Below are 70172 nucleotides of genomic sequence, written 5' to 3' on the forward strand. Positions count from 1 at the left end.
TAAGGTAATTCTGCGCGGCGCCGCGAGCGCGCGGGGGAGGGGGGAGGGCTCGCGGGGGGCGGGGGGCGGGGGGCGGGGAGCGCCTCCTGGGCGCCGCACCGCGCCGGGACCCGCGGGGCTGGCCGAGGCGCGAACCCCTCCCACCCCTTTAATAAGGGACACTCCCCTTTAAGGCGGGCGCTCGCGCGCGCCCGACCCCGCCCTTCGGGGGCGCGCGTGCGCGCGCGCGCGCGTGTGGCGGCCGCTGCGCCGGCTCCCGGGAGCGCACGTGCCGGCGCCGGGCGGACGAGCGAGGCGGGAGCGGGCCGCGGGAGGAGGGGAGGCGCCGGGGGCGCGCGCGCGCGCTGGGCGCTGCTGGGCTGCGGCGGCGGCGGCGGCGGCGGCGGCGGCGGCGGCGGTTACTATGGCGGAGTCGGCCGGAGCCTCCTCCTTCTTCCCCCTTGTAGTCCTCCTGCTGGCGGGCAGCGGCGGCTCGGGACCCCGGGGGATCCAGGGTGAGTCCTCCCGGGGCGAGGGGCTGGGATGGGGAGCGCTGGGCCAGGAGGGCGAGGCCTCGAGGCGCCCTGCAGGGCTCCGGCGCGCCCCCTCCCCACCCGCACAATATGGCCGGGCGGGGGGCGCCGAGGAGCGGGGTGACCCTCCGTCAGCCTCGCGGACCGCCGAGGCGCCGCCGCACCCCCCCCCCCCCCCGCGCCGCCGAGCTCTCGCCCGGGGGGCCCTCCCCCCCTGGGAACCCGAGCGCTCTTCCAGGCGGAACTGGAGCTGGGGAGCTCCAGGGGTCGCGCCCCAGCACCCCCAGTTCTATAGTGGGAGCATCCAGGGGTCCTCACGGTTCGGAGGTCCTCGGCTTGTGTCCTTCCGCACGTCCAGGGGCCAGGGGGCTTTTCCCCCCTCCTCCCACCAGATGCTCCTGGGGAGGGGGAGGCGTCTTTTCTCCCGCCAAGATTGTGGGGTTCGGCGATGGCGGGGGGGGGTGCTCTTTGCTTCCCTGAGGTGTCCTTATGTTGCAGCCCCCGAGGCTGCCGGGGTGGGGGGCTGGGGTCTCTAACCTTCCCTTCAGCTTGGGGTGTCTTGCTTGCCCTCCCCTGCCTCCCTGATGCTCCGGGCACGGGAGTCACATTCCCCCGTCGCTCCGTCCCCGGCGTTCCGCGGGGCAAACCCCCCTACCTCGGATACACATGCCTGTGGAAGCTGTTTGGAGGAAGTGGGGCGCTCAGGGCCCTGAACCTTTTTTTCTGGAGCTTGGCCTCGGAACCTCCTCCTCCCTGAGAAACCTACTTCCCAGCTGTTAATCCCAATCTAGGTGTATTTGCTCTCCCCTTCGCCTCCCCCACCACCCCACCCCAGGGGGCCCATTCACTTCATCACTTTGAGGATGCCTTTATGGTGAAGTCCTGAAACCTGCCCCCAGCCCTCCAGATTATTTAAGCGCCCCACTATTGCACGGTCTCCCTGGCCCCTAGTCAGTACTCCCCCCCCCACCCCGTGTGCACACCACCCCTCTTCGTATTCCTCCCCCACGTTCACACACCCCTTTACCTTCCACCCTCCACAGCCTGGCGCTCGCCAGATCCACCCCCACCTTTCCCACCACAGAGGTGAGGACCTTTCTGTGGGACACTCCACTGGGTGTGTTGTTTATGAGGCTTTAGGGACCGAGAAGAACAGATGAAACCCTAAAATATTTCACTTGATAGGATCCCGCCGTGTGTTTTGGCATTGGGATATTGCAGACGAAGGTTATATTGGGCAGTTCTATCGAAGTGATTATTGACCCACAGATGCATTCGAGAGAGACCATCGGGATTGTATTCGCTGTGCCCATTGTACATGCGAAGCCTGGCCTCCTGCTTTGACTTCTCAGCAGCCCCCCCCCCCAACCTTCCAGCAGTGGGAGATCAAGTTGGGTTCTGGGGTTCCTCTCTCCACTTAAAAAAAAAAAAAAAAAAAAAAAAGGTTTTCAAGTTGGACCATAAAAGACACCATGTCACTTTGGAGACTCACAAACAAGTTCATTATCTGCTGCTTGGATCCTTGTTCCCAGAGTGGAGCTTGTGCAGTGGGGTCTTTGTTCCCTGGCTAGTGCTGCTGTTAGGCTCTCACAGAAGGGTTCCTGGGTGTTGATGCTCTGTGTCATAGGTAACTGCGGTGAGGACTGATAACATGTTGGTAGCGTATGAACAGAGCCTGACATTTGTGGCGAGATAATGATTTTCATGAATAAGGATGTGTGCTGGGCCTTATGGGCCATGTTTTTGGAATGTGTGACAATGTTATTTCTCTAGTAGGATAGTAAAAATAAGGAGACTCTAGCCTCAGGTTTGTCACGTGTGGGTGGAAAAAAAAAATCCTTAAGCTCCTCCTCTGATGTATCCAAGATTTGAAGCCATCATTTCCCTGCTGATTTGATGTAGCATATGTGGGCCTTTCTTATGGTTAGCCTGGCTAAGAATGTTTAACTGACAATCCAGCTGGTTCTGAATGGGACAGAGTTTTTGGTAGTTGGTTTTGTTTTTCTGTGTGTGCCCTACCTAAAATGGATGGATGTTGGACTGAGGGTGAGTGGGCATAATAGGGAGTTGGTTGCTCTTTTTGATAAATGGGAAATTAAGCTGTATGTCCAGCAAACATTCTTGAAGGCCTTTAAACTTCTTGGCCAGACACTGCAGTTTTTTTCCGGGACACTTCTCTAGTTGCCAGTAGCGCATGCTACAGAGACCACTGTTGCAAAAGGCTTAAAGTAAAACGTCAGTTCTGGGAAAGTAGAGGCTTTGGGATAACAAGAAGTTGGTGTTTTCTTCCCTCCCTCTCTTGCATTTCCTACACAGTGCCTCCCCAATGTGAGCTAGAGAAGTGGCAGATTAGGTGGCTCTGATGCCTGGTGTGTAGACCCCATGTGAAGGCAGGAAGAGATAGATAGGCATTTCTGTTCATTAATGAGTTAGTCAGATTACCTGGGACTCCGTAAAAAGCCAGTGATAAGAATGCATTTCAGGCTAGAAACAGCATCTACCTGATAGATACACCATGCTTTACGACCTAGCTTGGAAAATGTCACATTGGTATTTAAAAGTATAACATTTAAGTTAGTAGCTGAAGAATATGGCATTCAGTTCTTCAAGACAAAAGCAACAAAAGAGGCGTTTGGGCTCTGATAGGAACATTTTGAGTTCTGTTCTAATTTCAAGTCTTGTCATTTGGTTCAGAAGACATGGATCTGAGGAGAGAATCTGATTAGTTGTTCAAGCAGCTCTTGGGGCAGATGTGATAAAGTATATTAAAATGGCTACTCTGGTTAAAGGCTAGAACCAGACAGGGAGGGAGGAGACTGGTTCAGCCCCAGAACTTTGTTTCCTTACAGGTTGCCCTTGAACAAGCAACTGAACCTTAATGTTACTGCTTCAGTTTTTGTTCTGAAAGGGAAAAAATACCGTGTGTCACTCTTATTGGGACATTTGTGAGACTGACTTACTGATAGCCAGTTGGCAGGGAGGTATTTTTAGACACAGTTTCTGACTAGAGTGAATAAGCAATGTTGGGTTACTTTTTGTCTTATGGGGCAGAATAACATACTCCGATTGATAGACACATCACATATCAGTGTGGCTCATCTCTTATTTGTGCTTTTTGATAGCCCAGGCTCAGATTTCCTCAGGTTAATTTGTGCCTTTGGCAGGTTTTTTTTTTCTTTCTTTGTAGAGCTGAGCAGGCAGCATACCTGTGCTAATCAAAGATAGTCTGGAGGGAGTGACCTGCTTTAGGCCTGATTGGTTGGCAATGTTACGCAACTCTGGGTATGTTTATGGCACTATGTACATGTTACATAAGAACATGGAGGCTGAGAGGTGGCCAGAGTGGTGGCTGAACACAGGAAGGTTACACTGAGGACTTCATCCAAAAGGACCTTGGGAGTCTGCAGGCAGTGCAGGAAGATACTGCACTTTATTTTCCTCTGAAAACCTTTTTAGATGATTGCACCTTTCAGGGGACTGCTGTGTTATAAATAGGTTTATTCTCCACCGGTGAGCTAATTGTAACCTTGCTACCGAAATATGAATCAGGAGAGAGGAGACTGAGAGCCGGGGACGCGCTGCGTGTCCTGTTGAAGCTGCTTGTTGCATTTTGGAACATGAGTTGATTGCACTGCAGTCTGTTCTCACAATAACTCAGGAACAGGGTGTCGAGGTGGAATGGAGTCCTTATTCAAGCACTTTATTTTTATTTTTATTTTTTGGTTTTTCGAGGTAGGGTCTCACTCTAGCCCAGGCTGACCTGGGATTCACTATGTAGTCTCAGGGTGGCCTCGAACTCACAGCGATCCTCCTACCTCTGCCTCCCAAGGGCTGGGATTAAAGGCGTGCACCACCACACCCGACTTTTCATTCAAGCACTTTAAATCCTCTTCAGTTTGAAGGTTAAATTAGAATACTGAAGTGGCTATTTTCTTTTAATTTTGAAACCTTGGAGTTTTGCTTGGAACAGCAGTTGACATTAATTCTGGAATCTTGTCTCTGTACCAAGTCGCGCTGTCTGTTACGGTGGGAGTTGATGTGAGAGGGTCTTACCTCATTTTCCTCTGCCTACAAAACAAAAATCCTGGTGTTTTCCTCCTCATCAAGCCTCTGCGATAGGTGCTCAGCAGGCAACCACAGCCCAATCCCACCTGGTGTTGGAAAGTCATCATCTGCTGTGAAGCCCTTTGGTTTCTGAAGTGTGACTTATATTTCTCTCTTGATATCTGCTCGTGCTCTGGCCTTGCTCAGGGTTTGTGCCCCTCGAATGCCTCAAGCTGAGCTGGCTCTTGGTGCCGTGTGTGCTGGCTTCTCTTCCATAGTAAGTGGGACGCCGGTGCGGGTTCTGCTGCAGAGCTCCGCTTTTCCTTGTTCTAGAGCTCAGAGTTCGGGCTGCCTGTCAGCCTTCCATCCCAGTCAGTTTTATCTAATCTCTGGGTCTCAGAGATCACATCTGTTCAGGCTATGCTGGTCATCTCTTTGGTTTTCTCTTTTCTACCCACTCTTGAGCCTACATTTATCTTGTTAAATACTTTGAATTTAACATAATGAAGATAACTAATATCACATTATTTCTAATATTAATATAGTTATGTATAGGAGATTTAGTTATCATTCGAGTGTGTTCCTAGAACAGCTTTAGCATGAAGAAATACCAGAGAATAAGATTAACGAAAGTCCCTAAATCTGTACTGTTGTGGAACTTGAGATTGAAGTGACTCAAAGTGAAAATAAATAAGTAAACACAACTCTGGGCCGCGAGTGCTCTCATGAACACAGAGCAGGAGTGTGTGCTAGAGTTTGCCGGAGCTCCAGCCCCCTCCTTGTTTCCTCTGTACATGGGGCTGAGGCTCACAATTCCTGGTAGTTACGGTCTGTCAAGTGGCTGCTGATACTGAATCCGCAAGTCCTGAGCCATTGCTCCTGGGGGAAAAGCAGGGTTAGGTTCCTGCAAGCCTCTGGTCACATCAAATGATCAGTAGATAGCCTTGTTTCTGTGTTTCTGTGCAAAGACACCTTATTTAATATATATTGTTGATTCGTAACAGTGAACTTAAACGGTTCTATAACTCATGCCTGAATCAAGCATACCTACCACATGCCTTCTCCCTAGGGCATATCACCATCTTCTTGTGCTTAGGAACCCTAGACATCACTTCAGCACTATACTTGGGGACCATTTTAAATAGCAGAATCATCAACAAAAAGTATGGCACTAAATATTCTGCCAAAAGGACATGTGTTTACAGTATGAGAGCTGAAACAAGAAGGCAGAGTGTTGCCTTGTTTGACCTCCCCTGGAACATGTGTGTTGGGCGGCTCAAATATTTAACTGCTCTGTGCGTGCATGTCCTCGAATGACCAAGAAAGTACTGCAAGCATTGATTTTGGGGGTTACAGAGAAATTTCAGCCAGTAGGCAAATTCATGTACATGGAGTCTGAATATTCAAGATCAGTTTTGTCAGAACTGTACAACTGTCACAGAAATAAAATTACATCATGTCAAAGTCCAAGGACTCCTCCTAATGGTGTCACTGAGTCAAAATTTGGTTTGATTTGGTTTTTTGGTTTGTTGGCTGTGTTGGGAATGGAACCCAAGGCCTCATGCATGCTAGGCGAGTGCTGTACTACTGAGCAACACCCCCAGCCCCTAGAGTTTTTTCTTTTTCTGAGGTTGGGTCTCACTTTAGCTCAGGCTGACCTGGAATTCACTGTGCAGTCTCAGGGTGGCCTCGAACTCATGGCGATCCTCCTACCTCTGCTTCCCGAGTGCTGGGATAAAGGCGTGTGCCACCATGCCTGGCTTGCCCCTAGAATTTAAGGCATCCACTTAGAAGTTCCATTTCCAGATTGCAAATAGATGAACAAACATGCACATATTGAGTATGCTATATGGTGACCCAAAGATTTCTTTAGCACATATTTTTCGAGCACCTTCCATCAGCTGGGCACTAGTGTGCATGTTAGGGGCATAGCTGGCTTCCCTTGTGAAGCTCAACTTCTACAAGGTGAAACAGATAGTAAACAACACAAAAAGTGACTGTGCCTACTGAAGTTCACCCCCTTTCCCCACCTCCCCAAAAGTGCTGGGTTTTAGCACACCCAACTGCGCCCAGTTATTCTCTCTAACAGTGATGTCAGTGGTAGTGCACACTGACTTTATAGATAAATTAAGTTCCAGCCAGTTACCCTTCAGGTAGGTGTGCTTGGTGTAATTGAACTAGCCCTTTAAAAAGCAGATTTCTCAGCTGATTGCAGAAGAGGGCCTCAAAGATGCTCCAGCTGGCTTGAGAACAAGCAGACGTCCATGCTCTGAACTGCCCATCCCAACAGGCACGCGGCCGAGAACCACGGGCACACTCTTAAGAGCCCACAGTGGTCCCTGTTTGACAACTCGGAGAAAAATAGAGACTTCAGTCCTTTGCAAGGCAGTGGGTTTTGCCAACAGCCAGTTAGCTTGGAAGAGGACTTAATTGTAGATGCGAAAGCTGCCTTAGCTGCGCCTGGACCACTGACCTTCAGAAATGGAAATACAAATGAGGTGTTTTTTTTGTTTTTTTGAGGTAGGATCTCACTCTAGCCCCAGGCTGATCTGCAGTTCACTATGTAGTCTCAGGGTGGCCTCAAACTCCTGGCGATCCTCCTACCTCTGCCTCCCAAGTACTGGGATTAAAGGCATGTATCACCATGCTTGGCTAAGAGGTGTTCTTTTGAGAATTGGCACAGCAGGTCTCCAGCCACTGTAATTGAACTCCAGACACGTGCACCACCATGTGCGCATGTGCGACCTTGCACGCTTGTGACACCTTATGCATCTGGCTTATGTGGGATCTGGAGAGTTGAACATGGATCCTTAGGCTTCATTGGCAAGCGCCTTAACCCTCTAAGGCATCTCTCCAGCCCGAGGTGTTCTTTTAAATACATTTGGAGATGGGGGAAGGTAGTGAGTCGGATAATGATGGTGAAAAGTGGAGCAAGAAGGGGGCATGATGAGAAATATCTCAGAATGAGCTTAAGGGCCTATGAGACCTGGTCACCTGCCATCCCATTGCTGAACCTTGCATGTGAAAGTTCTTTAGCTGGGTCTGGTGGCTTATGCCTAGAAGGCCAGTATTTGAGGCTGAGACCAGAAGATTGCTGCAAGTTCAAAGCCAGCTTGGGCTACGTAGTTCCAGCCCAGCCTGGACTGTAGTGTTAGGCTCTGTTCTTTGACAATGCAGGGCTTTCATTTGCCTATAACCTCTTTCCTAGGCACTTCTAAGTGTGGAGGAGAGGGCAGATGGGGACTGTGTATGCCTTGGTGATCAGCTTGGGCTCTTCAAATTAAGTATTTGTAGAGAAGCCCTTTTGCCCCAAATCCTCTGCCATTATTTTGGCATGTGCTTGAATATTGCACTTCAGACTTGTAGATAAGATTGAATTAGTGTTCGTTTCTGATAGCCAGGGTGTGCCTAGCCCCCAGCTGAATGGGAGAGGGATATCCTTGCCTTCAGCAGTTGACACACAAATTGTTAGAACTCCCACAAGCAGCAAGAGTTCAGAACCTTCTCATTCACTGGGATGATGGTAGTAATAAAAGCTTCTAATTTACCAAATGTGTGCTGTATACTCGAGCTCTGTGCTAAGCTCTTGTGTTTACTCCAGCTGTTCTCTGAGCGCTCTTTGCTGCTTTTCAGCTAGGCACCCAGGGCACAGGCCTGGGTAGGTGGGACTCCAGAGCATGTGCTCTGCTGTAGTCTATGGTTATCAGTAAAGTGTGTGTGTGTGTATGTGTGTTGCATGTGTGTACAGGCCTGTGTGTGTGTGTGTGTGCACGCGCACATTTATGTGTGGTGGCTAGAATTCAACATAGCATCGTCCTCGGTCATGTACTACCTTATTATTTGAAAACAATACTGAATCTGGAACTTACTGATTCAGCTAGACTAGCTGGCCAACCACCCCGGGATTCCCCTGTCTCCATCTCCCCAGTCCCTCACTAAAGTGGTTTCTCGCTGGGCTCTGCCTCCGTCTCCCTTTGCCTTGCCTGTACCTACTGCTGGGCCTCACTTTGGAAAGTTTGTCCTCTCTGTCCAGTGTGATTTGTAAGACCCACCCTAGATCTCTTAAATTGTCATCACCATCAGTCTAATCTGGCCCAGGTCTTTCTGCTGCCCCATCACTAACTGGAACCTTGGCACTGTAGTTGGCATCTGTCAGTTCACTGTGGACCTAACATGCCTCGTATTTTTCATGGCCCAGTGCCTTTCTGGTTTCTTCTCTCCCCCTCTTCTTCCAGGGTGGAGCTTTTGTCCTCCTGTGTTCTCCCAGTCGGTGGCTCCACCTCCCCATACTGGTAGTGTTGGAGGGTCACATGACCTAGAGTGCTTTGTTCTGCTCACCTCTGTCTTGAAAAAGTAGAAGCTTTGGCCAGTCACAGAGCTTTGTATTTTTACTTTTTAATACATTGATTTAATTGAATTCATGTATTGGTTTTCTAGCCTTCCTGTAAATAGTTACAATTCTGTCCTACTGTATTTATTTCCTTGTATGTATGATTTGTTTCATTTTCCCTAGTCATCAAAAATGCTGTGGACATTTGTGAGTTACTTAGAACATAGTAATCTCTTTTCCTACCTCACATATCAACAATGAGTAACACTTGGAAGAAGATCTAATAATCTTAGATGAGAAAATGGTGTGCCCATTTTATTCCAGCCAAGTGAACTTGATGTCAACCTCAGTTTCTCACTCTTGGTTGATTCCCACCCACCCCCTTCATTGTCTGTTGCCCAAAGCAGTCATTCCTATCCCTCTTACTCAAAACTGTGGCATACGCTGTCTCTATTAAATAGGCCAGGAAGAAAATACAAGTGATAAATAACCTCTCCTGCCCTAGTGAGCAGAAGTATGTTTGTGAAGCGAAGGAGAACAGTGGCTTCCGTGTTTATTGTGAACTGAGTAAAGGAGAAATGAACCAAGTTACTGATAGATAGTCCAACTTTGACAGCAGGTTCTGGGCGCTGAGGTCCTGAGAACTTTGGATACACGCCTTCATGATGCTGCATGCTCTAGTTTTCCCTTGACATGCTCTGGAGCAGCAGGTGGGCCCTTCTGTGATGTTCAGGTATTTATAGTCAGTCATAAATTAAATTGCAGTGACAGGTCTCCTTAGCATAAACATCAAACATCTCTTTTGAGTGAGAACAAAGCTTTCATTCTCTAGACCTGAGGCTTAAAGTTGAACTTGTTTAAACAGCTCTCTAGGGTTGGGTTTGTCTCCAAGTAGATCTTCAAGAAAGACATGGGTGTAGTGTGGAGTTGCCTTTTCAGATACCTTTCTTTCATGCAAACCCCATTCCAAGATCTTTTCCCAGATTGGAATTAAATACCAACCTTATCAAATGTTCCATTGTTAAAGTTGGGGGTGGGGAGCTTGCCCCTACTCCTTTATAACTTCCTTTATTAAGTCAATTCTATTTTTTTTCTTTTTTTGGGGGGGGGGTTCAAGGTAGGGTCTCACTCTGGCCCAGGCTGACCTGAAATTCACTATGGAGTCTCAGGACTGCCTTGAACTCACAGTGATCCTCTTACCTCTGCCTGGGATTAAAGGTGTGCACCACCATGCCCAGCTCTTTTTTTTTTTTTAACCTTTATTTATTTGCAAGGAGAGAGGGAGACTGAAAATATGAGAATGGGTGCTCCAGAGCTTCTTGCCACTGCAGACAAGTTCCAGGCACATGTGCCAGTGTGCATTTGGCTTTATGTGGGTACTGGGGAATTGAATCCGGGCTGCCAAGCTTTGCAAACAAGCACCTTTAACCCTTGAGCCATCTCTCCAGCCCCAATGATATTTTTTTCAAAGTGCTTTTTAGCAACACATTTCCTGTTCTAGATACCAGCAACTGCACATGTAGAATTTGACTTTTTTCACAGTTCTTGGGTACTGAAGAGCTTTTTGCCTTACTTTAGTGTATTTTTACTTATTTATTTTGTTATTTTGGTTTTTTGAGGTAGGATCTTGTTGTAGCCCAGGCTGACCTTGAATTCACTGTGTAGTCTCAGGTTGACCTTGAACTCACAGCCATCTTTCTACCTCTGCTTGGATTAAAGGCGTGTACCACCATGCCTGGCTATTTTTCTTTTTCTTTTTTTTACGAGTTAGGGTCTCATTCCAGCCCCTGGAACTTACTCTATAGTCCCAGACTGGCCAGGAACTCAGTGATCCTCTTACTTCTCAAGGCATGTGGCACCACACCTGGCTACTATATTTTTTTTAATTGTTTATTTTTTATAATTAACAACTTCCATGATTGTAAAACAATATCCCATGGTAATTCCCTCCCTCCACCCACTTTCCCCTTTGAAACTCCACTCTCCATCATATCCCCTCCCCCTCTCAATCAGTCTCTCTTTTATTTTGATGTCATGATCTTTTCCTCCTCTTATGATGGTCTTGTGTAGGATGTGTCAGGCACTGTGAGGTCATGGATATCCAGGCCATTTTGTGTCTGGAGGAACACGTTGTAAGGAATCCTACCCTTCCTTTGGCTCTTACATTCTTTCCGCCATCTCTTCCGAAATGGACCCTGAGCCTTGGAAGGTGTGATAAAGATATTGCAGTGCTAGCTGGAGAGATGGCTTAGCGGTTAAGTGCTTGCCTGTGAAGCCTAAGGACCCCGGTTCGAGGCTCGACTCCCCAGGACCCACGTTAGCCAGATGCACAAGGGGGCGCACGCGTCTGGAGTTCGTTTGCAGTGGCTGGAAGCCCTGGCGCGCCCATTCTCTCTCTCTCTCTCTCTCTCTCTCTCTCTCTTCCTCTCTGTCTGTCACTCTCAAATAAATAAAAAATAATTTTCAAAAAAGATATTGCAATGCTGAGCACTCCTTTTTCCTAGTGTATTTTTTTAATGTGTGTGTGTGTGAGAGAGAGAATATGAATTGGCACGCCAGGGCCTCCAGTCAATGCAGTTGAACTCTAGCATGCATGCACCACTTTGTGAGCATGTGCAACCTTGCACACTTGCGCCACCTTTTATGTCTGGCTTACGTGGGACTTGGAGAGTCAAGCATGGGTCCTTAGGCTTTGCAGGTAAGTGCCTTAACTCCTAAGCCATCTCTCTAGCCCTGGTTAGTGAATTTTTAAGATCTGATTTTTCTAATTGTGAAAGATGAAAAGAATTGGGGGGGTTGTTTCTAACCAACACCATGTGATGGCTTTGCTGTTCAGGGTTTTTCTACTTTGAACATTGGGGTACAGTATACATTCCTAATTTACTGCCGCTTTACCCTTTTCTCTCTGAATAGAACCAAACAGATATAGAAGTGAAATAGAGAAAGAAAGAGAATGTGTGTACCAAGTCCTCCAGCTACTGCAAATGAACCCTAGATGCATGTGCCAGTGTGCATCTAGCTTTACGTGGGTACTGAGGATTTGAACCCAGGTTGTTTGGCTTTGCAGGCAAGTGCCTAAACCACTGAGCCATCTTTCCAGCCCAACAGTCACTCTTTTTTTTTCTTTATTAGTTGTGTACGTACTCAGTGTGTAAACAGCCATGTTGGTACCATCGTTAGCCTCCTCCCTGTCCTTCCCCATCCTAAGGGACCCTCCTCGTTGGGGATTATAGGTTGTGCATTGTGGGGGTAGCCATCAGTTTTGGGGGAGGGGCAACGTCTCTATGCATAGTGTTCCACCTTGTGACCCTAACAATCTTTCCATGAATTTCCCTGAGCCGTGTTAGGTTCGTTTTAGGTCTCCTTCAGTGATGATGCTTGAGCATCTGTGTCTCTGGATCTCTAGCTTGGTAGGAGTTGAGTGTTCTCTGGGTCTATCTCCTTCACCCTTATGCTGATACCAGGTTCACCAAGAAAGCAGCACTCTTGCTTATTTCCCCAATTACTCTATGGTTTCAGCTGGGCTCTGTTGAGGTGTGATGGGCTAAGTCTCTCCTCAGGTTCTTCCCTGGAAGTCCTTCATTCCCTATTTTTTGTGGCTGTTTAGGTTCTAAGGGCCAGGCACTACCATATATATATATGGTATATATATATGGTATATATATATATTATATATATATATATATATTAACCTTTTATTATTTATTTTTTTGAGAGAGAAAGAGGGAGAGAGAGAATGGATGCACCAGGGCCTTCAGCCATTGCAGATGAGCTCCAGATACATGCACTACTTTGTACATCTGGCTTACATGGGTCCTGGGGAATCAAACCTGGATCCTTTAGTCTTGGAGGCAAGTGCCTTAACTGCAAAGCCACCCTCCAGTCCCCATTTTTTTATACTTAATTCCGGATTTTTATGAACATTTTGGCAGTTGTCTAGCTTGGTAGCTATTAAACAGTTTTTAAGCAGTGGAGCACTTTTAGAAATAATAATGTATAAATATATGGAAAATCACTAGGCTGATATATTGAAGTCAGTGTTGCTCACTAGGAACATGCTATTAGAGACCAGCCAAAGTATGTAGATGAATGGCTGGGGATATGGCTCAATGGATAAAGAATTCGTCATCCAAGCATGGGGACTGGAGTTCAGATCTTTAGCACCCACATAAATGCCAGGTAAGTGGGCAGCATGCCCAGCCCTCAGGAGGCAGAGGCAGAATTCCCAGGGCAAGTTGGCTAGAAGATTAGCCAAATCAGCAAGCTTTGGGTACAAATGAGAGAAAACCTGCCTCTTTGAATAAAGTGGATAGTGATGTTGGGTCCCAACATCAATCTCTGGCTTCCAAATGCACACTTGCACATATATTCATATGTAAAAAAAAAATTGTTGGTAAGAATTCTAAGCCAGGCCTTTAATCCCAGGTCAGCCTGTGCTATCTCAAAAAAAAAAAAAAAAAAAAAAAATTCTATTTCACAGGTTCCTGGGACATGACTGAGAATTTAGAGACTTAAAGAGAACTCAATTTGAAAACATTATCTCCAACTCCAAGTGTTATTTCTTTTGTTGTTAATGTGGACTTACAGTAACTTGCCATTTTATTTTATTTTAATATTTTATTTATTTGAAAACAGAGAGAGAGAAAGAGAGAGTGTGTGAGTGTATAGGTGTGCCAGGGCCTCTGCAAATGAACTCCAGATGCATGCACCACTATATGCATCTAGCTTTACATGAGTTAGGGATTTGAACCTGGGCCAACAGGCTTTGTAAGCAAGTGCCTTTAACTTGTAAGCCATTTTTCTAGACTCTTATTTATTTGTTTTGGTTTTTTGAGGTAGGATCTCGCTCTAGCCCAGGCGGACCTGGAATTCACTATGTAATCTCAGGGTGTCCTCGAACTCACGGCAGTCGTCCTACTTCTGCCTCCCAAGTACTGGGATTAAAGGCGTGCTCCACCATGCCTGGCTCACCATTGTCATTTTATTTTAATATTTTATTTTTATTTATTTGACAGAGAAAGAGGAAGAGAGAGAGAGAGAGAGAGAGAGAGAGAATGGGTGCGCCAGGGCCTCCAGCCTCTGCAGATGAATTCCAGATGCATGCGCCCCCTTGTGCATCTGGCTAACGTGGGTCCTGGGGAATCGAACCTGAGTCCTTTGACTTTGCAGGCAAATGCCTTAACTGCTAAGCCATCCCTCCAGCCCCACCATTGTCATTTTAATAGTAAGTGCACTGTCTCATCTCTTATACGATTTACTTTTTTTTTTTTTTTTAAGATTTATTTTCCAGGGCCTGTAGCCACTGCAAATGAATACCAGATGCATGCAACATCATGTGTACCTGGCTTATGTGGGACCTGGAGAATTGAACCTGTGTCCTTAGGCTTCATAGGCGCCTTAACAGCTAAGCCATCTCTCCAGCCTTCTTACACATTTTTAAAAAATGTGTGATGATATATTTATTATGTAGAATTTAATATATGTTTGTGAACAAATTGAGTTATCAAATTTATTTATTTTTATGGTTTGTTTTTTGGTTTTTTGAAGTATGGTCTTTTTCTAGCTCAGGTTAACCTGGAATTCACTATGTATTCTCAGGGTGACCTCAGACTCATGGCAATCCTCCTAACTCTGCATCCCAAGTGCTGGGATTAAAGGCGTGTGCCATCATGTCCAGCTTCAAATTTAAGTATTGCTGAATTACCCCCCCCCAAAAAAAATCCTCTTATAAATACATTAGTATACCTATGAAACCCTGGAGCCTGGCTAATCCTGACACACACAGAAGGATCACTGTGAGTTCGAGGCCACCCTGAGACTATACATAGTGGATTCCAGGTCAGCCTGAACTAGAGTGAGACCCTACCTCAAACCCCCTCCATCCAAAAATAAGTAAACCCTGGAGGAATATGTGTCAAATATTTAACAACTACTCAGGGAACAGGCGTCCAGGGGCTTTTGCACTGCATATTTGGTGGTGTTTTGAATTTGTTTTTCCCTTTACTGCTGCTCTCATCCTAATGTTGGAGCTGCTTCTCTGGGAACCACAGCCTCCTTGAAAAATTTTTTAAAAATTTTTATAGTTTTATTTTTATTTATTTGTTTGAGAGAAATAGGCAGAGAGAGAGAATGGCCATGTCAGGGCCTCTAGACACTGCAAACAAACTCCAGATGCATGCACCCTCTTGTGCATCTTGCTTACGTGGGTTCTGGGGAATTGAACCGAGGTCCTTTGGTTTTGCAGGGAAGTGCCTTAACTGCTAAGCCAACTCTCCAGCCTGAATTTTTTTTTTTTTCCCAAGGTAAGGTTTCACTCTAGTCCAGGCTGACCTGGAATTCACTCTATAGTCTCAGGGTGACCTCAAACTCACAGCAGTTCTCCTACCTCTGCCTCCTGAGTGCTGGGATTAAAGGCGTGCGCCACCACGCCCGGCTGAAATTTTTAATAAGGAAATAGGAATAAGGAAAAAATCTAGTAAAGCCCTAGTGTACAGTATTCATGATAGCATTAGTAACCTTCACAATGACTGGATGTCCCTACCAAGTAATTCTCCAATATGAAGTACTAGAATTGGAAAGCAAATGAATGCTTAACAAGAAATATTGGGTTCTGTCTCAGTGACTGGATTGGGACAGCTGCTCCATAGTTTGGAGATGCTAGACTGCAGACATGTGGGAGGGTGGCTGCATTAAAACACTGTTATTTGGAGGTGGACACTTGGCTTGATGGAGACAGGACCATTTGAGACCTTTTGCAAGATCTTGTTCTTACTCAGTGAAGTTGGGCTGGGAGGGACGTGATGCCGACCACCTGACCAGGGTAATGAGACTGACTGGACAAACCAGAGTTAGATCAGACATGAATAATTGCAGGCGTTAATTATCCAAACAGGAGCAAGGGAGGAATACAGCAGTTTTAAGAACCCATCCTTAGGTCTTAGAGCCACTGGGAAAATATACTGAGTTCCATTTTGGGTATTGAGTGGAATCTAGTAGAGAAGTCTTAGAAAAGGAATGCTTCATCTTTCCTAAAGAGCAAGTGTGTGCCAAGGACTGTCCCTTTCAGGGTTGGAGCAGGGGAGTGCTGAGGACACAGAATACTTAAACAGGGCTTGTCTGTAAAGGAAGCAACTGGAACTTATGTGCCTTGTGAATATCCTAGTTAAAATTTTGAACTGGCATTGGGCATGGTGGCACATGTCTTTAATCCCAGCACTTGGGAGGGAGAAGTAGGAGGATTGCCTTGAGTTCAAGGCTACCCTGAGACTCCAGAGTGAATTACAGGTCAGCCTGGGCTAGAGTGAAACCCTACCTCTAAAAACAAAAAAAAGAAAAAAGAAAAAGAAAGAAATTTTGAACTGGCGCTGGATGTGGTGGTTGGTACATGGCTGTAATCCCAATACTTGGGAGGTAGAGACAGGAAAGTCAGGTGTTAAAGGCCAGCCTGGGTTACATCAGACCCCATTGCAAAACAAAAACAAACAAACAAAAACCCACTGGAAAGTAAATCAAACTTCTAGGTCTATCTGTGAGTGCGTAGAAAGTACAGAGGAGAGGTACATGTGAAGGGAAGGGCTGGGAGTCAAGATCAGAATGTGGGAACTCCAGGACAATCTGCCTGCTTCCCTTAGGAGAGTAACAGCAAGAGGCTCACAGGCTCGGGAGAGCTTTTAGCCAGGGCCCGTAAAAGACCCTCGGTTTAATCCAGATTTTAACACACAGCTGTTTAAAAAATCTTTTTTTTCAGTGTAAAATATTACATTACTTTATTTATTTATTTGAGAGAAAGGGCGCACCAGGGCCTCTGTCCACTGCAAATGAATGGAACTCCAAATACATGGACCACCTTCTGCATCTGGCTTACATGGGTACTGGGAAATAGAACCTGGGTCCTTGGGCTTTGCAGACAAGCACCTTAACTGTTAAGCCATCTTATAGCCCCTAATTTTTTTTTTTTTTTTTAAGAAAAGAGTTTATTTTGGTTTATGGACTCAAAGGGAAGTTCCATGATGGCAAGGCTGGGACGCAAACAGAGGGTGACATCACCTCCTGGCCAACATCAGCTGGGTAACAGCAACAGGAGAGTGTGCCCCCTAAAAAATCTTTTAATACAATTGCAGACGATTGATCATTGATAGAGCATTTGAAAATATTAAGTGTATTGTCAGTTATTTAGGTATAATAACGATATTGTGGAAAGCTGGGCAGTTTAAAATGTAACTTATAGAAGATTCCAATATAACAAAAAATGAGAGCTACTATAAAACAGGAAAAGGGGACACCTAGAGAATCACTGGCTGATTGCAGCACGAATATCTAATCTCTTTTGTTGTTATTATTGTTTTTTGAAGTAGGGTCTCACTCTAGCCCAGGCTGACCTGGAATTCACTGTGTCTCAGGGTGGCCTCGAACTCACAGCAATCCTCCTACCTCTGCCTCCTGAGTGCTGGGATTAAAGGTGTGAGCTAACCATGCTTGGCACTTTTGTTTTGTTTTGCTTTTTTCAAGGTAGGATCTCACTTTGGCCTAGGCTGACCTGAAATTCACTAGGCTGGCTTCAAACCCATAGCAATTCTACCACCTCAGCCTCACAAGTGCTGGGACTAAAGACATGCGCCACCATACCTGGCTGGAATATCTAATAATCGCTGACGTACATGTAACTATATTTGTACTTTGGTTGACCTTGGTGTACCAATTATTTCTTGGCCACCTTTTGAGATAGATTCTATTGTTTTTCCTATTTTATAATTAGGTAGATGAGACCAATGAATTTAAGAAATTTGCCTGGTGTGGCTTAGCTGCAGAGTGATAGAGCCAAGATTCAAACTGAGACTGACTGACCCCAGTGCCCAGGCTGTTTGTCACTATGCAACTGTGCTCCCTGACAATGCTCTCAGTGGACCGAGGGGATGACCCAAATACCAAAGGACCCCTTTCCACTGAGAAGCATGTTGGAAGTGTACACACCCACCCATTTTTTTTTCCAAATAGAAAAGTTGTGGGTGTTAGGTATCTCAAGGTGGTTAAAGAATTAAAGCCAGTCTTGGGCTGGAGAGATGGCTTAGCGGTTAAGTGCTTGCCTGTGAAGCCTAAGGACCCCGGTTCGAGGCTCGGTTCCCCAGGTCCCACGTTAGCCAGATGCACAAGGGGGCGCACGCGTCTGGAGTTCGTTTGCAGAGGCTGGAAGCCCTGGCGTGCCCATTCTCTCTCTCTCTCCTTCTATCTGTCTTTCTCTCTGTGTCTGTCACTCTCAAATAAATAAATTAAAAATTAAAAAAAAAGAATTAAAGCCAGTCTTGTGTGCACAGTGACTTTGCAGTAAATATTACTATGTTCTGAATTTTAGGAGTCATAAGATTCTTAGTAGTACTTTAATTATAAAGAAGTATGTAAAATTTGTGGCAGTTGTAGTTCCTAAGTGCCAGCAACTTGCATCTCCCTTCCACATGTTCTTACCTGTGACTTTGACACTCCTCTCACCTTAGATGGGGATCTCTCCCTGTCTGTCTTAATTTGGATAGAGGGTCAACTGTTTACTTAAGGAGTACATGACTAATGATGGTCTATGTCTTTTTGTTTGTTTGTTTGTTTTTTGGTGCTAGGGTTCAACCTGGGACTTTGGGCATACGAGGTATCAATCGAGTCCTGTTCTGTGACTCCTAACACTAAGATGCAGTTTGATAGCTTTTGCCTGGTTTGATCCCTTTGGCCATACAGTAGCCCAGATGAAGGGACTACTTGGAGAGGCCCATGCAAAGAGCCGTGTCCCCATCCAGCAACCAGCATTTCACCAGCTCTGTGAGGGTGTGGGCCTTCAGATGGCCCTGGCCCCTAGCCTTGGAGTTCTGTCATGTAGGAGGGCAAGCTATTCCTGCTTTGCCCAAATCCTTGGCTGTTACACTAGTTAGTTTATGCTACAAAGTTTTGGGGTAGTTTGTCAACATACCCAGAATAACTGAAACAAAATACTTTTTTCTGCTGTCATGAAAGACTTCAATTTTGTGGTGATAAAGACCTTTTTTAAAAAAATTATTTATTTATTTATTTGAGAGAGACAGACACAGAGAGAAAGACAGATAGAGGGAGAGAGAGAATGGGCGTGCCAGGGCTTCCAGCCTCTGCAAACGAACTCCAGACGCGTGCGCCTCCTTGTGCATCTGGCTAACGTGGGACCTGGGGAACCGAGCCTCGAACCGGGGTCCTTAGGCTTCACAGGCAAGCGCTTAACCGCTAAGCCCATCTCTCCAGCCCCCCTTTTTATTTTTTCAAGGTAGTGTCCTGCCCAGGCTGACTTGCAATTCACTACATAGTCTCACGGTAGCCTCGAACTCACAGCAGTCCTCTTAACACTGCCTCCTGAGTGCTGGGATTAAAGGTGTATTACCACCATGTCTGGCTAAAAGGCCATTTTTTTTAAAGCAGATATTTAGTGTGGACCTAATCACATTTTGTTCTGGATATGCAAAAGTGGTTGGAACACAGTTTGTTTCTTTCAACGGCACTTCGTCCAGAACACTGTTAGTGACCTGTTCCTCCTTTCTACAAATAGATTTTCAGTGAGAGCCTGGTTGCTGTGCTGGTGGGATTCTTATAATGAAAGTTAGGGCCACTGAACCCAAGAACATTTACCCACTAAAGGTTAAGGGTAAAAATGTAGTTTCTCTAAGACGCTGGCAGCCTAATAATTTGAAGCCTTCTTTAGGAAGTAAAAATGTCTGAACAAAAAGAAATGAAGAGCTGGACGTGGTGGTAGCTCACCTTTAATCCCAGCACTCGAGAGGCAGAGGTAGGAAGATCGAGGTGAGTTCAAGGCCACCCTGAGACCGTGTAGTGAATTCCAGGTTCAGTCTGAGCTAGACTGAAACCCTACCTCGAGAAACCAAAAAAGGAAAAAAGCAAAAAGAAATGAAGAGCCGGAATCTGGCAAAGACAAATAAGGTCTGTATAAGGAGGCTGCCGGGAAATGGCAAAGGGATTAAAGGTGTGGGACATAGTGGTGTATTCCATAAATCCAAGCTAGAGGCTGAAGCAGGAGGACAGGGTGGCCTGGGCCACATGAGCCCTGTCTCACAACAGTCAAGGAACTAACACTATTCATAGAGAACTGCCTTTGAAAAACAGAGGTGACCATGTACAGTGTTGTGATTTTTTTTTCCCAAATATTTGAGAGTGAGACAGAGGAAGACACAGAGAGAATATGGGCAGGCCAGGGCCTCCTGTCACTGCAGACAAACTTTAGACACTTGCTCCACTTTTTCAACATGGCTTTGTGTGGGTACTCAGGAATCGAACCCAGGCTGTCAGGCTCTGGAAGCAAGTGCCTTTAACTGCTGAACCATCTCTCCAGCCCCAGGGATGTGATTTTTACAGGTAGCTGCTTGGAAGTGCGAGGCAGGAAGTTAAGGCTACAGCCAAATTGCAGGAAGACTTGTTGAGGGCTTTTGGTCAGAAAGCCAGCTGTATTTGACATAGTGAGGTAAGAGTGCATGTGGGTGATGTGAGTATTTTCAGGACGGTATGTTTATTTGGGAGGATGCTTCTAGTGCAGTGGTGGCTCTGAAAGCTGGAACTGAACGTTGTCAAGAGAGACATTGGAAAACAGTATGATGTTTGGGGAAAATACTGGGCTTAGGGTTTGGAGACTGGAAATGTAGCTCCCAGTGTTTACTCCTTTACCCTTCATGAACCCCTCATCTTCAAGGCTTTGTTCCCCATAAAGTAGGGCAGCTACACCTGCCTCAGCTCTCTGAGTTCCTGTGAGGATCACATGAGAGAACAAGGTGAAAACTGTTAAAGTAGCAGTGTTGCTATGCACAGTATGCTCTGAAAACATCACACCCTGATAGAAAACTGGAATCTGTGGTTGGGGAGATGGCCCAGTGGTTAAAGGCATGCTCTGCAAGACGCCAGACTGGAGTCCCAATGTGCCTATAGCAATGGGAAGCAGAACTAGGAGAATCCTGAAGCTAGACCCACTTTCCAGAAGCCAGGCATGGTGTGCATACCTTTAATGCCAGCACTTGGGAGGCTACAGAGGGAGTTCAGGTCAGCCTGGGCTAGAGTGAGACCCAACCTCAAAAAGGGGGGGGGGCTTGAAAGATAGTTTAGTTGCTAATGGTCTTGTCTGGAAGCTTAAGGACCCAGGTTCAAATCCCCAGTACCCATATAAGCCAGATATATAAGGTGGCATATGTGCCTGGAGTTTGAAGTGGTTGGAGGATCTGGTGTTCCCATTCTCCCTCTCTGTCTCTCCCCACCCCGCTCAAATAAAATAAAAGACAAGAGAAACAGACCCTATCTCAAACAAGATGGAAGAGGGACCAACACCCCTCTTCCGCACATGAACTTTGGCACATGTGTACCACTTATATATATTTTTTTAATGCAGAAAAAGAAAAGTACCTGGATGTGGTGGCTGGCCCATATTTTTAATCTCAGCACCCACACCTTTAATCCCAGCATTCAGAGGCTGAGATAGGAGGAGGATGGGTCACTGGGTTTGAGGCCAGCCTGGACTATATATAAAGTGGCAGGTTTAATCTGCGCTAGAGTTAGATCCTATTTCTTTCTTTCTTTTTTATTTTATTTGTTTATTTTTTTGTTTTGGTTTTTTGAGATAGGGTTTCACTCTAGCCCAAGCTGACCTGGAATTCCTCTCAGGGTGACCTCGAACTCATGGCGATCCTCTTACCTCTGCCTCCTGAGTGCTGGGATTAAAGGCATGTGCCACTACGCCCTGCTGAGACTCTATTTCAAAAAACCAAAAAGGTGGGCTGGGGAGATTTCTCAGTGATTAAAGTGTTGGCTTGCAAAGTCTGATGGCCTGGATTTGAGTCCTCAGTACCTACGTAAAGCTAGATGCACAACATGTTGCATGCGCCTGCAGTTGGTATGCCAGAGACCCTGGTGCGCACATTCTTTCATATTCTCTCTCTCTCTCTCCTTGTAGATAAATAAATAATAATACAAAAAACAAAAAAGAAGACAAACAAGGGGCTGGAGAGATGGCTTAGCCATTAAGGTGTGCCTGCGAAGCCTAAGGACCCAGGTTCAATTCTCCAGCACCCATGTAAACCAGATGCACAAGGTGGCACACGCGTCTGGAGTTCATTTTCAGTGGCTAGAGGCCCTGGCATGCCCATATTCTCTCTGTCTATCAATCTCCCTTTCTCTCTGCTCTCTTTCTCTCTCTCTCAAATATTTTAAATAAATAGGAGAGAAAACGAACAAGAAAAAACCGGTGTCTGGTCTTGCATTCTCAGCTTGTGCTCTTTTCTTATTCCTAGGAAACTCGCTGGTGTTGTTCAGTGGTAGAGTTCTTGCCTCACATGCGTGATGCCCTGGTTCCATCCCCAGCAATGTAACAATAAAAACCAAGGGAAGTTGGGCATGATGACACACACCTTTAACCTAGCACTTGGGAAGCTCAGGTAGGAGGATCACCATGAATTCAAGGTCAGCCTGGGACTACAGAGTGAATTTTAGGTCAGCCTGGGCTAGAGTAAGACCCTACTTTGAACAAAACAAAAATAAAATATAGGGCTAGAGAGATGGCTTAGCAGTTAGGTGCTTGCCTGTGAAGCCTAAAGACCCCGGTTTGAGGCTCAATTCCCCAGGACTCACGTTAGCCAGATACACAAGGGGGCACGCACATCTGGAGTTCATTTGCAGTGGCTGGAGATCCTGGTGCACCCATTCTTTCTATCTGTCTTTCTCTGTCTATGTCTGTTGCTCTCAAATAAATAAAAAATAAACCAAAAAATTTAAAAATAAAATATAACAACAACCAAACAAAGAGAAGGGGGCTGGTTATATAGCTCAGCAGTTAAAGGAACTTGGTTGCAAGTTTTGCTGGCCCAGGTTCAATTTCCCAGCACCCACATAAAGCCAGTTGCAGAGTGCTGCATGTATCTGGCATTCATTTGTAGCAGCAAAAGATCATGGCAGGGTGGGTGAGTTGGCTTAGCAGTTCAGGCGCTTGTCTTAATAAGGTCTCCTGGAACTGGAAGGATGCTCAGCGAGATAGGGAAAAGGAAAATTTAGTGTGCCTACACAGGACATTGCTATACAGTGACCATCAGTTTATGAAATTTATTGCCTCTAAGGAGTAATTAATAAGTTAAACGTCTTCATTGTTGTAGCTTTAAAAGCTTGAGGTGTGTTCATGGGCTGATTCCTGGACAGACCAGTCTACATTGCGATGTGCTTCCAACCCTTTTAAGCCAGTGATGGTTCCTGCATTTCCCAGCTGAGCCCCAGCTTCTGGAGCCCCGCTGCGTAAAGCACGTCATACTATACAGGGCCACAGACCAGCCCGTGTTGGGACTTGTTGTCCTTCCTCAAAACAGTGTCTCCTGAATCAGATTTACATTTATGTCCTACCACAAACCCCCTTCTAATCAGATTTTGAACCATGTTCAAATCCTGCCATTGCGCTTTTCTGTAGTTCAGTTTTGACTATCAGACTTGTTAATAACAAAAGTCTGTGCTGGGGTGGGAGCTCTTGTTCTGTCCGTCTACCCATCCTCCCTCCTTCCCTTTCTTTCTCCCTCCCTCTTCTCTCTCTCTATCCCTTTCCTCCCTCTCATTTGCTCTTCCATCCCCTTTTTCTGTCTTTCCTTTTCTTTCCCACTTCTCTCTGCTCTTTTTGCTTGTTTGTTTGTTTGTTTGTTTTTCAAGGTAGGGTCTCACTCTAGCCCAGGCTGACCTGGAATAAGTCACTCTGTATTCTCAGGGTGGCCTCGAACTCACAGCAATCCTCCTACCTCTGCCTCCTGAGTATTGGGATTAAAGGCGTGCACCACTACGTCTGGCTCCTCTGCTCGTTTTTATTTGCATTTTATGTGCAAAGCTAGGGATCAAATCTAGGACCTGCGCAGGCTGCATCACACTTTGGTGTGGAATAAGGAGAGTTCCAGGTACTTGTTGTTTATATGCACATGTAAGACTTAACATGATGAGTCACCGTGAAACCCTACAAGGGGCTGTAGTCATTAGCCCAGATTTAGCTTTTCAAAGCTATTAAATTTAGGTTTGTGAGTTAGTGTACTAAGTTTACAGTACAGATATATTTACAATTTTATTATTACTTACTTAGTTTCAGTGAAAATAAATATTAGCAGACAACTAGCTAAAATAGCTGTAAAGGGCATTTAGGAAAAGGTAGGTACATGAGGCAAAGCAGAATTGTCCAATGATGAATTTGTGATGCAAACTGGGTGAACAAAACCAGATTCAGACTTAAAGCTGGAAAGGACTTTAGAGGTCATGCAGGTCAGTTCCCTTCTGGTTAATCATGAGGAAAATGAGGTGCAGAAAGATTCGATGACTTGCTCAAAGCCATCTGACTAGTTACTGGCAAAGCTGAGACTCAGAACAGCAATTTCTTCCTGAGATCTTGTTGAAATTTGCCACTTCCTAATGAGTGCTTAAATAGACACTTTACTTGGGTTTTTTTTTTCAAAGTTTATTTTGTAGGTTTTACATTAAAAGTAAGGATTATATTTGCAACTCCTATTTACATGTTTAGAGTATATTATTTCATGTTACTCTTTTTTTTCATGTAATTCTTATTTAGTGAGTCCCAGTTTATAGCTTGAACACAAAGGAAACTGTGGTGTAATAAGGTTAATTATGTGCTCCAAGTCACATGATCAGTGTTTGAGCTGACATTTGAGCTTCAGGTCTTTCTGACCTGTTGCTCCATGCTGCCCACTGTTGCTCCTAGTGATGTAGTCAGACCTCCTCAGGGTGTGGGCAGCAGTGATGCTTATCTTCCACCTGTGTCTGTTAGGACTTCTCAGTCCCTCTGTGAAAGGTGAAGATGCACAAAGATATGGGTGGGGTGTGCCTTGCTGAGGGCAGGAGCCCTAGCTTAGCAGACAGTTGGCTAATCTTCCCTCATCTCTTTAAGATAGTGCTTGCCAGTTAGACAGTTGGAAGTCCTAGGTAGACTCAGGGACTTGCCCAGCTCCTTATCACAAACCTGCACGGCCCAGGCCCAGCTCCTCCTCAGCCCCTGCTAGCATAGATTTCACCACTTTTGCTCTTTCCTGTCTTACACCAAGATTGTTTAAGTACTTCCCAAAAATAATGAGCCACGTGTGGGTGTGTTCACTCTCCAGAATGAATCACTGTGAACAAGGCCAGCCCCAGCGAAAGGAGAATAAATATCTGGAATTAGACTCCTGACTGCTCTGCCCCACTAATTGATGGACTCTGAAGTGAGCTTTCTAAAACGGCGACTGTGGGTTTGGCCTTGTGTGTGTCTCACCATGCTCAGAATAGTCCTCTCTTGAGGTTGTTAATTTTCCCTTCCTTGCTTCCCAAAATAGAACCAATGCTGTTCTCTTCACAGGATGACATCACAACGCATGGACTGTGAGGTGTGCTCCCTGCAGGGAACCCCTTGGTGCCCAAAAAGAGACCCAAAAGGGAATGGGAGGAAGTTTTCTTGGATTAGCAAGAGTCCAGGGGGAAGAAAAATGATTGTACCAAGTTTTCTGAGACTTGCATAAGTTTCAAGTTCTCAGGAAAAGTAAGACAGGGCCTGGTATAGTTAGTGGTGGCTCACTGCATTTCCAGATTCAGAGACAGGAGGATGGCAAGTTCATGATTACTATGGACTACTTAGTGAGACACTGGCTTGAAAAACCAACAAAATAGTATGAAAATACAGGTTAGGAAGAAAATGAAATATGTCCTTAGACTTGAGACTAGAGGAGATTAGAATTGAAGCTCAGGTGAAGGCGGGATGTGGTGGCGCACGCATTTAATCCCAGCACTCGGGAGGCAGAGGTAGGATCGCTGTGAGTTCGAGGCCAGTCTGAGACTCCATAGTGAATTCCAGGTCAGCCTGGGCTAGAGTGAGACCCTACCTCGAAAAACCAAAAGAAAAAACCTTTTATGAGTTGGATCCTCATTTCACAAATACCTATGTTCAATGCTCTGCCTTTAATAAATAACCCAAGCTCTTCAGCATGTAGCTGCATGCTTTGGAATTTGTCTCAGAAGATACAGATCTGATCAAACACTGAAAGAAATACAACAGACTGTGCAGGGAACCTGTATATTGCCTGCCTGTCTCTCTTCCCCATGTTGCACCTGGGGTTTTTTGGTGGGAACATTAAGAGGTTGCCTTATTTATAGACAACCTGGGATAGAAAGGGTTGGACACAGAGATACTTAGAATCTGCAAAGCTAAGGGATGCCTTTCAGAGCATTGGAGGATGAGGCAGTGACAACTTTGTAGCTTAAGCACGGCTGTCCATGGGATTGGTCATCGACATCTCTGCTCTGGAGCCTTAGTGTGAGCAGTGTCATCCCACTTGGTCCCCAGTCACTGCTTACTGAGTGTGCCACCTGAGACGTGCATCCTTCCCCACTGTGCCTGGTGGGTGAGTGCCTTGCCTCGTTTTGCGTTGTCTTAGCCTCAGCATTGTAGTTACATTCAGTGTTACATTCCTGCCTCTCCCAAGGGGTCAGGGATAGGTTAGGCTTTGGGGAGACAGGGTAGGAGAAAACCAACTGCTGCTGTCTGTGCTATTCTTGTTAGTCAGATAAATAAAGGGTTGCAGATTCCAGGGCTGCTGAGTAGCTTTCAGAGGCACCAAATTCATTTGCAGTGATTTCCTGTTGGTGGCACACACTTTATGTATGATACATAACCAGCAAAACTCATTAGTCCCAGAAGGCATGGTGTATGCTGCTTGTTTAAAAATCGTGTGTGTGTGTGTGTGTGTGTGTGTGTGTGTGTGTGTGCGCGTGCGCACGCGCGCACGCGCGTGCATATAAGTGCTGTCCGGGGCCTTTCAGAATAGGTGAAATGTATTGAGTAGTTCTGTGCATTATCTCATTTAGTCTTCACAATAACTATGAGGAGGGACTCATTCTCATTGGAGGACATCCTTTCTGGCTCTCAGGAGAGGGGCATACAACATGGATTAAATGGAAGAAGCCATAATGTAGGTCAAGGGAAGCTTTTCAGATAAAGTGATAGTCGTGCAGAATTTTGAAAGGTTTATAAAAATCAAGCAGGAAAAAAAGCATTTGAGCAAAAAGAACATATGAGAGTGTACATAACACACTCTGGGAACTGGGGTGCTTGGTGCCCAGGAGAGGAGATGGGATGGATAATGAAATGTCCAGAGACTCTTGGGTGGATTTGTATGGAATATGAGGAGTACCCTCTGCTGTCCAAAGAGAAGGGTTTGTGTGTGCCTCGCAGGCATTGCAGTTAGAAGGAATAGTTGGTTCATCTGTCTTTCACAGGCATGGAACAGAGCAGTGAGAGGAATGGTGGGGCCTCCATACAAAAAGCCTGTTGTGGGCTGGTGAGATGGCTTAGTGGTTAAGGCATTTGCCTGCAGAGCCAAAGGACCTCGGTTCTATTCCTCAGTACCCACATGAGCCAGATGCACAAGGGGGTGCACGCATCTGGAGTTCGTTTACAGTGGCTGGAGGCCCTGGCACACCCATTCTCTCTCCCTCTTTGCCTCTTTCTCTCTTGCTGTCTCAAATAAATAAATAATTAAAACGGAAAAAAGGCTTTGTTGTGAGCCAAGGTGAAAAGGTTGTTCCCAGCTGAAGACATATTTCTGTCTCTAAAAAAGCTCTTAGTTTGGAACATGAGGTGTGCTAAAGGATTATTCTAAGTCTGGAAAGAACCTGGAAGAAAACCTCAGCATTGCTGTTGATACCTGCTCTCAATTTTTCTCCAGCTCTGCTGTGTGCGTGCACCAGCTGCCTACAGGCCAACTACACATGTGAAACAGATGGGGCCTGCATGGTTTCCATCTTCAACCTGGACGGGATGGAGCATCATGTGCGCACCTGCATCCCCAAGGTGGAGCTGGTCCCTGCCGGGAAGCCCTTCTACTGCCTAAGCTCAGAGGATCTTCGGAACACTCACTGCTGCTATACCGACTTCTGCAACAAGATTGACCTCAGGGTGCCCAGTGGTGAGTGGATGCCCTTACTGGATTATTGGTTCATCTTGGAGGTGGGGTACCTCATCCTTTCATCTTTCTGGTCTTTTCCAGTCCCTTGGCTCAATGACAGGTAAAGGTGCCTTTTGGATGCTACCTGAGGTGGGTGACAAGGGTTGGGGTCCCCCCCTAGTCAAGCTTTACAGCTCAGGGAATGGCAGAGATACATTTTCTTGTTAACCCCACAGGTACCCACTCTTCCGGTGTGTGGGATAGTTGCTAAGCAGTTACTGCAGCAGAGCCATGTGAAGGGCTCAGCTTGGGGAGTGGAAGGGTGGTGTGAAAAGTCAAGAATTAAAAAGGGATGGTGGTTACCGTAGAGCAGTTCTAGAAACCTCCTAGGGCAAATGTGTCACTTGGACTTGGGGAGAGACTGTAGTGGAGCCTGGAGGAGAGAGACTCATGTCTGTCTGTGGGCTGTGGTGTGACCCCAACATGTTGTAAATTTGGTTTGGTGATTAGAAGGGTGCCTCAGCAAGCAAAAGCAGTATTTGGAAGCATCTAGACATGCAGGATAGCCTGGGAAGTCCAGAGAAATCAGAAAATGAAGGGGACTTTTTTATGTGGTATCGTGTTGGGGATCAATTAAGTTACAGTGTTTCCTTGTTTTTACTGTGTTCCTTCCCTCCCATCTCTCATTTACCCAGGCCACCTCAAGGAGCAGGAGCCCGAGCACCCTTCCATGTGGGGCCCTGTGGAGCTGGTGGGCATTATTGCTGGCCCAGTCTTCCTCCTGTTTCTCATCATCATCATCGTTTTTCTTGTCATTAACTATCATCAACGTGTCTACCACAACCGCCAGAGACTGGACATGGAGGACCCTTCATGTGAGATGTGTCTCTCCAAAGACAAAACACTCCAGGATCTTGTCTACGATCTTTCCACATCAGGATCTGGCTCAGGTAGCAAGTTCTCCAGGCATTGTGTTTGTTGGCCCTCATTACTGGTTCCCAGCAGGAGAGAGTGTTTATGAGGAAGGCTGGGGGCCTTGCTGCATTGAGTCATTTGGTTTCATAATTCCCTTCTTTTGGAGTCGGATGTGTTACAAGATATAATAGCTTCACAAAAAATCTTTCATTCCCTGGGATTCCAAAGGTCAAGTGCAAAACTCCCCATTGTAGAAACACTGCCCTTCTCTAATTCTTGTAGCTGTATGGTCTGTGAAAACTCAGCTGGTTCCACCTGAGCAGTGGAGTGCTCAGTTCAAGGGCCCCTTTTGAGAAACAGGAGTGTGCCGGATTCCTGTGAGGTGCTGACAGCTAATCATTGATCTCTGAGCAGCCACAAGGGGAGTTTGAGGACATTGAGTGAAGCTTAGAGTGGGGATTTGTTGAATCATTGACTTGTACCATTGCCCAAGGGCTTTTTGGTGAGGGCTAACATAAGGCAGTTTGGGCTTTCACTGTAGCATGGACTCCATTTCCTGCAGTGCCTGTTGTCCCAGTCTTTCTTACATGAGGGCATTGAACTCAACACTGGGCCTTAGCATGAGATCAGAATTGAAGTTGTTCAGGTCCCAGGAAATAGCTCAGCTATCCAATAAAATAAAATAAAAATAGCTACATGTGGTGGTACACACCTATATTCTCCTGTTATCCCCAGGCTCAAGAGGCTCAGGCAGGATTGCTTCAATCAAGTTCAAGGCCAGCCAGGACTATGTAGTGAAACCTTGGTAAGGGGAGGGGAGCTGAGCTAGTTATTAGATGTGGGCATGATTGCAAAAGAGATTTTGTTGTTGTTGTTTGCCTTTTTGGTTTTTCAAGGTAGAGTCTCAATCTAGCCCAGGCTGACGTGGAATTTAAATATTCGATTTACTTATAATTTATTTGGTTTTTCAAGGTAGGGTCTCACTCTAGCCCAGGCTGACCTGGAATTCACTATGGAGTCTCAGGGTGGTCTCAAACTCACAGCAATCCTCCTACCTCTGCCTCCCAAGTGCTGGGATTAAAGGCGTGCCCGGATTATTTATTTAAGAGAGAGAGAATGAATGGGCACACCAGGGCCTCTAGCCACTGCACATGAACTTCAGACACATTTGCCACCTTGTGCATCTGGCTCTGTGTGGGTACTGGGAAATTGAACTTGGGTCCTTTGGCTTTGCAGGCCTTAGCCACTAAGCCATCCCTCTAGCCCTGTTTGCTTGTTTTTAAAATAAAGACAGTTATTTTAGAAACAGTACCATTCCATTCCTTTTTGTTTGTTTTTGGTTTTTTGAGGTAGGGTCTCACTGTAGCTCAGGCTGACCTGGAATTCACTGTGTAGTCACAGGCTGGCCTCAAACTCATGGCGATCCACCTACCTCTGCCTCCCAAATGCTGGGATTAAAGGCATGCACCACCATGCCTGGCTCTATTCCACTCTTAATGAGAGTAGAAGAAATCATCCACACAGATGAGTGTTCCTGTTCTAGCTGGAACACATACCTTACTTGTGAGACTTGTGTGTCTCTCTGCCATGGGCCAGGCTGTTGTACAGGGAAATTGTGCCACCAGTCACAGCCAGACATCCCTCCTTGAATAGGGAATACTGTGAGCCGTGACATCTCCTGGAGTGTCAGTGATTTTTGCCTTTATTAAGCTCGGCAGCAGAGAGCACCAAAATGATGAATATATTTAAAAGCTGAGTATTTTTAGAAACCCAGAAGATATCTGATGCATGTTTTGCCACCAGAGGTAGGACAGTGGTTGGAAGTGTTTAACTGCGTCTTGATTTGATACTGGGAGAGTAGGCTTTTCAGGCCCAGGCCATCTGAGTATGGGGAGGCTTGGTGGTCATCTGTTGTCTGGGCTAAAATGATTAGAGACTATTTCTTGCTGGGTGGTTCAGTATATTCTCAGTGCAGAATATGCAGAGCTTCCAAGGTGTTTTTGGTTTTCAAGGTAGGGTCTCACTCTAGTCCAGGCTCACCTGGAATTCACTATGTAGTCTCAGGGTGGCCTCGAAATCACGGCCATCCTCCTACCTCTGCCTACCGAGTGCTGGGACTAAAGATATGTACCCCAACCCCCAGCTGTTTGTTTCCTTTTGAGACAGGGTCACATTCTGACCCAGGCTAACCTGGAACTCACTCTGGAGTTCCAGGCTGGCCTTGGACTCATGGTGATCCTCCTACTTCAGCCTTCCAGTGCTAGGACAATAAGGTGTATACCACTATACATAGCTACAATTGGGGTTATGAGAGGGATGAGAAGGTAGGGAACATTCCAGGCCATGTAGAACACCTTCAATTGAAAAGACAAAATACATGGGCATGGTGGCACACACCTTTAATCCCATCAGAGGCAGAGGTAGGAGGATTACTGTGAGTTCAAGGCCAGCCTGAGACTCCATAGTGAATTCCAGGTCAGCCTGGGCCAGAGTGAGACCCTACCTCAAACAACAACAACAACAAAAAAAAAAAACAAAAACGAGGGACAAAATGCATGGAGGTTCATGGTATGTTCAAGGACTCATAAGGAGACTAACATGATATACTATAGGTAATAGGCATCTACTGAAAGTTTTCACATGGGAAAATGAATGTTCTTTTTATTTTTCTTTTGTAAGGAAATCTGAAAGTGGTGTGGAGAATGAATTCATTCATTTACCAGCCTTCTGTTAGGAAGGCTGGGGTAAGGCAGGGCTGTGTGGGTGCGCAGAGCAAGAGCAGGGTGAGATGAGGTGGAAAGACCAGTTGGAAGTCTAGGATAAGAGGCAGCATAGGATGGGACACAAGTTATAGGGAAGGAGAAACCTGTGTTCTGTGTAGTATGGTTAGAAGCATGGCCTGTGGAGTCAGGGAGTCCTAGATTGTAATCCCTGTATTTCCACTTGTCTTTCCACCTTTTTGCATTTGAGTGAGTTACATAATGTTCCTTTTTGAGCCTGACTAGTTTTCTCATCTATGTAATGAAGATAAAACATACACATTACACATAGATAGAAGGAAATGAGATGGTTATGTAGATCCCTTAGCAGAGAACCTCATGCATAGTCAGCACACAATAAATCCACCAGAGCCAGGGGTTACTAACAATGATTATATTCGGTGCAGGGAAGGCTGGGAGAAGTCAGCCAGCCATGCTGGTAAGAAACAATGATTGGGGAGATAGGGAACTAGATACTGAGTCAATGAAGTAATAACAAGTCTCACAAAGACGGTAAAGTAACTAGAACTAGTGTGGATAGGCACCACTACACTTTGGGCAGAGTTTTGATCTTCATGGAGAGAACTTGGTACCTAACTACTTTGTACTGACTAGCCAAGTCCACTTTATTGGCCACACAGCAGTGCCCTCTAGTGGCTGATGAGCAGAGAGGCTGGAACGCTTCTCCCAGCATGTCCTTTGTTGCTCCTTTTCATTTTTTCCTACTCTCTTGTTGCTTCCATGAGAATAAAGTAGATGTGAGTGAGTTGACCCACAGGTAGCCAAGTTCAGAGCTGGTAATTCAGGCCAAGCATTTACATGCAATTCTGTCATCCGTACTAACTGAAGAATCTCTTTGCTAAGGAGCTGATAATCACACATTTATGTGGTTCTTTGTAAGATGACTGGCTCCCACCAATCTTCATTCAGCTCCTCCTGCTAGTGAACTTCCTAGATATGGAACAGGGTCAGCTTCAGCGGACTGTGGCCAGTGGACCAGGGTAGAGTGTAGGCACTGTGTGGAGGCCTTCCTAGTGGTGTTTAGTGAGTATGGGTGGTTGGGTCCAAACTTTAGAAGATTCATAATGTCAGATTTCTCTCCGTTCTTTGGTCCACAGGGTTACCCCTTTTTGTCCAGCGCACAGTGGCTCGAACTATCGTTTTGCAGGAGATTATTGGCAAAGGCCGGTTTGGGGAAGTGTGGCGTGGCCGCTGGAGGGGTGGTGATGTGGCGGTGAAAATTTTCTCTTCTCGTGAAGAACGCTCATGGTTCCGGGAAGCAGAGATATACCAGACAGTTATGCTGCGCCATGAAAACATCCTTGGATTTATTGCTGCTGACAATAAAGGTAAAGAATTGGTTGTGTGCCGGGTGTCCCAGAGCCAGTGGCATTCTCAGGTGGAGGAGACACGGAAGAAGCTCAACTACTGTGTGATATACAAATTCTCTGCCTCCATAGTTGTCACCCACAGAAAATCTGAATACAGACGTACTTTTTAAGTTCTTCTTACAAGGGGGAGCCTTTTATGCTGTGAAAGGTTTCTGCAGAAAACCAGGTTATTAAGCAGATAAACAAGGCGTATACCCCACCCCGCATGCTGTCTCTTTCTTGCATGTTCTCAGACTGTCCCCTGTGTTCTCCTTGTTGAAGCTTCAGTATGCTTGTTTTGAAAATCACTATAATGAGGTATTGTAGCCTCACTCTGACAAGATAGGATAGCCACAGCAAAGCATACAGTTCATGTTCTGTGACATAACCAACATTATATACTCTTGTAATGAAGAAGCCACAGAAGAACAAAGACCTGTCTGTTCCCAAAGTGTCTCTTCAGAACTAAGATCCCTTACTATTTCCTCCTCTCCTCCCCCCTCCGTGTGTGTGTGTGTGTGTGTGTGTGTGTGTGTGTGTGTGTGTCTTTGTTCTTACATTAGGTTTTTTGCTTGTTTGTTTGGGGGTGGATTGCGCAGGGTTTTCTTATGCAGCTCAGACAGGCCTCAAATCTGTAGTCTTCCTGCCACAGCCTATGGTTTATGGACATGTTACTATGCCTGGCTATCTTGCTTCTTTTGTTTGTTCGTTTGCTTGCTTTTTCAAGGTAGGGTCTCACTCTAGCTCAGGCTGACCTGGAATTCACTATGTAGTCTCAGGTTGGCCTTGAACTCATGACAATCCTCCTACCTCTGCCTCCCAAGTGCTGGGTGGGTTTTTTGTTGTTGTTGTTGTTATTGTTTCTGGGGTTTTTTTGTTGTTGTTGTTTTGTTTGTTTGGTTTTGGTTTTTCGAGGAAGGTTTTCACTCTAGTCCAGGCTGACCTGGAATTCACTATGTAGTCTCAGGGTGGCCTTGAACTCATGGCAATCCTACCTCTGCCTCCCAAATGCTGGGATTAAAGGCGTGCGTCACTACGCCCAGCTGTTATTGTTATTTTTTTAATTAGTTAATTAATTTGAGAGGCAGACAGAGAGAGAGGGTGGGCACTCCAGGGCCTCTAGCCACTGCAAATGAACTCCAGATGCATGCATCTTTTTGCATCTGGCTTACATGGGTCCTGGGGAGTTGAACTGAGGTCCTTTGGCTTTGCAGGCAAACGCCTTAACCACTAAGCAATCTCTCCAGCCCTTGTTTTGTTTTTTGAGGTAGAGTCTTAATCTAGTCCAGGCTGACCTGGAATTCACTATGTGGTGTCAGGGTGGCCTCGAACTCATGGCAGTACTCCTACCTCTGCCTCCCACCCAAGTGCTGGGATTAAAGGCGTGTGCCGCTACACCCAGCTTCTTGCTTCTATTTTGAGTTTCTTGCTTATGTCCAAGCACATCTCTATTTTTGAGGAACTCACTGACTGAGGAACTAACATTTAATGATAGGAAACAAGCCCTATAAGCTGGTCTCATGAGCACAGATCAGAGGTGAATCGTGTCTACACTGGCTCCTAGGTGGCAAGAACTAGACTGGAAGGAAAGACAGTGAGAAAGGCTCTAGACATGTGCAAAAGTGAGGCCTGTTTGGGACTGTATAGGTAACTTGGAGAAGACAGTGGAGAGGTCAGCAGAGGCCAGGTTATGATGGACTTTTTGAAAGGATTACATTTGATACTGAAGACAGCAGTAATAGTTGTAATTCCATTCATTAGTTTAACAGCTACTGTGGGCCAGGGCCCCCTATCAGCCTCTTAAGATTATATATATATATATTACATATATAAACAAGACATGGGTCCTACCTTCACAGAGCTCTCAGGGGAGGAGGAGTAGACACCTAGAAGATAGTATACCTGGAGCACAGAGACGGCCATGAAGGCACTGGAGCCTCACTGTAGGGGTCTCTGGAAATAGTGACACAGCTTGCTCTGTAGCAGTGAGTATAAAGCCTATGAAAGATGACGAGCATTTGTTTTTTGTTCCTAAAACAACAGACTGCTCATTCCTTACATTGTTGGAGTTGGTGGTGGCCTTGCTAGCCCCCAAGATGAAGACTTGGGGCATATAAAATTTGGACTGGCATATAAGAGAAGAAGGGGAAGATTGTGACTCACTCCCTCTCAGCAAGCTATACACTTCCAAACAGCATTGCCTTTCATAAAAATGACCAAAACCTATCTTCTTTTTCAGCCTACTAGCAGGACCCTCAGGACTTGGCGCTGGTTAGAGGGCAGGAGACTACGTGTTATACAGGCTCCATGTTTATAATCAGAGATGCCAACATTTGGGCATTTTCAGCAGCCATTCTCTTTATTGATTCTGGCAGCTTGTGTGAGTTGAGATCTGGCTGGCGAAACCCACATTAGGGCCAGGGAAAGAGGAAAGTCAGGTTCTTTTGTTCTTGTCTTTTTACCGTGATATATTTAGTATGGTGCCCTGGAAGTAGCACCAGCCTAGAATTTGGAAGCTCTCTATCCAATTTCCGGTGTTTAGTGACGGCAGCACAGCCTAATTAGATTACTGGCTCTGGGTGTGTCGTCTTTTCCTTCCCTCCCTTTCTCCCCCTTCCTCCTTCCCGTTGCCGCATGTGAAAAGAGAGAAAAATGCAATGTGTGCTACCCACCTTCCATTGCTTTTCTGAAGAATGAGATGGCTTCTCTGGGAATACTCAGAGATGGACTAGTCATGGGTTGAAAAGCATCTCAAGGCCTGCAATCCACTGATGCATAAAAACAGATTGTTCCTGCTATCACAGAGTTCCTGGCCTAAGGATAGCAACAGACGGGAAAGAAGCATTACCAGTGAGACAGGCGGTATGGCGGGCTGTGTCCAAAGGGTCGCTGGAGTATGGGGACTGTCAAGTCGAGGCTTTTCCCTTCTGGTCAGCTGTGGGTGCAGCCCATTGTGATTACATGTAGGTGAACAAGTCTGGTCAGGATCAAAAGTAGCATTGCGGGCTAGGGAGATGGCTCAGCAGTTAAAGGTGAGCGCTTGCAAAGCCTGCTGGTCTGGATTTAGCAGAATGAGTTCTAGATCAACCTTGTGTAGAATAAGACCCTGCCTCAAAAAACTAGAAAAAAATGGTGGTGTTGCCAGAAAACTGATGAACTTATTGCTTTTCTTAAACATATACTTCACTTCTCTTTCCTGGATATCTGACAATTTAAATCTGGCAGAAAAATAGAATGTTGTTTAGACTCATTCTGCAGCTCACCCAGAAGGAATAAGGGAGTACACCTAGGAAGAAAATGCCATTCCTCTCTCCTTCCCGGAGTGTAGAAATACAGGGTGCTGTGGATGAGCAGGGTGAAGGAACAGCCAGACGTGTGGGGGCAAGAAATGTAAATTCCAAGCTGGGGGAATGGCCTGGCAGTTAAAGGTTCTTACTTCCAAATCCTGAGTCCCCGTGTTCAGGTAAACCCAGATGCACAAAGTGGTGCAAAAGTCTGGAGTTCATTTGTAGCGGTAAGAGACCTGGGTACACCCATATTCTCTCTCTGCCCCCTTCCTCCCTCCTTTTCCCTGCATATAAATAAATAATTTTTTTAAAAGAAGAAATGTTCCTTCAGGGTCTGCCTGGACCTCATATTGTACACCTACCTTCTTTGTTGCTGGTAGTTACCCTGTTGTGGTCTCACCTGTGTTCTCTGCAGATAATGGCACCTGGACCCAACTATGGCTTGTCTCTGACTATCATGAGCATGGTTCCCTGTTCGATTACCTGAACCGCTACACAGTGACCATCGAGGGGATGATTAAATTAGCCCTGTCTGCTGCCAGTGGATTGGCACACCTGCATATGGAGATTGTGGGCACTCAAGGTGAGTGGACCGAGTTGGGGAGCTGGGAAGTGGAGACAAAAGGCCTTTCCATCCTTCGTAGAGACACAGTGTGGACCAGACCTTGGGAATGGTAGTTTCCGCTAAGGGACACAAGTCTGGTTGTATTGAGAAATTTGAAGCTGAATGGGGGCTGGAGGGATGGCTTAGTGGTTAAGGCACTTGGCCTGCAAAGCCAAAGGACCCAGGTTTGATTCCTGAAGACCCACATAAGCCAGTTGTACAAAGTGGTACATGTCTCTGGAGTTTGTTTACAGCAGCTGGAGGCCCTGCCATACCAATTCTCTCCTTCTTTTACTCTCTCTCTCTCTCTCTCTCAAATAAGTAAGTGAAAAGGAAAAAAAGCTGAGCAGGGTGTCCTGTCCTTCTTGATACTCATTAACAGTCCTGCAGAGAAGTCTGTAAGGCAGTGCTCAGTTGCTTGTCAGTGGTGTGACATGGTCCTTTGCTAAGGAGTAAGCAGCTAGGTGCATGGGGCACACTTGACAGGATGGCACAGTTGCTGTGTTGGGTGCTGGTTTGCAGACTGTGTGGTGGTAAGACATTGGTCTCCACTAGTCCACAAAGATGTTCCTAGAGGAAGAAGACCTGGTGCCTCATTGCCTGTAGACTTATGGTTCTGGCCTTGCCACAGGGCAGCTGTGATCCCTGAGGCCTGACTGAGTAGGGCAACAGCCTTTGCTAGGAAACCAGCAATGACAATTGGGCCCTGTTCCTAACCTTGAAATGATTGACAGCCCCAATCTTTGAGCCTGTTGGCTCTGAGAATTAGTCAGTTCTCTGCCTGAGCTCTTCAGATCTGGTGAGTGGTAGTCTAAGGATAATGTTAACTAATTTCCATGTCCTTCGCAGGCCCTTACTTATCTATAAGTGTACTTCTTACCACATTCCCATGAAATATTGTCATTCTGATTTTACAGATGAGAAGACAGGAACCCATGGAACACTGGGTTATGGAAGGCAAAGTCAGGACTCCTGTTCACTCAGTGTACTTCAGAATCTATGCTTTTAACTTATATAGATCATCGACTCTGGTTTTGTCTCTCCCAGGAAAGCCTGGAATTGCTCACCGAGACTTAAAGTCCAAGAACATCCTGGTAAAGAAAAACGGCATGTGCGCCATCGCGGACCTGGGCCTGGCTGTCCGTCATGACGCGGTTACTGACACCATTGACATCGCCCCAAATCAGAGGGTGGGAACCAAACGGTAGGAAGGGCCTGGACCCCTGCCCATGCTCACTGGCTTTCCTGAATGTCCCATGAGTGCTCCTTGCTTTGGGGCAGCTGCAAGTTGAATAAAGCCCCACTCCTCACTCTGGACGGGTCTGTAGCACAGCCTCCTAGAACCGGTACACACTTGGTCTTGGTGGTATTAGGTGTGGAGGACCGTGGAGAAGGAATCCAGAGCAGGGTTTGGGAATGAGTAAGCAAGCCCTGGGCTTGGCCAGAGGGAGAAGGGACATACGACAGTGCAAAGTGTGGCTTTTCCAGAGACCCTGAAGGAGGCAGGGACTATTCTACTTGGAGTTTGGCAAGCAGATGTGCTGAGCTAGAGCAGAGCCCATCTAGGGTGGGGACTGGAATGCCTCAAAGGAAATGGCCGCCTTCCCACTTCACCGAGAAGGGAAGGAATTGTGTTTGACCTCAGAAGATGGAAGTGGGTGAAAGAGGATTGATGTGATGGATGGATCAAAGGGAATTTCTTATTTTTTTAAATATTTGTATGTGTATGTGTGTGTGAGAGAGAGAGAGTGAAAGAAAGACACAAAATGCACATCGGGGCCTGTTGCTACTGGAAATGAACTCCAGATGCATGCACCACTTTTTTTTTTTCTTTTGGCTTTATGTGGGTACTGGGGGATTGCACCCAAGCCACCAGGCTTTGCAAGCAAGTGCTTTTAACTTTGAGCCACCTCCCCAACCTCTAAGTAGATTTCTTAATTGAGCTCCTATGTGTCTTTTTTTGTTTGTTGTTTTGGGGTTTTTAAAATATTTTTTCTAATTTATATTTATTTATTTGAGACATATAGAGAGAATGTGTGTGTGTGAGAATGAGAATGGGCACACCAGGACCTCCAGCCACTGCAAATGAACTCCAGAGGCGTGCACTGCCTTGTGCATCTGGCTTATGTGGACCTGGAGAATCAAACCTGGGTCCTTAGGCTTCACAGGCAAGCACCTCACTGCTAAGCCATCTCTCCAGCCCTGTTTTTTATTTTTTATTTTTTTTTTGAGGGAGGGTCTCACTCTGGCCCAGGCTGACCTGGAATTCACTGTGTAGTTTAGGCTGGCCTCGATCCTCCTGTCTCTGCCTCTTGAGTGCTGGTATGAAAGGCGTACACCACCACGCCCACTCACCTTGTCTTTTTTGTTTTTTGTTTTTTTAAAAAAGAACTTTTTTTTTTTTTTTTGACTGAGAAAGAGAGTGGCTTCCAGCCACTGCAAATGAACTCCAGACACAGATGCCCCCTTGTGCATCTGGCTAACATGGGTCCTGGGGAATCGAGCCTGGGTCCTTTGGCTGTGCAGGCAAATGCCTTAACCGTTAAGCCATCCCTCCAGCCCTCACCTTTGTCTTTTTGACCTAAGATTACATCTACCTAGACTCCAAAGTATGGGTGGGGTGGTTTAAATCATAGTAGTTACTCATAATTACTATTCAAAGCCACTAAGGGTGACTTTTGATCACCTCTAGAATTGATTTCTATCAGAAATCAGGTAACATAATTTAAAAAGCTCAAAATGAAATTTAAGTTCAGTTTCTCCTTAGCCACTTTCAATAAAGTGAAAGGCTCCAGTCACAACCTACTGTGGTGTCCTGTGATTGCCACATGGTCCACAGCAAAGCCTCTGCCAAGAAATCAAAATGGGTTAAACAAATCGTGGTGCTTACAAGATAAAGACAAGCCAGGGGTGGTGGTGCATGCCTGAGATCCAGCACTCAACTAGTAGAGGCAGGAGGATCAAAGCCAGCCTGGCTATATTACATACTGTCTCAAAAAAAAAAAAAAAAGTAAATTAAAGACATAATGGACTGAGTGTGTAGTTCAGTGGTACAGCTCTTGCCTAGCATGTACAAGGTGCTGGTTTTAAGCCCAACCACCACACAGAAAAAAAATAGTAACAGCCAGGAGTAGTGGTACACGCCTTTCGTCCCAACACCCGGGAGGCAGAGGTAGGTGGATGGCTGTGATTTCAAGGCCACCCTGAGACTACATAGTGAATTCCAGGTCATCCTGGGCTACAGTGAGACCCTACCTTGGAAAACAAACACACACCAAAAAAAAAAAAAAAAGGGGGGGGGAGAGGGAGCAGACAATAGGTAAGGCTTGGTCCCATGGTGGTTACATGTCTGTGATCCCAACACCTAGGGGCTATGGCACGAAGATCCTGAGTTTGAAATCAGCTTGGGCTATATAACAGCAAGAAGTGAGGGGAGGGGGAGAGAAGAATAGAGGAGAGAGAAGAGAGGAAAGGAGAGGAGGGAGGTGACTAAGACTTAAAAGGGGCTGGGAATGCAGTTTGGTTAGTTGAGGGCTGTGTGGCATGCATGCAGCCCTAGAATCATGTGAGCTGGTTGTGAGTCACACACCTGTGATCCATGTGCTCGGATAGTGACAGAAAATCAAGAGTTTAAAGTCATCCTTAGCTACACAGTAAGTTGGAGGCCAGCCAGTGCTACATGTGACCTTGTCTCAAAAAAGGGAAAGAAAAAGGTGTACTTACAAACAGTATAATATTGCTAAATATATGCTGCGGTGTTTAGACTTGAATCCAAAACGGACATGCACGAAAGGCAAGGGCTCATTTCTGCTGCCCAAGGAACTGTTGTGTTCCCATGTCTGGAGGGCCCCTGGATTTGCTTTGCTTTAAAGAGAGGAGTCGTCATGTTTTCTGCATAACCACATTTCTCTTGCTGTTCCAGATACATGGCTCCTGAAGTGCTTGATGAAACCATTAACATGAAACACTTTGACTCCTTTAAATGTGCTGATATCTACGCCCTTGGGCTTGTATACTGGGAGATTGCTCGAAGATGCAATTCTGGAGGTACCTTTCTTCTCCTCACTCTAGCCCTGCTGAGCCGGGACTCACAGTGATCTTCCTCCCTCCGCCTCCTGGGAGTTGGGATTAAAGGCGTGCTCTACCATGCCCAGCTGGTACCTTTCTTCTCTACCAGGTTCCAACATTATGGGTCACCCATGGCAGTGTTTTTTGCTGCTTTCTTTCTCCAGCATGCGTGGAGGGAAGGCCTGGTGTTGTGCTGTGCCGTATTGGCCACTCATCAAGGAGACAGAGGCATGGAGACAGCTGTGCTGTGTTGTGTATTTGCTTTTGTGGTGCTGGAGACGAGCTCAGTTCCTAGCACATGCTAGGAAAGGGTCTGTCCCGGCCCTCAGGCCAGCATGTTGAAATTAAAGTGCAGTGTTCTTTGGGATAACTCTTCTCAAGGCTCATTTGCCATTTTTGTGGGGAGGGGGCAGAGTTTAAGGCAAGGTCTCACTTGAGCCCAGGATGACCAGGAACTTAGGCTGTAACCCAGCTGGCCTCAAACTCAAAAGATCTCAAAGTGCCAGGATTATAAGTATGAGCCACACATTTAGTGACTTTTTTTTAACCACATTACTTTTGTTATTAGTGCATTGTGGAGGGAAAATCCTAGGATGGAATGGCCCAAAGTTAAGGCAAGGAGAGACGGTATATGTCCTGATGCGCTGGCTCTCCAGCCGCAATCCCTGCTACATTCCTGTGGAACCCTGGTGTTTCATCCCTGTGCTGAGTGGGATTACTAACTTTTCAGGAGTATATAGGACTTTCTTAGTAAGTTTTTTCCCCCAATTTTTTTTATTTGAGAGAAAGATTGAGTGTGTGTGTGTGTGTGTGTGTAAGAAGCAAACAGACAGTGAGTATAGGCACTCCAAGGCCTCCTGTGACTCTGCCGCCTCCCCACAAAAATGTCAGATGAGCCTTGAGAAGAGTTATCTCAAAGACCACCACACTTCACTTTCAACATGCTGGTCTGAGGGTTGGGACAGACCCTTTCCTAGCATGTACAAGGAACTGAGCTTGTCTCCAGCACCACAAAAGCAACGAACTTCAGATGCATGTATCACTTTGCATATGGCTTTACATGGGTACTGGGGAATCTACCCAAGCTGTCAGACGTTCCAAATACGTGCCTTTAACCACTGAGATATCTCCCCAACTTCTTGATTTTTTTTCTTTCATAATTAAAAAAAAAATCCTGCGGCATTTGCAGTTGCTTACTCATGTCAAAATCCAGTGAAATGGCAGCATCAGACTTAACAAAAAACACTTTTTTTGGTAATTAAAAAATATATATTTTATTTTTATTTATTTGAGAAAGAAAGAGGGAGAAGCTGGGTGTGGTGGCGCACGCCTTTAATCCCAGCACTTGGGAGGCAGAGGTAGGAGGATCGCCATGAGTTCGAGGCCAACCTTAGACTACATAGTTAATTCCAGGTCTGCCTGGGCCAGAGTGAGACCCTACCTCGAAAAAAACTAAAAAAAAAAAAAAAAAATGAGGGAGAGGGACAGAATGGTCACGCCAGGGCTTCCAGCCACTGCAAACAAACTCCAGATCCGCCCCCTTGTGCATCTGACTAGCATGGGTCCTGGGGAGTAGAACCTGGGTCCATTGGCTTTGCAAGCAAACACCGTAACCGCTAAGCCATCCCTCCAGCCTAGTAATTTTTTTTTATGAGAGAGAGTGACACACCAGGTCCTCCAGCTACTGCAGGCAAACTCCAGATGTGTGCATCATCTTGTGCACATGTGTGACCTTGTGTGCTTGTGTCACCTTGGGTATCCGGCTGTGTGGGATCTGGAGAGTTGAACCTGGGTCCTTAGGCTTCACAGGCAAGTGCCTCAACCACTAAACCATCTCTCCAGCCCAGAAAACACTTAAAAAATATATTTTATTTATTTATTTGTATTTACAGAGAGAGAAAGAGAGAGGGAGAGAATATCAGTGCACCAGGGCCTCCAGCCACTGTAAATGAACTCCAGGTGCATGTGCATCTGACCTTAATTATGTGGGTACTGGGGAATGGAATCCTGGTCTTTAGGCTTTGCAGGCAGGTGCCTTACCCTCTGAGCCATCTCTAAGCCAGGTCAGAAAACAAGTTTTTGTTTGTTTGTTTTTCGAGATAGGGTGTCATTCTAGCTCAGGCTGACCTGGATTTCAGTATGTAGTCTCAGGGTGGCCTTGAACTCACGGTGATCCTCCTACCTCGACCTCCCACATGGTGGGGTTAAAGGCCTGCGCCACCACTCCTGGCCCAGAAAGCTTTTTTTTTTGTTTTTGGTTTTTTGAGGTAGGGTCTCACTCTAGCCCAGGCTGACCTGGAATTCACTATGGAGCCTCAGGGTGGCCTCAAACTCATGGTGATCCTCCTACTTCTGCCTCCCAAGTGCTGGGATTAAAGGCGTGCGCCACCACTCCTGGCTTCAGAAAACGTTTTTTATTGTTAGCATATATCAGTATTTTTTGATGGCCTTCAAGTATTCTGTTAAATGATCAAGTTTAAGGGCCTCTAGTGGCCTCCACTCAGCCTTTCATGGCTGGTAAGAGAGACCCCAGGCAGAGGAAGTAATTGAATTTAAAACACTGCTAAGTCTTCCCCTTTGTCAGGCACTACCTTTTCCGTGTATGGTGAGTGCGGTAAGTTCCGCAAAACGGAGGCAGTGCCGACGGATTAGTCATGGGATTATACCTCTTAAATTTTAATCACTGTGTCCAGATAAAGCTGATGAAGAAAATTCTGGGGCTGGAGAGATGGCTTAGCGGTTAAGCGCTTGCCTGTGAAGCCTAAGGACCCCAGTTCGAGGCTCGGTTCCCCAGCTCCCACGTTAGCCAGATGCACAAGGGGGCGCACGCGTCTGGAGTTCGTTTGCAGAGGCTGGAAGCCCTGGCGCGCCCGTTCTCTCTCTCCCTCTGTCTGTCTTTCTCTCTGTGTCTGTTGCTCTCAAATAAATAAATAAATAAATTAATTAATTAATTAAAAAAAGAAAAAGAAAAAGAAAATTCTGGGGGACTGGAGAGATAGCTTAGCAGTTAAAGCTCTTGCCTGCAAAGCTAAAGGGCCTGGGTTCAATTCCCCAGGTCCCATGCAAAGTAGATGCACAAGGTGCAGGTTTCTGAAGTTTGTTTGTAGTACCTAGAGGCTCTGGCATTCCATTCTCTCCCTCTCTCAAATAAATAAACAAAAAGAAAAAATTAAAAAGGAAATTCTGGCGCTGGAGATACAGCTCAGTGGTAGAATGCTTATCTAGCATGTACAAGCTCTAGTACCCTCCTTCCAAAGTGACCATTCTAGTTCTTGAGAACACACATCTTTTTTTGTTTGTTTTGTTTTTTGTTTTTCAAGGTAGGGTTTCACTCTAGCCTAGGCTGACCTGGAATTCCCTTTGTAGTCTCAGGGTGGCCTCAAACTCATGGCAATCCTCCTACCTCTGCCTCCTGAGTGCTGGGATTAAAGGCGTGCGCCACCACACCTGGCTCAAGAACACACACTGTGAATAAGTTCATTTCTTCTTTCTCATGACATAAGAAATTGGGGGTAAGTATGTAACGATAGTAGCCTTTATTCACCACTTGTGTATACTCATTTACTCTTCACTGAAATCTTGTGAAGGTAGGAACTATTACCAGCATGATTTTGTGGATAAAATAAATGAGTCAGAGAATTTGGGCAATTTGTGCAAGGCCACACAGCTAATAGACTAAAATCTGGACACTAGCAGACTGAGGCCGGAGCTAAAGTTCTTAACTACCACCCTTAGGTATTTATTACCAAGTTAAATTCTTTATTTCAAAATCTTTCCTGAGCTGGAAACACACTTGGAAAGTATGAGCAGGTGGAACAGGAGCTCAAGGCCAGCCTGATAGGATCACTCTGGAACCTTCAGTCCTCCTGTCCAAACCTCTGGAGTACTGGGATTACAGATGTGTACTGCCATGCCTGCCTTTGGATTCCTTAACTTTTTCTTGTGGATTCTTTCATATGTAGCTCTAATAGATTAGGACTTAAGCTGGGGATATGGCTCTGGATAATGCGCTTGCTCTATCATGAAGACCTGAGTTTGGATCCCCAGAACCCATGTAAAGCCAGATGTGGCAGTATGTGTCTGTAATCACTGTGTCTCTGTGGCAGGATAGGCAGTGGAGAGGAGAATCCTTGGAAACACTTGCACCATCTAGTTGGTTGTATGTGGTAGTAAACAGTGAGAGACCCTGCTTCAAACGAGGCGGAAGGTGAGAACCAGCACTTGAGGCTGTCCTCTGACCTCCACACTCGCACTGTGGTACGCACATACCTGCAGCCACAGACACACAGTTTTGTTTTTTTAACTTTTTAAAAAACATATTTTTTATTTATTTGTGAGAGAGAGAAAGGGAGAGCGAAAAAGAGAGAGAGAGAAAGAGAGAGAGAATAGGTGTGCCAGGGCCTCTGGCCATTGCATCTAGTATTGTGGATCTGTCTTACGCAGACACACAGTTTTTAAAAATATTTTATTTATGTATTTGAGAAAGAGAGAAAGAGGCAGACAGAGAGAGAGCAATAATGGGCGTGTCAGGGCCTCCATCCACTGCAAATGTACTCCAAACGTGTGCACCACCTTGTGCATCTGGCTTACTTGGGTCCTGGGGAATTGAACCAGAGTCCTGTGGCTTTGCAAGCAAACACCTTAAATGCTAAACCACCTCTCCATCCCACACACAAAGTTTAAGAAAAAGAAAAAAAAACAAAACAGGATTTAAAAATACTATACTGTTACTACATTTGCAAAAATAGGGCTGGAGGGATTGCTTAGCAGTTAAGGCATTTGCCTGCAAAGCCAAAGGACCCAGGTTCAATTCCCCAGGGCCCACATTAGCCAGATGCATGATGGGGTACACACGTCTGGAGTTCATTTGCAGTGGCTGGAGGCCCTGGCATGCCCATTCTCTCCCTTTCCCTCTCCCTCTCCCCCTCCCCCTCCCTCCCTCCCTCTCTCTCTCTCTCTCTTTCTCTGTCAAATAAATAAATAGTAAAATATTTTTAAAAAATAAATATTGGGGGCTGGAGATTTGACTTAGCAGTTAAGGCATTTGCCTGCAAAGCAAAAGGACCTTAGCTCAATTCCCCAGAATCCATATAAGCCAGATACACAAGGGGGAGCATGTGTCTGGAGTTTGTTTGCAGTAGCTGGAGGCCCTGATTTTTTTTTTTCTCTCTCTCTCTCTCCCTCTCACTGTTTCTCGCAAATAAATAAAAATAAAACTGTAAAAAATGTTTTTTATATATATAAGGCATGGCGGCCTACACCTTTAATCCCAGCACGTAGGAGGCAGAGGTAGAATTGCCACAAGTTTGAAGCCTCTCTGAGATACATAGTGAATTCCAGGACAGCTTGAGCTAGAGTGAGACCCTACCTCAAAAAACCAAAATATATATATATGAAGCCAGGTATGGTGACAAACATGTTTAGTCCCGGCACTTGGAAGAGCACAGTAAGTTCAAAGCCAACTTGTGGCTACAGAGTCAATTCCAGGTCAGCTTGGCCTAGAGTAAGACTGTGCTGGGCGGGGGGGGGGGGGGGGGGGGGGGGGAGCACAACTAACTTAACTATTGGGTGGATGAAGCAAGATTGCAAGATGATGTTTAGCCTGTGTCTCAAAACAAAGAAGTGCTGAAGATAAAGCTCAGTGGTGTAGAGCTTGTGCCTGTGGGCTGGGTTAGTGACACATGCCCGTAATCCAAGTGCTTGAGAGACTGAAGCAAGAGAAGCCTATATATATGTATATATAGGCTGGAGGGACGGTTTAGTGGTTAAGGCGTTTGCCTGAAAAGCCACAGGACCCAGGTTCAATTCCTCAGGACCCACATAAGCCAGATACACAAGGGGGCGTACACGGTCTGCAGTTCATTTGCAGTGGCTGGAGACCCTGGCGCACCCATTCTCTGACTTTCTCTCCCTCTTTCTCTATCAAATAAATAAAAACAAACAAACAAAAAAATATATCTATATATGGCATGGTGGCACACGCCTTTAATCCCAGCATTTGGGAGGCACAGGTAGGAGGATTGCCATAAGTTCAAGGCCACCCTGAGACTATATAGTAAATTCCAGATCTGCCTGGGCTAAAGTGAAACCCTACCTTGAAAAACAAAAAATTAGAAAAACAAGTAAGTAAAATGAGCATTAGGCTGAGGCTGTAGCTCAGCGGTAGGGGACTTGCCTGGCATATGTAAGGCCTTAAATTTGATTGCCAGCAGCAAAAAAAAGAAAAAGAAAAAAGAATATTTAAACAGTCCGTTCAAATCAGAGTACAAATATATCACCATTGCTGTTATACAGTTCTCAAGTCTCTTCTAGTCTGCAAGTTCCCCTCCAAGGTTTTCATCTTTGCTTTATTTTATTTGAGAATCCAAGTCCTGTTCATTGTCCTATAAAGCTTTCCAGGCTAGGTTTTGCTGATTGCCTCCTATGGGGTTGACGGGCCCTAGTGTTCTGACAGACAGAGAGTGAGTACGGCCACACCCGGGCCTCCTGCCGTTGCAGACAAACTCCACATGCATGCGCTACTTATACATGGGTACTAAGCTATCAAGCCTGGGCCATGAGGCTTTGCAAGCAAGCACCTTCAACCGCTGAGCTATCTCCCCAGTCCCTGTGTATTTCTTGTACTATGCTGAGAGTCAACAACCTCCAGAGGAGCCTGGGTTCATCTTAGGATGAAAGAAGTGGCATTTATAGCCCAAAAGTGGATGATATACGTTGGGTTTGGAGGGATGTGCCCTTCCATCTTCAGGTTGATACTTTCTTTTCTCCCAGGAGTCCATGAAGAATACCAGCTGCCATATTACGACCTGGTGCCCTCTGACCCTTCCATTGAGGAAATGCGAAAGGTTGTTTGTGACCAGAAGTTACGGCCCAACATCCCCAACTGGTGGCAGAGTTATGAGGTAGGGAGCTTCTTTACCCAAGAAGATGTGACATTTTCCATCTAGCTGTTACTATAGATGAGATTTGTTCTTGTAAATAGGTCAGCTCCTAAGTGCCCCTTCTGAGTGCATGCCCTATCTGAAAACAACAAAACCTGAAGCTGTGATCATTAATACGGTGCCACAGATGGAAAATTCTATACCTGACCGCATGTGACCATCTCCATCTATTCATACACAGAAATGTCCCCAAATGAGAAAGGATTGGAAATCCCCAACACTTTTAGTTCTCAGTGTTTCAGCTGAGGGATGCTCAACCTGAATTGTTAGCTGCTATTACATACTGATTCCTCTGTGGCTGTAGTCATTTTTCTGGCACTGTGGGTGTTATCTGGAGGTGACAGACTAGAAGGAAGATTTCCTCCTCAGAACCTGGATAAAAGAGGTAGCTTAGAGAAGACAGAAACAAAAAGTGAACTAACTTGAGAGATGAGAGATGTAGCTCAGGTGTTGGTGCTTGCCTAACATGCATGAAGCCCTGGATTCTGTCCCCGACAGGCATAAAACCAGCACACACTTGTAATCCCAGCACCTGAGCGGTAGAGGCAGGATCGGAAGCTCAAGGTCATCCTTAGCTACCAAGTTTGAGGTCAGCCTGGGCTACATGAGCTCTCAAAGAAAGGGGGACAAGTGGGCTGGGAAGATAGCTCAGTTAGTAAAGTGTGTGCTTTATAATAAATGAGGACCTAAATTCAATCCCCAGAACCCACTTTAAGAAATGTGGGCATGATGATACATTTGTAATCCCAGCACTGGAGAGGTGGTGATAGCAAATCCCTGGGGCTTGCTGGCCTGCTACTGTGCCTACTTGGCAAGTTTCAGGCCAGTGAGAGATGTCTCAAAGAAAGGCAGGTGGTGCCTGAAGAATGACACCCGAGGCTGTCCTGTGACACAATGCATGCACGCGTGCACACACACAGTGAACTGAGCACACTTGGGCATATCAAATGGGCTGAGAATATAGCCCAGTTCAAAGCTTAGCATGGCAAAAATAAAGTTGGCTTCTTTTAGAGCTGTCAAGTTAGAAAAGTGGCTCTGCTCTACAGCCACAGGCCAAGGAGCAGCTTCTGTGCAGGCAGCTTTTGGACTGGGTGCAGCATAAGGAAGGGACATGCCCAAGACAGCGGCCCTGGTAGAAACACAGATGACGGAGGGAAGGAGGGTAACAGGTGTGAAGGGGTTGAGTTTAGGGAGGAGAATCTGAATTTGGAACCTTTGGCAGACTAAATGGGGAAAAGTTTTTGATGGAAATACTTGGAATGAGAACAGATTTATGACAGATTGCTGATATGGAGTTCTGGGGTCTGAGATGTCAGAGGAAAAAAGTTGCCTAGTTGGCACGTGGGCCACCTTGTCATAGATGGCTCTGCTTTTCTATTTATGTATTTTTCCAGCTTCATTTGAGGTATAATTGATGTAATTAGAATTAAGGTTTATACATGACATTAGTTAGCATACCCTTCACCTGGCCCACTTGCCTTTGTGTGTGCTGAGTACACTTGCAGTCTACTCTGGACGGGTGGCAGGTGTAGGGTCCAGCTTTGTTCACTGGTCACCTGTGGCCCATTCACTCCTCCCAGCATACTTGACCATGGGTTAGGAGACTTGAAGAGTATGGCCACTGGGGGGCATGCATCTTCCTGCTGATAATAGAACCGCGTTTCCTAAAATGCTCCTCAGGTGCCTCAGGTTAGGCTTACAGCCTGAAAGAGCTGGCCTGTTGTTGCCACTTTTTCCTCCCCTGTACAGCCTGTCCCTGAAGAAGAAAGCTTGTAGAACGTTCCTGTGAGGCACACCGACAGGGAGGCTGCCGGGCGGTGAGCCAGTGCCTAGGGCTGGAGGGCTTCTCTGGGTCATGACCAGTCTCTCCTTGCAGGCACTGCGGGTGATGGGGAAGATGATGCGGGAGTGCTGGTACGCCAATGGCGCAGCCCGCCTCACGGCGCTGCGCATCAAGAAGACCCTCTCCCAGCTGAGCGTGCAGGAAGACGTGAAGATCTAAGCTGCTTCCCTTGCCTACTCGAATCTGGGCAGCGAGGCTGACCCGCAGTTGCCGTGCTGAGTACAGTGGAGGTCTACCTCTTGTTTCTGCCCAGCCCTCTGGCCAGAACCCTGGCCCGCAAGAGGGACAGAGCCCGGGAGACTTGCTCACTCCCATGTTGGGTTTGAGACACAGACACCTTTTATATTTACCTCCTGATGGCATAGAGACTCTGAAAACAAATTGTGTGGAGTACTCGATGCCACAACTCAAACTGCTTGCAGTGAGAAGTCCGCAAAACCGGTGCATCTGGCATGTAGCCAGGAGTGGTGAAAGGGTGGCCTGGGAGGGGCCAAGAGGACCCTAGTTGCATTGTGGTTAGTGCTAAGCTGGGCCGTGGATATTCCTCCAGGGACCAGCTGACCTCGTACCAAAGTGTCCAGAGGAACTGGAAGTGAGCCCCTCTCACAGGCAGCTCTGAGCCACGCGCTCTCCTCACTCAGACATCTGGAGGGACTGCCAGTGGAGACGCACCCTGCGCCTGTCTGTCAAGCCACGTGTGCATGTGCCGAGGTGTATCCCCTGTTGTGCCTGGTCTGTGCCACGCCCTTACACGTGTGTGTGTATGTGTGTGTCTGTAGGTGCGCACTTACCTGCTTGAGCTTTCTGTGCATGTGCAGGCCAGGGGTGTGATGGTCATGCTGTCTCTGTGTGCTGATGCCTCTATCATGGTGAGCAGCGTCCAGTTTCCCTGGTACCCTCCTGAAGGTCTCTCTTGGCCCCCAGCCCCTTCCAGGGTGGTCTTCTTTTCCCAGCAAGCTGCTCTGCCCACCCTGTGTCAGTATGGCTCTCCTCTTCCATTTCAGACCAGAACCAAAGCTGGCCCAGTTGTCCATGGCAGAAGAGGCTTTTGGGTCAGAATGTGAGGGGGAGAGGGATGAACTGGGAAATAATGTAGGCAGAAGGCTTGGCTGTTTTGGGCAGTGTCAAGTGTGGGACATGAGCCAGCCCAGACGTGGCTTCTCAACAATGTCTAGGAAGGGCCAGGGAATCTGAAGCCAGATCTTGGAACTCAGATAGGAACGTCACATCTGTCCATCCCACCCCAGATTCTGCAAACTGCAGTGTATATTTTTGGTGGTGGTGGGTTTGGGGTTGGGAGGGGCAGGGTAGGGAAAGAGTGGGGAGGGAGTCTGGGGTGGGAGGGAGGCATCTGCATGGGCCTTCTTATACTGGATTCTCTGATCAGGGTGGAGGGAGGATGAGAGATTCACAACACTTCAGGGGCCCTACTGAAGGGAGCAGCCTGAGCTGAACATGGTATTTAACCTAAGTGTAGTATTTAATGAAGTCTAGAAGCCTGGCTGTGGGTGGTGATTTGGTCAGCATATCTTAGGTATATAATAACTTTGAAGCCATAACTTTAACTGGAGTGGTTTATTTTATTTTATTTTATTTTGAGGGTCTGGATTTTAACTTTTTTTAAATACTGGTTTTTTTGTTTTTTGTTTTTTTAAGGAAACCATCTCTATGTGATTACCTCTCAGTCTGTTTCTTTTTAAAGAAATCCCCTTTAAAAAAAAAAACCCTCTAATCATACGCACATAGTTCAATCACACTGGAAATGTTTGTCCTCACACCTGAGCCTGTTCCCACTCAGCAGTGAGATATCCTCTTTGCCCTGGGGGCTTGGTCTGTCCCATGCACCCCTCCCATGAGCCTTTTGTGCATTGTGCCGGCATTTACTCAGCAAATGCCGGTCAGTGCTTGCTGGGTGCCAGCGCTGGGCTGGGCCTGGGGAACCTCTGAGCTAGACCGGCTTGAGCGCTGGTCTTCAAGCCCTAAGGAAGCCGAATCCCACGAGTGCCTGCTGTGAGGCCAGAAATGTTCCTGGTTCCGAGCCTGGAAATTCCTGTTCTTACATAGACCACTGGGGAAAGAGGATCTCCTGTGTCCCCCTTAAAGAGAGACCACTAGTGGGCAGTGTGGCCTAGGGCTCAGCCGCGCAGGTGAGCTCCCAATGCACTGCGTTCGCCCTGCGCACCCTCCTGCCCAGGGAGGTGGGACACCCTGCCTCCAGCCCGTTTTCTTGCTGCCAGAGCCTGGGAGAGCCCTCTCTCTCCCTGCTGGTCTCCCCATGCTCCCAGTCTTTATATTTATTTCCTGGTGTATCACTTCTTTCTGTGCATTAAAGGATATCTACCTTAAAATCTTTAGGCCAATTTACTGGCCACTGAACAATTTCCCTTGAATCCTAGTTGTGTCATTAGGGGGACCTCCTTCCCCACCCCTGCTGACCTCCCATTACCCATCCTGCAGCGAGCCGTGGTGATTGCAGGTGATGATGGAACAGTAGACTCTTCTGCCTCTGGGCTCTGCCAACACACACCCACAGTGACTCCCAAGCCACTAGCTGACTCCCCTGGGGCCCATCTGTCCTCAGCACACGTGCGTCCAGCTCCTCCGCCTCTCAGGAAGACTGAGCAGGTTTTTGGGAAACTCCACTCCCTCCCCACCACTCTTTAAACCAAACTGAGAGTTGGGAGAAACTGAGGCTGTGGTTTTGGCTCCCGAGGCTACCCTGATCCATAGGGCTACCTGCACCTCTGGATTCATAGACCAAGTCCAAGCCGTTCTTAGTTGCCATCAAGGCCCCGAACGGCATTCTCGGTACTTCTGTTTGTTTTTTGTACATTTTATTAGAACTGTAAAATAGCCACTTAGACACTTTACCTCCTCAGTATGCAAATGTAAATAAATTGTAATATAGGAAATCTTTTGTTTTAATATAAGAATGAGCCTGTCCGATTTCTGCTGTACATTATTAAAAGTTTTATTCACAGAACTTTTCTGGTACAATCTGTCTTCCGCGTGGAGAACGACCACCAGGGCTTGGCAGGGGAGTTGGGGTGGGACAGGCAGCTCTGAGGTAGAGCATCCCTCCGCCCAGTCGCTCCGTGGCCAGGGCTGTGTGTGCAGACCACACTCGGAAGAGGTGTTCACCTGGACACGTTGGGTGCTCTGAGACTTGCTTTGTCTCACAGGCAGGACCTAGGATGTGAGTAAGGAGGCAGATAACACTAGGCCTTTATCTGGGGCTTTGTTTGTATTTGTCTTCTAGTGTTTTTCTGTGTACAAAAGAGAGCCTAATCCCAATTAGTCACACACCACTTACTCTTCAGGGCAATTTAAGAGCCACCCCCCTTTTACTTCTGCTTGCCTGGGTTGCAGTATGGATTGTGACTTCCGGTGCTTAGGTGACTGAGATGAGTCTTCACTGGTTTGCTGGACTTTCAGAGCGCGGGCACGTATGATTGCCCTGTACCTCCCGGACAGTATGCGTGAGGATAGACTTGCGTTTAGACTGACACCCTAAAGCTGCCCTCCTCCTCAGCATCCCTGCCAGGTGGCTAGCCTTGTGCTCTTACACCCAGGACCACAACTTCCATCTGCAGACCGTGCTTCAAGGTGGAGAAGACTGGGCAACTTCCATGTGTTTTCACCATGTAAGGTCCCTTCAAATGTTTGAGGGCTGGAGAGATGGCTTAGTGGTTAAAGTGCTCACCTGCAAAGTCCAAGGACCTGGGTTCAATTCCCAAGTACCCACATAAAGCCAGATGCACAAAGTGGTACATGCATCTGGAGTTCATTTGCAGTGGCTGGGGGCCCTGGCGTGCCCATTCTCTCTCTCTCTCAAATAAAGAAATAAAACAAAGCAAAACAAAACAAACAAAGCTCCTGTGCTAAGCAGTGTGCCAAAAATTGCTTTATATAATAAACTCACCTCATGAGGTGAGTGTTCTTTGTTTTTCATTGTAGACTGGAAAAAGTTTAGAAAAGTCAGCTCACCCAACATCACCCAGCTCCTGAGTGGGAAAGGGCTTGGGTCCAGGGTGTTGCCCACAGCTTGCACTCCCGTAGCAGCTCGGCTGCCCTGCCGCCCCGCGCACATGCTCTTCACTCGCAAGAGCTGCTCTCCTGCTACCCGCCATTCTTGGCAGCCCTTCACCCGCCAACCTGTTGTGAAGCTACAAAGTGAGGCAAAGCCGAGAGAAATCAAGTTCGGTTAAGGACTTGGTGATCTACTCTCTCTTGCTTGCCAGCTGTGAGGTGCGTGGCTTCACTCTGTCCCCAGGCACCCACGATGATGTCCTGCCTCTCCACACGCCCAGAGCCACGGGGCCAACCCATCATGGACAGAAACTTCCAGAATTGTGAGCCAAAAATAAAAATTTCCTCTTTAGAAGTCAAGAATCTTAATTATTTGTTATAGTGACCCTCCCTCCCCCCCCCAAAAGCTGATAAATACAGAGTATTTTGCTTTACTCAAAATATTTAGCCAGGCATGGTGGCTTGGGCACTTGAGAGACTACGGCAGGAGGATTGCCACAACTTTGAGAACAGCCTGGGCTACAGAGTGAGACACTGTCTGAAACAAACACAAGTCTACTGATCTAAATGTTAACTGCAACATGCTTACTAATTAAATAAATACAACTAGATCCAGAAAAAAAGAATAAATAAATAAATGTTAACTGCATCTCAAACATCCCTGCACAGCAGAATTAGCCCAGTAGCCAAGCACTGTGGCTTGTCAGTTGTCCCAGGGTCAGAGAGGATAGCGGGGAAAATGAGGTACTTTCGAGAATGCCCCTTGGAAGCTAAAGCCTGCTTCTGGTGAAATGGGGAGGTTCCAGAGGCTGTTGAGTAGGCTGAGCTCTTATTGGCTGAGCAAACCTAAGGCAGTTAGCAGAGCACAGAGACACACAGCATGTGACCCCAGCCCTTCAAGGAGTGTTTGGTCAAGAGAGATCACATTTGTCTTTGGTTCTTCAAGGTCTCACTCTAGCCCAGGCCAACCTGGAATTCACTATATAGTCTCAGGGTAGCCTCAAACTCACAGCGATCCTCTTACCTCTGCCTCCTGAGTGCTGGGATTAAAGGCGTGCCCCACCACACCTGGCTGAGAGATCTTGCTGGCACTGAAATAAGGCAGATGTGGGCAAGTTCCTTTAAAGAGCAACATGCCAGGTATCCTGGTGTGGAGAGGAAGAAGGGATGCAGCCTTACTCTGCCATGGCTTCCCCCTTGGCAGATAAGTAGGATGGAGAGAATGAAGTATGATGACTAGGGACAGATGGAACATTGGGAAGCACAGGAGAGACAAGTTGGGGTCAAGGGGACATCTCAAATAGGCCTGCTGAGTTGGGGCTTGAGGCAAAAGAGTATGACCAAGCTGGAGAGATGGCTTAGCAATTAAGGTGCTTGCCTACAAAGCCTAAGGACCCAGGTTCAATTCCCCAGTGCCCATGTAATCCAGATGCACAAGGTAGTGCATGCTTCTGGAGTTTTTTGCATTGGCTGGAGGACCTGGCACACCCATTCTTTTTATCTGCCTCCCTATCTCTCTCAAGTAGTATTTTTTAAGGCTGGGTGTGGTGGCACACACCTTTAATCCCAGCACTTGAGAGGTGGAAGTAGGAGGAGTGCTGTGAGTTTGAGACCAACCTGGACCCTAAGACCACATAGTGAACTTCAGACCAATCTGGACTAGAGCTAGACCCTATCTCGAAAAACCAAAAAAAAAATAAATAAATAAAAATTAAGTATAGCCATTTAAGAAGAGCAGATACACCAGGCAAGGGGGTGCACATTTATAATCCTAGCACTAGGGAGGCTAAGGCAAGAGGATTGCAAGTTGGAGGCTACCCTCGGCCACATATCAACACCTTGCCTCAATACAATAAAAAGCCCACTGACACACAAGGAAGCCAGAGGTGTAAGGAGGGAGTCTTCTCAAACTGTTCACATGGTGACAAGTCCATACGTTATCCTGAAGGCCAGAAATGGCAAGTGTACCAATGTCATTGCCCCCATGGTACAGCTGCCTTGACAATGCTAATCAATGAGTTTTCCTCTTGTGTTGGTATCCAAATTTTTCTCAATACCTGCTTACTGTGCCATAAGTTTAAACCTGGGGCTGTAGGAGTACTTTTAGAGCACTTGAGCAGCTGAAGGTGCTTCCTACCAAAGCTTATGGCCTGGGTTCGAGTCCCCAGTGCCTCCATAAAGCCAGACTCTGAAATTGGCACATGTATCTGAAGTTCCTTTGCAATGGAAGGAAGCCCTGCCTTGCCCATTCTCTCTCTAATACTTAAAAAAAAAAAAAAGGGCTGGAGAGAAGACTTAGCAGTTAAGGCACTTTCCTGCTAAACTGAAGAACCCAGGTTCAATTCCCCAGAACCCACTTAAGCCAGATGTACAGGGTGGCGCATGCATCTGGAGTTCGTTTTTGGTGTCTAGAAGGCTTGGCACACCCATTATCTCTCTCCTTCTCTCTCTAATAAAAATAAAATAAATATATATTTTTTGAGTGCCAGGCATGGTGGCACATGCCCTTAATCCCTGCACTCAGGAGGCTGAGGCAAGAGGGTTGCAAATTGGAAGGCAACTTGGGCCATATACCAGTACCCTGATGCGTGTGATGTGTGAGTTCAAGGCCAGCCTGGGGCTACAGAGTGAGTTCCAGGTCATCTTGGGCTATAGTGAAACTTTATCTTGGAAAAAAAAAAAAATATATATATATATATATATATATATTTACTAGCATACATACATGTATTTTTGTACTTATTTGCACATGTGTGTAGAGGTGCACCAAGGCCTCTTGCTACTGCAACTGAACTCCAGGTGCATGTGCCACTTTCTACCTCTGGTTTACGTGGGTACTGAGGAACTAGAGCTGGCACTTTTTTTTTTGGTTTTTCGAGGTAGGGTCTCGCTCTAGCTCAGGCTGACCTGGAATTCACTATGTAGTCTCAGGCTGGCCTCAAACTCATGGCGATCCTCCTACCTCTGCCTGCTGAGTGCTGCGATTAAAGGTGTGCACCACCATGCCCAGCCTGGCACTTTGCAAGCAAGTGCTGAGCCATGTCCCCAGACTAAAAATACCATTATAAGAGTACTAGCCCTGCTGGAGAGATGGCTAAGCTGTGAAGGCATTTGCCTGAGAAGGCTAAGGACCCAGGTTCGATTCCCCAGAACTTCCATAAGCACATGGTGGCACAGGCATCTGGAGTTTTTTGCAGTGGCTGGAGGCCCTGCTGCACCCATTCTCTCCCACTTGCAAATAAATAGATAAAATATTAATAAATAATAAATAGATAAAATATTAATATGAGTGCTAGACCTATACTTGAGGGCAGAGTGCTCCTGACCTAATCACCTCCTGAAGACTCCACCTCTAATACAATCACTTTGAGGATTGGGTTCCAACATACACCAATATTCAGAGGATTTCAAATCACAGGAGTGTTTTGGTCCCGTTTGCCTTTGGGAAAGACTACAGTGCTGACTTTGGGAAGCCCACGCATTGGTGACTGAAGCTGGGAGGAAAGGCAGAACCAGCGGGTGGGTGGCTTACACAGTTGGGGCATGATCAGACAGAGGCCATGGCAGGAAAGGTAGCTGTCTTGGCCTGGCAGTCTTGTGTGTGTTTGGGGGGCTGGGGAGTGGAGTGGGTGCACAATGGTAGCCCCTGGAGAGGAAGCCAGGGATTAAGCAACTGAACAGGTGTGTTTGCCAAAGGGAAGTGCTCTGGGGAATCGGGGCCCTAGGAGCTGTTATTTTCTCCCTTACCACGAGTCCCTATGTTGAAGCAAGGGGTAAGATAATGCGTACATACTCCATGTCTTAGGAGTGGTGTGTGGATGCTGTGAGGAAAGCAAGCTAGACACCCAAGAGGCAACCAGTCCCTGACCTCTTGGTGGGACTAGACCAGGAGACGCCATATTCAACTCGGTCACATCCGCCTGGCACCTACCTCCAGACCCTCTGCTCAAGTCAGGTCTTTGGGCTGTGCTGGATCAGATCTGCTGCTGGAACCTTCCCTAGCAGGGCCCCAGCACCAACACAGACTATCCCATGAAAGCTATTGAGCAATAGGAGCCATTAAGAAAAACAACCACTCCCTGCCAGCCAGCTGCCCACCGGCTGTCCATGCCTTCTACAAGCAGTGAAGTCATACATCTGGGTCCCAGCCTCTCATTCCTGACAGACCAGAGAGCCCGCTGAGTCCCAGGCCCTCTCCCCTTTGCCCACCTCCAGCTCCAGAGCAAAGAACAGCCCCAGTGAGCTATTTCATCCCTGCACATCCCCAGCCACATCCCTCAAGTGACGTGATTCACGTGAGACTAAGAGAGCTTCCTAGAGCTCTAGCCTCAAGTGCTCCAACTTCCTGCCAGAGCTTTAGTGGATCTGTGGGTCACAGGAATGAGTTCTGCCACCTCCCTCAGGGAATGGTGCATCGGTGGGAATCTGAGCGAGGGCTCGTGCTGAAGAGAGAGAAGGGATGTTTCCTGATCTTCATTACGCAGCCCCCATCAATCTCACCCCCACTCAGGCCCCTCCCCGGGCCAAGCCTCAGCCCAAGCGAGGGCCGCAGAAGCCAAAGAAGGAGAAAGCTAGGAGCTCACTCTCAAAGAGCGATCTCCTTGGGGATGAGGTAGGCTGAGTATGGACATCTCACTCAGGAGCCGGGGTTTGCAAGGAGTCATGGCCAAGGTGGAGGGCATTCTGGTAGATGACATTGCAGGCAGCCTGCACAAAGTCCACCCGCAGTTGAAAGGCTACAACAGATTGGATGAGGAAAATGGATACTAGACAAGGACCTGGCTTTGGAGTGGGTGGAGGGGAGCTGTAGAAGGCGTAGCTGTGGGGCCTCACCCCCGTTGGCCCTGGAGGATACTGTCTCCTGTTTGCCCAGTGAACCTCACCTGCAAGGGGGTGGCAGCAGCTCCCTCCACACGGCTCCCTAACTGTGACGGATGAGAGGTCCCACCTGCTGGGAGTCCAGGTGACGCCTGGCACTGGTCAGCCTTTTATTCTGAAGATTCACCACATGGCTCATGGCCAGCAGAGGGCATCACCACTCTATAGTGTTGCCTCCTGGGCTCCGTTGGAGGGAGCAGCCAGCTGCTGAATTAGCAGCCTGAGTCAGGAGCCCTGCGTTCTTGAACCCGTTCTGCAGCAGCCTTTCCCTGCCTGGTTGCTCTTGCAAGAGGCCTTGAACCACACACGTCCTTTCCAGATCCTGAAGCCTCTTCAGGTTCTGATATCCCAGGATTTAAGGAAATCATGCTGAAAGCTTGACAGAAATTGCCTTTTCTGGGCCCATTCTTGTTCTGGGGTTTCTAGTGCCTTCTTTCTGAGGACAGTGGGGTGAGACCTTCAGCTCTCTGGGTGGTGTCTTCTCACTTGGAGGAGGGAAATCACCCTCCGGAGGGGGGTGGGAGGTGGTCTCTGCCTCTCTTGTAGGAGGACTGTGTCAATAGAGCTGTTAGACACCTGTTCACTAAGTAACCCCCTGGGATGGGCAGGTGGTTCCTTCATAGAAATGGTTGTGCCAGGGTCTATTGGAGGGGCCCTCCATCGATAAACACTAAAATGAATATAATGGTAACTCTTGTGCTTCCTGCTTTTGTAGTTACCCACCCCCTCCTCCACTACAGATGCCGTCTGTCAGGGATAAGCAGCAGACCGCCCAGGGGTCCATCTGTGCTAATGCCCACAATTGAGTCCCATGTTTCCCCACTGACACCCCCTTGGCCCCTCAGCTGATGGCCACTTGGTGACTCCCGGAGGGGGGAGGAGGTGGGAAGTAGGGGATGGCATTAAGGAAGCTAGCTTTTAGCTTTCATGGTCCCCAAATCACCCCTGCCCCCCATCTCAAAAGCTTCCTGCCATCTGGACTTGTGCAATCTCTGTAGGAACATCCCCCCCCCCATACCATTTGTGGGGCAGAAACCAGGGGGTGGACAGGAGACAGTTTTGGAGACTGAGCCAGACTGGTGAACTGAAACAGACAGGAGACAGCCTTTCCAGGTGGATGTGGCTCTGTCTTCTGCATCCTTATACCATGTGTCTAATACAACATATGTATGACATCCCACTCCCTACCAGACCAAGCACCTCTGTGAGCCCAGAACCTAGCTAGCTAGCAGTCCCTGGGACACAGCAAGGCTCAAAGTCAAGATGAATGCAGAACTGAAGACAGACCGTTTGGATTGCAGCGTCAGAACCTGGCACTTGACTGCTCAGTGACCCGCTGGCAAAGGGCCTTCCACGTAGGCCTTGGTCTTTTCCCCTACAAAGGATGATAATGGCACCTGTTTCATAGTGCTCTTATGAAGACCAGTGAGTTGATACAGTTACGTGAAACACAGAATGTGGTGGCTAGACCCTTCCACTTCCCCCTCTCACTTCTTATTTGAGCACCACTGACGACAGACTTGGGCTGGGCAATTCCCTCCTCTCATGGAGCCTGGCAGCCATGGCAACAAAGAACCTGAGGAATGGTCTCTAAGGCAGTCAGAGAGTGGCTCAGCACCACACCTTGTCCCAACCCTGAGCACCCACTCTGCCTGGGCACAGCCCCAGCAGACCCATGAGTCAACCTCACTCACAGTAACAACCTGCCCGCTGGGAAATGCGGACCTGAGCCCCGGCGTCCCAGACGGAGGAAAGAGAGGGGCGTCTCCACACCTCCAGAGGACCCTCCGGAATCAGGCCGCCTACTGGCAGGGTTTCCAGGTCCTTCCTTGCTCTCGCCCAGAAGTGGGAAAGGAAGGTACACTCGGCTCTTGTAGGGAGGGCATGGATGCGAAGGGGAAATTCTGCCGTGAGTTCCGGAGCGTTCTGTTCCCTCCTCCGTCCAGGACCACACTCCTCCCTGTCTACCGTGGCCTAAGGCCTCCCCTCCCCCCTCCAACCTCTTTCCCCAGGTCTCCCCTCAACTTCCCTACTGTGCCCCATGTCTCCACAAAATCGCTAAAGCCACCCAGTCCCAAATTTCAATTCTCGCGCAATGCCCCTTCAACGGATCCCCCTGCAGGTACCTTCTAGATCCAGTCCCCACCCCAGACGTCCTGCCCACGTGTCTACAGGTCCTGCCGGCTTGAACGCCCAAGTCCCAGGTCCCGGGGACTTTCCCCAGCTCGGCGGGTCCTGGAGTCCTGTGGGCGGGGCCAGCGGCTCCCCGGGGGCGGAGCCTGCGTGCCGGGGGTCGAGGCCACGCCCCGCTCGGCTGCCGAGCCTATAAAGGAAGGCTACACGCGGCCCGCGGGGCTGGCGTCCCCCGGCCGCTGGCAGCGTCGCCTCCCCGCGGCGCCCCGCGCCGGAGCCATGACCCTCCGCAGGCTCAGGAAGCTGCAGCAGAAGGAGGAGGCGGCGGCCACCCCGGGCCCCGCCGGCCGGGCTCCGGACTCGGAAGCCGCTCGCGCCGCGCCGGACTCGACCCGGGCCTCCTCGGGCCCCCGGGCGGCAGAAGCTCCCCCTGGAGCCCCCGGGGACGAGCTGTACGCGGCGCTGGAGGACTACCACCCTGCCGAGCTGTACCGCGCGCTCGCCGTGTCTGGGGGCACCCTGCCCCGCCGAAAGGTGCGTGCCCCCCAACCCCTAAGTCTCTGCGCCCCCCCCCCCATGCTCTCCGTCCTCAGGACCTGCTCAACTCCCATCAGTGTCTAATGGCCCCCTTCCTCCCCCCCCACAGCATCCTCTCCTCGGGGTCCACTGATTTCCCCTCCCCCATCCTGCCCAAGCCCACTGACCCCGGTCGACCCCACCACCACCACCCTCTGTGGTCCCCGCCTCCACGACACCCCCAGTCTCCACTCCCCACGCACCGCCGCCCGGTCTCCTCCCACTCCCCTGCCTGGATGCCGCCCCAGCACCCTCATTCGGGCGCCCCACCCCTCCCGCCCTGCCGGCTGGTGTCCAGGAGTCTCGAAGCCCAGGGACCTTCTCGCCTCAGTTCCTTCCCCAGTTTGGGAACAGGGAGAGCTAGAGATAAAAAGTCCTGCCACTGGCCCCAGATGAGTTGAGGCATCCTGGAGCCCTGGGCACGGGAGGGGTGGGTGACCACGCGGAAGAAGTGTGTGGGGTACCCGCCGCAGACCCCCGAGAGCGCACCTTCCGAGGAGGACGCTTGGGCTCAGGGCCCGTCGCCTTATCCCGCGTCTAACGTGCGGGGGTTCGAGTACCGCTCCCTTGACTTCAGCCCTGACCGGACGCGATGGGAGGGGTCGCAGGGGGGCAGGAAGGATGCGAGCCGCACCCGCTCTGCCTCTCCCTCTCCCTGGGACTCTTCCTCTGGCCTGAGGGGACCCGAGAGTACCCTGATGCGGAGACTTCAAGCCCAGGTTAAGGAAAGAGGACTGGTGGCCTTTCCTAATGCAGCACCCCTCCCTCTTCCTCCCCTGGCCCCCGGCTCCCCCCCACACAATGAACAGCTTGTTGAGAATTTGCATTTTATGAAAATCGGTTTGAAAGACAAAGGGGTCTCTCTGTGCTACCCAGTCCTTCCTCCTTGGCCCATTTGGAAACTGTTCCCCACCCTAAGGTTAATCTTCGGTTCTGGGGAGAGAGGGGGTAGGCCCCCCCCTTCTCTTCCTTGCCTTGGGGCAGAGTGGGGGATGGGGATAGTTAAGGAGTGTACAGACCTGGAAGGCCCTGGGCTGTTTCGGCACTTGGGAAAAGGGCTAGTCCAGAATGGGGCTTCCTTTAAGAACTGAAATCTTAGGAAAGAGCAGAGAACTTTTAGGTTAAGAAGGGCTCTGAAGAATTGGACGGGGGGGGGGGGGGGGGAGGGAGGAACGACCTAAGTTTTGTTACCTTTCCTCCCAAAAGGAACCCCCAGTTTCTTTCCGTAAGTATAGAGAGACTTGGTAACAAGTTATTATATATATATTACATAATATACTAATAATATATGAGTTTTTTTAACCTAGAAAATACATGGTAATATATCCAGGGTGTGGTTTTGGCCAGCTCACTCCCCCCCCCCCCCACCAGGCAGACTGTACTTAGGAGACTTGGCACCTCTGTTCTAGCTCTGCCACATTCAGGATGGCATTGCCAGCCTCCAGATCTGAGTCCCCCACCCCTGTTCTCCTAAGCTCCTGTCTGCGGCTGAGATTTTGGGTGAACAGACCCACTTTTATGGGTAAGCTCAGGCTCTCCACTGCCCTTGTAGTCTCGTTAAGAAAAAGCCCTTGGTGCCAGGAAGGCCTGAGCCCCTACAGGCATGTGCCTAGGGCAGTGGAAACTGTTCTGAAGTCCCAGTCCTCACCAAGCTGGAAACCAGCTGTGGCCTAGAGGTTCATGGATCTAGAATGTAGGGGGACAGCTGTGTTCTCAAGGTCCTAGGGATGGGGGGGGACACCTAGCAGTCGTACTTGGCAAATTGTACCACCAGCACCAAAGCAGAGACAGTTGAAAAGGGAGTGGGATTCCCTGTCCAGAGCTGGAGTCCAGGTAAGGGACTTCACAGAGTGAAGGCTCCACAGCATCTGCTCAAGGATAGCCCCCCTCTCTTCCCTGCCTGACTTTCCACCCAGGGCTCGGGATTTCGCTGGAAGAATCTCAGCCAGAGTCCTGAACAGCAGCGGTGAGTCACCCCCTCCCCACTCCAGCCCGTGCTGTGGTCCTGAAGAGTGAAGTGCTGGGGTGGGAAGAGTTTGGGGGGGGGCGATACCATGCAGCATCTCGGCACAGCCCCCTGGGAGGCATCTCCCATGCTTAAATATGGCTCCTCCACTGGGAGTGAGGGGCAGGTTGGGGTGTGGGATGTATGAAGGGGTGGCAAAGTAAGGGGGGAGGACTTTTGAGTCATTAGGTGCTCCTTAACCGCCCCCAGTCTCCACCAGTTGCCTTTCCCCTGAGATCTGGATTAGTGAGAGGTGGAGAATGGGTCACTGGGAGGGAGTGTGAAGAGTGTCCTAGCCTGTCCTCCCTGGCTGAGCCCGCCCAGCTCAGTGGGCCCAGACCCTATCCCAGTGTGACCAATTGCAGAGTTTGGCTTCCTTTGAAATGGGCCACCAAATGGTGTCCTGCTGGCCAGGTTGGTCTAATGGCCCTTAAACTAAGAATCATGTATATAAAATATTTTAAAGGTCTGTAAAAAAAGGAAAAAAATACTGTAAAAAACAAAAAGATATATTGTCAGAAGCCATATGGGGCCTACAAAGAAAATCTAAAATATTTACCATCTGGCCCTTTGAAGTAAAAGTTCACAGACCCTTCCTGAAACCCAGAGAACACTGGGACAGACACAGAACTCCCAGGTCCCCTGCCTCCTGCCCCAGTCCACGAGGGAAGAGGCTGGGATCAAAGGGGGAGGGGGACCCCGGGCTAGGAGCCCGGAGTCCTGGTCTCCAGAGTCTTTCTGAAGTGCCAGACTGGAAGGGGCCTTAAGAGCAACTTTAACTCTGCGTCTGGCTGGCGGGAAGGAAGGGAGTGGGGTGGGCAGAGGAAACTCTGGGCTCCCCCAGCAGGCGAGGATCTGGAGCGGCTCCAGGCCATTGTGTCCAGTCGGCAGGCCTTCAGTTCAGTGCTGGAAGGGGCGGCCTCAGGCTCCCCTCCCCCAGCTCTCACATCTGGTGGGCTGGCCCCACCGCAGCTGGGAGGAGCAGCTGTGGTCTGTGCTGAGCCTCGTGACTGGCCTCTGGGGGGTGGGGCGTCTTCTCCCCAAAGCTGAAGATCCTGGAGGCTCCAGGCCCGTGCTAACTAGGTGGGGGGGGGGGCTCAGCTAGTTAGTGACTGTATCTATATCTGGGGGTACACTAGAAGGCTAGGGTACAGTGAGCTTACTTCTCTCTCAGGTCAATTCTTCCTGGTGTCTCCCCTCCCTGCTGCAGGAGACTGGTTTAATTCTGTGTAGCTCCCTGAGGCCAATTTCAGTTGGGTTTGGGAAGGAGGGCATTCCAAAAATCTGATGAGTGAGTTACCACTGGAGACTGGGTCCTGTGATGTGCTAGATCAGACTTCCAAATCCTTGAGGGAAAAGCTGTGGGACCATCACATTCCTCTTTTTGTTGTTTGAGACAGGGTCTTCTGTGAGGCTCAGGCTCAAACTCGTCATCCTCCTGCCTCAGCCTCCCAAGTGCTGGAATTAGAAGTGTGGGGCCACCATGGCTAGCTTTGGTATGCTTATTTGAGAGAGAGAGAAGAGGCAGAGAGAGAATGGGCCAGGGCCTGCAGCCACTGCAAACAAATTCCAGATGCATGTGCCACCTTGTGCATCTGGTTTACGTGGGTACTGGGGCATTGAACCTGGGTCTTTAGGCTTCGCAGGTAAGCACCTTAACCACTGTGCCATCTCTCCATCCCCTGTTATGCTTCCTTAATCCTGTGGTCTTGACCCCCGTGTCTTTGGCAGGAAGGTGCTGACATTGGAGAAGGAGGATAACCAGACTTTCGGTTTTGAGATCCAGGTGAGAAGAGAAGCTGGGCCTAGAGCAGAGGGTGATGGGTCAGGAGGTCGACCTAAGGGACGGGTAGACCTACCTATCTCCAGCCTGAGGGTCTCCTTGCTTGTTACAGACATATGGCCTTCACCACAGAGAGGAGCAGCGAGTGGAGATGGTGACCTTTGTCTGCAGAGTTCATGAGTCCAGCCCTGCCCAGTTAGCTGGGCTCACACCAGGTGGGCCATGAGCCTAGGACCCAGGGCTCTGGGACACGGTAACCTTACTGTCAAGAGGAGTGGTAAATCTCTCCTTTCTTCTCTCGCTTGAGACCTGGGCTTTGGATCCAGGCACCTTTGCCATTTACTGTGTGATGTTGTGCCGTCGGGGTTGTGAAATGGGGCAGTAGGAGTGAAGGGGCTTCTGGGACCACAACGCAGAGCAGAGCACTGCTGCACGCTGCGCTGCTGTTCTGGGTTCTGCCTGCCGATGTGGGGCAGAGCAGGGAGGGCGCAGCATTCCACCAGCTCTACCTGACATGGGCCGTGGAAAGCCTACCCTGCCGGGAAAGAATGCTCCAGGAGACCGGAGATGGGACAAATGCAAAGTCCCCAGGTCCCAGGAAGGGGCAGCCTCCGGCTGCATGTATCTGCATGTTCTGTCAGCATGGTTGTCCCTCGGCCCTTAATCCTCTTGCTCACTCACCAGCAGCTCTAGGAGTCCTACAGTAGTGGCCCAGGCAGTCTCCCTCTGGATTATCCATGAGATAGCCACATCAGGGATTTGTCCCTTCTTCTACAGATGGCAAAGGAGCTCTTAGAGATAGTGGCTTGCCCTGCCTGAGGTCAGGACCCTGTGCATCCAAAGCTGAGGCCTCTCATGTCTGGAGCCAGTGTTGGCTCTTAGTTGGGTGCTACAAACCCTGCACCTTTCTTGTCTTGACTGGGTCTCATGAAAGGTGTGGACTGGACAGAAATAACACTGTAGGGACAGCCCAGGGGCCTGGGAGGGTTTAATGTTTGGGAACATAAATCTTGCTGAAGGTGTGAGAGCTTAGTTCCTTTGCAGCCTGCAGCACCTAGGGGATCTGGGTCCAGGCAAGCTGGCCCTCACCGGGCAGGAAGGAACGGCTATGGTTTTGTGAGTGTGTTTTGTATGGGGTAAAAGAGATGTCCAAGTCTCCCCACAACCATGGAGCAGAGGGAAGGAGTACAGAAGTATATTCTCAGTGTTATCATCCCCTCCCCTTTCTGGCTGAGGTGGGGGCTAGAAGCCTTCCCTTGTGCCCTGGGGAATGGGAGCTGACCTCTTCTCTTTCTGACAGGGGACACCATTGCCAGTGTCAACGGCCTGAACGTAGAGGGCATCCGGCACAGAGAGATTGTGGATATCATTAAGGCATCAGGCAACGTTCTCAGGTATTCATGCAGAACCTAAGGGCTCCTGAAATCAGCTCCCTGGTGTTTCCTCAGCCTAAGGACTTGTTCAGCCTTTGTCCCCTCAATCCCTCAGGCTGGAAACTCTGTATGGGACGTCCATTCGGAAGGCAGAACTAGAGGCTCGCCTGCAGTACCTCAAGGTATGGGCCGAAAGTGTCCAGGCTCTGTCCCCTCTGTCCTTCCTTTGTTCTTAACGCCTGCTCCTCCAGGGGTTCTTTTCTGCCCCAGCCTCTTGCATCCCTGAGGCTTCTCTGCCTACTCTCTGACCTGTTCCGTGTCCATCCTGTTAATCCTGACGGTAGCCTGGGTATGTCTTGCAGCAAACCCTGTATGAGAAGTGGGGAGAATATAGATCGCTAACAGTTCAGGAGCAGCGGCTGGTACATGGTGAGCAGATCGGGTTTGAAGGCCCCCCCCCTGCTCCTCACAGACCCCCCCACACCTGTGCTTCCGTCTCAGAACTAGAAAAGTTTGTGGGGCTACCAGCTTTGGGCAGCATACTGCCCGCGGCTGACAACACACAAACTTGGAGTTTGTCATTGTTGCCCTCTGCCCAAGAGAAGGGTTAGGTAAGGATGCCTTGCCATTTTTCAGTTGGGAGCGCCGAGGCTCAAAGCTTCCATCAGATCTGTCACTGGTCCTCCAGCCGCGCGCGCGCGCACAGGTCCCCGGGTCGCACTAAGTCCTGTAACCAACAGGTTAAGCCCCAGGCCCTCAATGCCCTCCCCAGCTGGCATCTTGTGTCCCCCGCAGGCCTGGTGGTGAAGGACCCGAGCATCTACGACACGCTGGAGTCCGTGCGCTCCTGCCTGTACGGCGCGGGCCTGCTCCCCGGCTCGCTTCCCTTCGGGCCTCTGCTCGCTGCCCCCGGGGGTCCCCGCGGGGGAGCGCGGAGGGCCCGCGGCGACGACGCCGCCGACGACGCGGTCTACCACACGTGCTTCTTCGGGGGCGCCGAGCCGAAGGCGCTGCCCCAGCCGCCGCCCGCGCGCGCCCCCGGCCCGGGCCCCGCCGAGGTCCCCGGCCCCGCCCCGGTGCCGCGCGCCGCGCTCAGCCGCAGCGCCAGCGTGCGGTGCGCGGGACCCGGCGGGGGCGGCGGCGGCGGCGGGGGCGTCCCGGGCGCGCTCTGGACTGAGGCCCGCGAGCAGGCCCTGTGCGGCCCCGGCCTGCGCAAGACCAAGTACCGCAGCTTCCGCCGGCGGCTGCTCAAGTTCATCCCTGGACTCAACCGCTCCCTGGAGGAGGAGGAGAGCCAGCTGTAGGGGTGCAGGCGGGCGGGCGGGAGGTATTTATTTATTTATTCGTTCTTAACAGCCAGTGCAAAGAGTAGTGTGGGGGGGGTGGTAGTGTCGGGCCCAAGGGACCCCAGGAGCCCAGAGCTGCTGGAGAGGGTCCTGGCCAGCTCATGGGTTTGCAAGGGGGGGCCAGGCCCAGGCCCCTCCTTTCTCTTCTAAATGTCAGCAGAAGCCCCGCCAAGGGACCAGGCATTGGGAATTGAGAGATCGAGGGGCCAAAGGGATGTATGTGCCAGTCTGGGTCAGTCGTGCCTTGTGGGGTCCAGGAAAGCCCCTTCCCATGGGGTGAGAGTCCTGTCCCGGAAATCCCTCCCCTCAGTTTTGACTCGTTCCCCTGCCCCCAGCCTTGGGGATAAGAGGCCCGTGGTGGGTCTTCTACACACCCACACATCAAGGACCAGTGAGCCCCAGGGGGACAAGGTGCTGGTCCCTGCCTCCAACCTCGATCCCTGAGGGCGTGGCCCTTCCCTTCCCAGGAGCCTATAACAAGTGGGGTCCTGCTGGGCAGGGGTCCTGGGGAACTGGAGTGGGCTTGTTCAGGTGTGGTAGGATGGCACAGACTGTCTCACCATTTTGCATATGTTGTTTCTGAACCACAAACTGTATAAAATTGACGGGTTTTTTTTTGCATCTGTGTCAGCGTGGTAACTGCCTTTGGGGGAAGGGCTGGGCTTTGACAAGCTCCGACTCCATCTCGGCAGCACCCTCCAAACACACACACACACACACACACACCCCGTATTTTACTTCTTTCTTTCAGCCTCCAGCCAGGGAAATAGTGTAGGAGATTTTAACCTACATGTATGGGCCTGAATGAGGCCTCACCCCCTCGTGGGCCTCTTTTGTTCAAGGACATCTTTGGAGCTTCCCTCCCCAGGGCAAGGCTTATCTAAAATCCCCAACCGTCTCTGAAAGTGCCTGACTCTGGGGTCCGCCTTGGGGACAGAAATCCACAGGGGACTCACCATCCACCCAACCTGTATCAGATTCAATCACCCAGTCACTCCGTTGCTCTAGAATCAAATGTTTCCAGGATAAGACTTCACTCCTGGGCTGCCCTGTCCGCCTTTTTTGCCTGCCTCCTGTCCTGTCTCCCCTCCCCCTGCTCTGATTGCTGGTTATGCGTGGTTGTGGTCCCTCCCTCAGGGCTTCTGCTGTGGCTCTTCCCACAAGTGACTCTTTCAGTACTGGCTCTGCCCACCCAGTCAGACACAGCCATGCCCTTCTTTGTGACAGACTGGTTTATTCCCTTCACACTCAGTCTCATCATCCAAGACTCGACTTTTATAGGTTTGGGGTTTGGTCTGTATTCCTCCCCACTTGCTAGGGAAAAAAACTTGTTGCAAGGTGCAGGGACCTTTTTCTGATTATTTGTTGCTATCCGCGCCCCCCGCCCCCATTCTAGTATTCAGGACCCTCAGTGCAGCGTATGGCACAGTATCTCCGAAATGGCACCACCTTCCTTGAGATGACCTTTCTAAGGTCACAAAGCATGGGCTTAGCGACTTGGCCAGCCCCAGCCCTTGTGTGTGATCAGCCTCTGCCACTATATTGAGACCCCCTGTTGCACAAATTCTGTCTCCTTCCATATCACTAGCATTTGAGCTACTTTTTCTGCTCTTATTCTTTTTTAAAAGTAAATATATTTTAATATATTTTATTTATTTGGGAGACAGAAGGGCAGAGAGAAGGGGAGAGAGTGGGCACGCCAGGGCCTCCAGCCACTGCAAACTCCAGATGCGTGCGCCCCCTTGTGCATCTGGCTTATGTGGGTCCTGGGGATTTGAGCCTCCAACCGGGGTCCTTGGGCTTCACAGGCAAGCGCTTAACTGCTAAGCCATCTCTCCAGCCCTTGCTGCTCCTATTCTTCAACTTTTCCAGGCTGATCCTTAACCTTCAAGTCTTAAGTTTAACCTTCCCTCAGAGAGGAGTCCCCATCTCATTTCCAAGCAGGGTCTTTTGCCATGGTGAGGGTAAAAGCATAGCCTTGCTTCAAATTTCACCTCGAGGCTGGGTGTGACTCAGTGGTAGGGCATCCAACATGGCAATAAGCAAATAAGTAATAAATAAGGACGACCTGTGAATCAGTGAGCAAAGAAAGTCGCCCCTAGAGGCCCAAGCTTAGAGCCCCGCCCACAGCAGGTGCTCTGTGAACTCTGGGCCACCCACCCCTGCATGGGGAAGTCACCACCTGCCCGCTTGTCAGCCCTAGGGGTGCAGAGAACAGACGGCCTCTCTATTCCACCTGCAGCTGGCATCTGTGCCCCTCACGAAGTCCCTTTGGGGCTGGGTAGTGGCTGCCACCACCATGGTCTAGGAAGGGAAGACGTCTGGTAAGGAAAGCGGAGCTGCCCCAAGCTGTGTGTTTGAACAGCTGCTCCGCAGTGGGGACACACATCAGCTCTCAGAGCTTTGGTCTAGGGTAGGGGCCCTCCCCCACCTTT

General features: G+C 48.4%; 2 protein-coding genes across 2 annotated transcripts; both read left to right on the forward strand.

Moving 5' to 3' along the window:
- Window positions 1–374: 374 nt before the first annotated feature.
- On the forward strand, window positions 375–50906 carry Acvr1b (activin A receptor type 1B). The gene is made up of 9 exons (XM_004649849.2): window positions 375–494; window positions 27609–27848; window positions 28523–28777; window positions 32620–32850; window positions 36574–36741; window positions 37810–37966; window positions 40685–40809; window positions 47602–47732; window positions 49648–50906. Exons 1-9 carry the CDS (start codon window positions 404–406, stop codon window positions 49771–49773), a joined length of 1524 nt encoding a protein of 507 aa, XP_004649906.2. The 5' UTR covers window positions 375–403; the 3' UTR covers window positions 49774–50906.
- A 10027-nt stretch (window positions 50907–60933) lies between these two features.
- Window positions 60934–68354, forward strand: Tamalin (trafficking regulator and scaffold protein tamalin). The gene is made up of 8 exons (XM_012948267.2): window positions 60934–61188; window positions 63147–63196; window positions 64967–65021; window positions 65131–65233; window positions 66319–66412; window positions 66507–66573; window positions 66754–66820; window positions 67187–68354. The coding sequence occupies exons 1-8, from the start codon at window positions 60934–60936 to the stop codon at window positions 67693–67695; spliced, it is 1200 nt and encodes a 399-aa protein (XP_012803721.2). The 3' UTR covers window positions 67696–68354.
- Window positions 68355–70172: the final 1818 nt, after the last annotated feature.

Source organism: Jaculus jaculus, chromosome 6, assembly GCF_020740685.1.
Source record: "Jaculus jaculus isolate mJacJac1 chromosome 6, mJacJac1.mat.Y.cur, whole genome shotgun sequence".
Lineage (NCBI taxonomy): Eukaryota > Metazoa > Chordata > Mammalia > Rodentia > Dipodidae > Jaculus > Jaculus jaculus.

What these genes read in the sequence shown, in the direction of transcription:
- Acvr1b (XM_004649849.2), top strand. Translation starts at nt 404, where the DNA reads ATGGCGGAGTCGGCCGGAGCCTCCTCCTTCTTCCCCCTTGTAGTCCTC. An exon ending in TATTGCTGCTGACAATAAAG is followed by an intron (nt 32,851 to 36,573) that starts GTAAAGAATTGG and finishes TGTTCTCTGCAG; the next exon opens with ATAATGGCACCTGGACCCAA. An exon ending in GGAGATTGTGGGCACTCAAG is followed by an intron (nt 36,742 to 37,809) that starts GTGAGTGGACCG and finishes TGTCTCTCCCAG; the next exon opens with GAAAGCCTGGAATTGCTCAC.
- Tamalin (XM_012948267.2), top strand. Translation starts at nt 60,934, where the DNA reads ATGACCCTCCGCAGGCTCAGGAAGCTGCAGCAGAAGGAGGAGGCGGCG. An exon ending in GCACCCTGCCCCGCCGAAAG is followed by an intron (nt 61,189 to 63,146) that starts GTGCGTGCCCCC and finishes CTTTCCACCCAG; the next exon opens with GGCTCGGGATTTCGCTGGAA. An exon ending in GGAGCAGCGGCTGGTACATG is followed by an intron (nt 66,821 to 67,186) that starts GTGAGCAGATCG and finishes TGTCCCCCGCAG; the next exon opens with GCCTGGTGGTGAAGGACCCG.